At 38.3% G+C, this 72,089-nt stretch overlaps 4 protein-coding genes across 10 annotated transcripts in view; 2 read left to right on the top strand and 2 right to left on the bottom strand.

The window, feature by feature from the left end:
• LOC124644550 (zinc finger protein 91-like) overlaps positions 1-9,170 on the bottom strand; it is an 11,950-nt gene extending 2,780 nt beyond the window's left edge. Inside the window, exons 1-5 of the mRNA XM_047183991.1 lie at positions 8,971-9,170; positions 6,992-7,117; positions 6,216-6,383; positions 3,108-4,983; positions 1-2,037 (exon numbers count right to left, since the gene is read on the bottom strand). The exon at positions 1-2,037 is cut by the window's left edge and continues 2,780 nt beyond it. Coding sequence (XP_047039947.1) covers positions 1-2,037; positions 3,108-4,983; positions 6,216-6,383; positions 6,992-7,109 — 4,199 coding nt within the window. The 5' untranslated portion in view covers positions 7,110-7,117; positions 8,971-9,170. The remainder of the gene's footprint in view (positions 2,038-3,107; positions 4,984-6,215; positions 6,384-6,991; positions 7,118-8,970) is intronic.
• Positions 9,171-9,650: 480 nt separating this feature from the next.
• On the top strand, positions 9,651-12,818 carry LOC124644666 (PCNA-associated factor-like). The gene is made up of 4 exons (XM_047184169.1): positions 9,651-9,810; positions 9,913-9,981; positions 10,738-10,887; positions 11,864-12,818. Exons 1-4 carry the CDS (start codon positions 9,777-9,779, stop codon positions 12,148-12,150), a joined length of 540 nt encoding a protein of 179 aa, XP_047040125.1. The 5' UTR covers positions 9,651-9,776; the 3' UTR covers positions 12,151-12,818.
• Positions 12,819-17,444: 4,626 nt separating this feature from the next.
• On the bottom strand, positions 17,445-66,628 carry LOC124644460 (catenin alpha). 7 transcript variants are annotated; one of them, XM_047183815.1, is made up of 26 exons: positions 66,452-66,628; positions 63,706-63,879; positions 63,149-63,295; positions 62,213-62,379; positions 61,154-61,283; positions 60,380-60,459; positions 59,353-59,473; positions 58,833-58,891; positions 57,991-58,109; positions 57,169-57,253; positions 56,419-56,546; positions 55,911-56,028; positions 55,595-55,687; positions 54,467-54,623; positions 53,914-54,019; positions 52,739-52,833; positions 32,553-32,704; positions 31,147-31,216; positions 26,962-27,029; positions 26,239-26,420; positions 25,547-25,652; positions 24,816-24,950; positions 24,235-24,285; positions 23,383-23,499; positions 18,513-18,679; positions 17,445-18,090 (listed from the first exon to the last, which is right to left on the bottom strand). In XM_047183815.1, exons 2-25 carry the CDS (start codon positions 63,872-63,874, stop codon positions 18,515-18,517), a joined length of 2,820 nt encoding a protein of 939 aa, XP_047039771.1. In that variant the 5' UTR covers positions 63,875-63,879; positions 66,452-66,628; the 3' UTR covers positions 17,445-18,090; positions 18,513-18,514. The 7 variants fall into 7 exon arrangements, with proteins under 7 accessions (XP_047039771.1, XP_047039770.1, XP_047039772.1 ...); XM_047183814.1 differs by lacking the exon at positions 31,147-31,216 and adding an exon at positions 29,245-29,317; XM_047183816.1 differs by lacking the exon at positions 31,147-31,216 and adding an exon at positions 29,245-29,317 and having other exon boundaries at positions 56,419-56,534.
• Positions 44,295-51,624, top strand: LOC124644462 (larval cuticle protein LCP-17-like). The gene is made up of 4 exons (XM_047183821.1): positions 44,295-44,413; positions 48,180-48,380; positions 48,937-49,041; positions 50,563-51,624. The coding sequence occupies exons 1-4, from the start codon at positions 44,342-44,344 to the stop codon at positions 50,653-50,655; spliced, it is 471 nt and encodes a 156-aa protein (XP_047039777.1). The 5' UTR covers positions 44,295-44,341; the 3' UTR covers positions 50,656-51,624.
• Positions 66,629-72,089: the final 5,461 nt, after the last annotated feature.

Raw genomic sequence — 72,089 nt, 5'->3', positions numbered from 1 at the left:
TTATAGTAAACAATTTTGTCAATATCAGTTTGACAAATATCATTGGTATCACCAGTTTGACAAATATCATCACTGATATTTAACGTATCATCATGATTGTCATTTTTAATCGCTTTGACATTTTCCGATTTTAGCCTTTCCGCCTTTTTAAGACTTTCAATTCTATCTAGAATTTCTTGTTGTTTACTGTTAGCAGTATCTGTTAATATGATAAAATCTTCGCGTTTCAATTTCATACAGTCATGATGAACATATTTGTGACGGGGCAAAGTATATCTTGAAAATTCAAGGTGACATATATCACATTCGTAGTTTTCACTCAATTCTTGTAATCTATGGTTTTTGGCGTGATAATCGAAAGATGCTTCTTTCATATAATGTTGGTTACAGATAACACATTTGTACAAATGGTTGCTATAACCTTGGACGAGAATTCGGGACTTCAACTTTTTTGATATACTTGTCGACTCTTCCTCATTGTCGCTGACATTATCAAAACTGACAGATATTGCGTCTTTGGAAGTCGATGGCGCACCTTTGGAAGTCGATGGCGTATCATTAAGTCGGCGTCTTAGACTTTTTCGTTCAGGCGTTTTATTCTCTGTAAGACTTAATTTCTCTTTTTTTATTAAGGCACTGTTATCCAGTTCTAATTTACGTTTTCTAGGAGACGATCTTTTATCCTCATCTTCATTAAGACCGTTAATACCGGTGACTATATTAGAATCACCAGTTAGTGGGTTCAGGACTTTAATTTGGAATTTTCTGTTCGGTATCTTATGAAGTTTTAAGTGTTTTTGTAGTGAACAATGGGTGAATTTTAGACCACAATGTTTGCAAACCGATGGCGGTTTATATAACCTATGTTGAACATCAAAATAGTGGTAGTTAAACGAATTTCGTCTCAAATAACAAATATCGCAGTCTACACATTTAAAAACGGTAATAGAAGACGCTTCTTTGTCAAAAATAGTAACTTTATTCACGTAAGTAATATCTTTATTACTGCACAAATGTTTCACTACACCTTTTCCCGTAAAATTTAGCTTGCACGACCTACATTGTACAGCATACTGTGGGTCACAGTCTTCGTAATGCTCAGCAATACTATTTCGGGTCAAAAAATGAATTTCACAATTACTACACTTCCAAAAAATGGCTTTATCATATTTTTCGATTTTGAATTTCATTTGCTTACTATGGTGATTTACAAGATGGGTGACCAAGACATCGGTGGGGAACAATAATTCACATTTACTGCACGTTTCTTTGGAAACCGAGAGATTAGGAGAACACCCAATGACGTGTCTTTCAATAGTTTTTTGAGAAGTGAAGTGTAAACCACATTTGCATTGAAAAATTTTGGCTACTAATCTTTTTTCTGGGAGTATTTTGGCTACTAATCTTTTTTCTGGGAGAATTTTTTCTTTACCATTAAAGGTTATGACAGCTAATTTATCTTTTGTTATCTGAGGTTTTTTCTTATGAGCGGCCATATGCATTTGTCTGCCTCTAGCAAAGAAATATTGTCCGCATGTCTGACAGAACCAACGGTCTGACTTTGATATAACACAACTATGTCTTTCCACTGACTTCAGTAAGTTAACACAACAAGAACATTTTAAACATTTGTAAATCTTGTAAATTTTCTTATTATTTGCAGAATTATCGGACGAAACCTTGCTCAATTTGGAAAGAGGTAAATTTTTAACTTTATTTATTACTTTTTTAGGCTTAGTTTTCGATTCAATCATGTTTAAGTGAGCGTTAAAATCTTTATCACACTCGTTATTAAAGGCCACTATAGAAGAATTTTTGATACCCTCGTCGTGAACATCGTGGGACAAGAATTGCTTGAAATTTTTGAAAATTTCTCCGCATGTGGTACAAACGTAATTGAGTGATTTGGAACATTCTGTTCGTATGTGTTCGCTGATCTCGGGACCGTTGACAAAGCTGTTGCAATTCATACAGAAATATTTGTAGTCGTCCGTTGAGGCGTTCACTTCAATGTGCATTTTTATACTGCGCGTGTATCTGGAAAAGATTAAAAAAATAAAGTTTAATATTATACAAGTCGTTGATTTGCGTTTGTGCAATATTCAAGGACGTAATTATGCTAATAATTGTCAACCCAAAGCAACAAAACAATCGGTACGATTTTTTTTTTCGGAAATCCGTCGTGTGTTACTGGCCTTAAAATCGTGCTTCGCTCTCACAAAAACGCAAACATAAAGCATACGCAACGATCATTCATAAAATTGGATTACTTCTGAAATACTATGACATTAGAATGACAAAAAAGCAGTGCAAATTAACTATTTCCCGTCTACTGTAATTCCAATCGACTATTTACGTATTTCATGTCAACCTCCTGAAATATTACAGAGATGCAAATCAACACCTTGTATAAAATCGTGTTTCGAAAGGCACGTTAAATTACTGGGTCTCAGATGTCATGTGAACATCTTTGGCAGTCGTTACTGGTAGTCAGTAAGTCTGACAACCAGTCTAACCTATCGGTATCAGGTCAGACAGACAGTCACTCCTTTTGGCACACTGGTATCTCGGAACTTTCACTGGAAAAATTAGTTTATAATATTGTTCAAATTTTTTCCTCAATATTTTCCTTCACCTTTAATCAGCCACTATTCTCTAAAAAAAACTGGAAATCATCATCCTCCGAGCCTTTTCCTAACTATGTTGGGGTCGGCTTCCAGTCTAACCGGATTCAGCTGAGCACCAGTGCTTTACAAGAAGCGACTGCCTATCTGACATCCTCAACCCAGTACCCGGACAACCCAATAACCCTTGGTTAGACTGGTGTCAGACTTACTGGCTTCTGACTACCCGTAACGACTGCCAAGGATGTTCAATGACTGCCGGGACCTACACTTTAACGTGCCATCCGAAACACAGTCATTGGTGTCTAAGATATACTTAGCAAGAACATACAAACTTAGAAAAGTTGCATTGGTACTTGCCTGACCTGGGATCGAACCCACGCCCTGATACTTGAGAGGTTGGTCTTTTACCCACTAGGCGACCACGACTTTTATCAGCCACTATTGTCTAAAAAAACTGGAAAATGAGTAAAAAATACATACCTATAAATACTCTGCGACAGAATTTGCTGCCTATCTTGCTCCGGCAACTCATCGAACATAGTCAACCAATCCGTTTTAAACAGATTTTCATAACTGTAGTTTAATATCTTAAAGGACTCCCTATTGATACTCTCATTATTGCTGTGCAATTTCTCGTGCAATCCAAACTCTTTCTCAGCTATTTTCAGCTCGCAGACTTTACATGTGATCGGAAAATCACTTATTAGGTAATTCAAGTGTCCTTGTGCATGGGTGATTGCAGAATCATAGGTCATCGTAACCAAACTACACGTTGCACACATGAACATAATATTCCAAGTACTTTGTATCGAGTTATATTTTTTTAGTAACTCCGGAATCAATTTATCAGCCTTATGAAATAGCTTGTGTATCTTATATGCCTGTAGGTTGAATTTTTTAGCACAAATCTTGCACGTTGTGAATTTTTCTGTCTTACATTTGTGTGATCGTTTCTGTTGACGGTACAAAAAATGTTTGGTACAATCCTTACATTTGTACAATTCTGGCATAATTGGGTCGATTTCTTTGCCTGTGGTCAAACTGATTATTTTTATGTCTTGTAGCTTGAAGGAATATTTTTCATGTAAATTTAAATGTGAGACGTAACTCTTGGTGCTGAAACTCAAACCACATTTGTCGCAGTATTTTTTTTGTGAGGCAATCTTTTCTTTGCACAGACCGTGCTCATGTCCTTTGTAAGTTAGCTTACACTGGCAACAGCCGCAAAACTCGCAATAATATAGGGTTATCCCACTCTCGGATTTTTCACTATCATTTTTGGCTTCCCGAGTCTTTTTTATCAAACTTTTGATCTCTTCTTGAGTTTTTGACGACACAACATTGCTAGACTTTTTAGCTTTTCCATCATGAAATTCTATGAGAATAAAATCTTTTTTCGTAAACTTTTTCACTGTATGTTTTAAGCAGTGGTTTTGGTATCTTATTGTGGCAATATTTAAGTCGCAATCTGAGCAGTAAGTAATTTTCTTCTCTCTCTTACATTTTGGATAATGAGCCCAGAAGCCCAACTCATCAAAACAGGCCAAGCACTTTGGGCACTTACACAAAATTTGATAATACGTATTTTTGGTGACGGTGTAAATTTTTAACTTATCATTGTGGTTATGTTGTAACTTATGTAACTTAGCATCTTTAGGGCGTATTTTACGCTTGCAAATGCCGCACTTTTCGAATGGCGCTAACTTTTCGCAAGATCTGGAGTGTTGTAGCGCAGAAAAACAGGAAACAAACGCAATTTGACATATTTTACACTGAAAAAGCGTACTTTGCGGCACTAAGGAGGACGCAGCGAAAAATTTGCCATCCCTATTGCCATATTTAGACTTTGTTTCGACTTCTGTTTTGACTTCCGGCTCAATTTTGATTTCCTTTTCAATCTTAATTTTCTTCGGCACAATTTTTGGGAAAGCCTGAGGTATGCCTTTAACCTTTTTTGGCCAGGGTACAGAACTAGTCGAGGGTACTTTTCGTATCACATCCGGCTCAGCCTTATCTTCTTTAACTTTTGGGAAGTTATTCAAGGGTAATAATTCATATAAATGTTTTATCAGAGATGTATCGTCCGGGAAAGTATTGGAACAGTGGTTACAATATTTAGAAGGCACCGTACTTTTCCTGGCTGTGTTTTTCATCGGGCTGTCAAGAGCTATCAGATAGGAATGGCTTATCATCTTGTGTGCGTCCAAGGCGTTGACCGTAGGGAATAGGATAGCACAAGTTTCGCAGTAACACGGGCTGGTTTTCAGTCTTTCCTCCCAATTTTCTAGATAAACTATTGGGTTCGATTCTAAGGCTTCTTGGTATAGGACCTCTGGGTCTATCGGCGGTTTGGACCCTGAAAAGATATAAAAGGTAATAATATGATAATGTTAGCTTACAGACACAGTTGGTTAGCCCAACTGATAAACTACATATAAATACTGTTCACATCCTACTATACAAGGTGTTGATTTGCATTTGTGCCATACGTCAGGAGGAGGACATAAAATACGTAAATAATCGATTGAAATTACAGTAGACGGAAAATAGCTAATATGCATTGCTTTTTTTGTCACTGTAATGTCGTAGTATTTCAGAAGTAATCCAATTTTATGAATGAAATTTTGAATGATCATTGCGTATTCTTTGTGTTTGAGTGTGTGTGAGTGCACAGCACGGTTTTAAGGCCAGTAACACACGCGCAAAGTTTAAATACGGCTAGATGACATTTCAGAATTCGTAAAAAAATAAATTAAAAAAAAATTACGTACCATTTTTTATGTTGATTTGGGTCGAGAATCATTAGCATAATTAAGTCCTTGAATATGGCACGGATGCAAATCAACAGCTTGTATATAATATAATCCTACTAATATTATCATCATCATCATGCATGGATGTATGTTTGTTATTCTTTCAAGCAAAAAACGGCTAGACCAATTCGGTTGAAATTTGGTATATAGATAGGTGATTAACACATAGGCAAATTTTTATAAACCCAGCACGTGAGCGAAGCCGAACCCAGGACCATCATTTCTTCAGTCTGGTATCTGTTCCCCAGTTCACATAATACTCATTCCCGCATCAGGGTAAAAAATAGCCATAATTTTTTTATTAATCGCAATAGCAGCTACTAATATAAGAACAATCGTATTCCAATGACATTTCATTTATTTGCGATTGGTCTGCCATTTGGTCTATCTATACGGTAGTTTGTTTGCTCTACATTGTAGAGTATTTTAAAGAAAAAATAGCGGAATACCACATACGCTTCAATCGTAATTGAGTCGGGATTGGATCTCAGTCGAATGTGAATCGTAAATCGAGCCCCAGAAGTTTTGGCTTGAATGTGTGATAGACAGATACTGTTACTTTCGCATTGAATAATATTATACCAAAGCATGGCTATTGAATTTTGTTCACATATTTTTATTAATAAAATGAAAAAAAAAATTGGTTGAGTTTTAACTTTAAAAAGTTACATTGTTACTGACCTGGAATCGAACCCACTTGTATTTCACAGACTTTATCCAGTAGGACACAACTTAAAAAAACAAAAAAAAATAATGAAAAAAAAAAAAACCTCACCTAATATAATCTGGTTATTATAAAAATATTCATTATCTTCCTCATATTCTTCGTTTTCTCCAGTTTCTCCAACATCTTCTGGCATCGTCTCAAAACTGTATTCGTTTTGGTATAGCATTTCTTGAGGTTGTTCCGTTTTCAGTTGTAATTCCTCATGGTTGTATGTTTCTGAAAAATTATAAATATATTAATTAGATTATTATATAAACCAGACTTTAGTTCATAGATCTCCCAATATCGATATACGTTAATGTCGGCCCTGCTTGTGATCTCTCTCCGGTGGTGTCGGATTGCCGTCCCATCGCGCTATGAGAGTGAAGGAATAGCGAGTGCATCTGTGTCCAAACAAATGTGCGTGCATAGCATATTATTATGTCCTGCGCAGCTGACTGATCTCCTCAGAGGGCCTTTAGCGATTTCAGCAACGTCGCATAGAAATAAATGGGCTTGTTTGATAATTGGGCTATCTAGCTCTTTTTATTTTGAATTCAGACGAATATTTCCAGAGATCGAGCCAGCCAGGATCGCCGGCAGTAGATGCGGTTGGAGGGCAAACCAAGTTGCGAACCTTGGGGGAGGCCTTTATCTAACAGTAGACATTTTTCGGCTATAACAACGACTTCCCGATATTAATTAGGGAAAATTACTGGGTTGAGGAGGCAACAAGCAGTAAGTCGCTTTTTGTACAACACTGGTACTCAGCTGCATCCTGTTAGACTGGAAGCCGACCCCAACATAGTTGGGCAAAGGCTCGGGAGTTGATGATGGTCACTTACCGACAATATCTTCTTCCTCAGGTATCTCGATCTTCACCCGGGAGAGGTCAGGGAACATGCTTTTGATGCGAGGGTTATCCAGCACATCGTGCTCCTCAATGTCTATATCGTCGTCCATGGTAGCTGCTGGAAGACCAGAAGAAATAATAATATTAGGCCTCTTGGAAACAAATAAATTATCTTGACTTAGCGCACGAGGTTGTCGCCATGTGGAATGTCGACACGGCTGTTATTGTGCCGATTGTCGTTACGGCCAATGGTCTAATAGCCAAGAGCCTCGACCAACACCTCATGAAGCTCTCGTTGGGATTAAGGGACTGATTCAGAAGGCAGTACGCCTTGATACGGCGCGTATTATGAGGAGGTTTCCGTCTCTGGTGGTCTAACCACCGGTACCTTGGACTCTATGCCCGAAGATGATTTTTGGGCAAACCAAAAATCTGCCGGAAGTTACAATTCCACGCGAACGAAGTCGCGGGCAAAAGCTAGTCTGGTTATAAACAGGCAGATCGCTTAAAACTTGCATATAAAAAAGTAAGGCAATATATTGTAACCAATTTAAGCACTTGCATGTTGCCTTAACGCTTGAGTCAATATTAATGATACTATGTGAGTCAGCTATACAGAGGTCATTCAACTATTACAATAGACAAATTGAAACCTGATATTGCAGAGACATACTAATTTATACTAATATTATAAAGCTAAAGAGTTTGTTTGCTTGCTTGAACACGCTAACCTCAGAAAGTACTAGTCAGATAGGCAGTCGCTCCTTGTAAAGCACTGGTACTCAGGTGCATCCGGTTAGACTGGAAGCCGACCCCAACATAGTTGGGAAAAAGGCTTGGAGGATGATGATGTCTATTCATGCAAACTGTGACGAGAATCAGACATTTTACTTTAATAAGAATAAATAAAACTCAATACTGATCATAATTTTCTTATGAGGTTGTTTATCAATATCATATACTTTAGGACAGCCCCAAAATCATTTGAAATGACACATAGGAAATACCTATGTTTGTTATTTAGGGCACAAATCGCACAGCATCACATTTATACATATTAATCTATAATAATATTACAAAGAAGAAAAAATTGTAATTTTGTTTGTATAATGGACAAATTAAAAAAACTACTTGACCGATTCTCCGCCCCTAAGACGACCCACTGACCATTTTAATAATTCTTTCACCACTACAAACCTACTTATCTGCAAGTAACATAGGCTATATTTTTTCCCGGTGCGGGCAGTAGTTCACATGGGTAGCGGGTGAAACCGCAGGGTAAAGGTTATTCTACAATACAGATAATTTTTTTACAATTTGAATGTTTCAGTTTTACATTTATTTATTTATTTAGGATTGCCAAAAGGATGAACACAATTACAAGAGTTAAGAGTTAAATTATTTCATATAAATAAGGTTGAGTGTGCGCTCCCAGTTATAGGCGACCACATCCTTTACAGACGTTACATACTACTAAATAAAACTAAACATTAATTACAAGATAGAAAAAAAGGAAAAAAACAGAGACAATGACAAGACAAGGAAAGAGGAACTAAAAACTAATATATTAAATCTCATTGTAGAGTAATGAGGGTATCTAAAAGTTTTCGATTCTTACCAGTACTTTACAATGACATTTTAGTGTACTGAGTTTGGCATAATTACAAAAAGAATAACACAAATAAGGCTAGATATGAGTATTTTGTCAACTTGTTAACTGTAGATGATTCAGTAAATAGAAGCTGTTGATAGAAGAATAATATTTTCTACCTGTTTACAGTCAATGACCACTAATGTCGGAACTATTTTGATTTTTTGAAACTCAAATCTGCTAATTTTTTTAAATGATTGAATGTTATCATCAGTACGAATACAAAAGTTGTTAATTAAAATGTTCTCTACCTAAATGTATGCCAAAAAACCGTTAGATTATCTTGTATTGAGAGAAAAATTACGTGTCCGCTAGGTTACCTTCCGAAATAATTTTGGTTGAAGTTTTTTCACATAGCTTAGGTGTATCACACAATCACTATAGTTTTCTTTATTCACGGTAGTTTTAAAAATTAATATTTAACCTAGAAACTGCATCAATTAAACAGAAATTAGTTAAAAGCACGGAATTAGGGCAAAAATGTTTGATTTCCCGTCTTCCATTCGATTTTGATTTTGATTACCACAGATGATAAATGACAACTAACTTTGCCATTCCAAACTTTGAAGTAGTGCTGCCAATGTTTTATTAATTTTACCTAATCTAACTTTCACTTAAAGATGTCCATAACCGTGTGTTTAATATTTAAGTGTTTACATTATAACTTTGTTGTGATGACTATTATGCCTGGATGTTTATTTTTTCCGTAATAGCTGGTAGGTAGGTAGAGCTGAGAAATATTAAACATAGGTGCGATTCGTAGCCCCATGATGTGTATTAAAATAATATGTTGGAGTTTTACTATTTAAACGGGAAACCGTATAAATTAGAAACACTGTAGTAAAAGATCACACACAACACAAAGAAAGACCGAATGAAAAAGCAATCATTTAATAAAACGACGTGTCGTTTGATTACTTGGACTGCTACCAAAGTTAAAAGCCTTTAAGTCAAACTCATAAAATAAATTAAAAAAAAACGATCTGACAGCAACTGTCTAAATAAAATAATATTTTCGCGCGTTTTCTGCAAAGTTTCTTACGATTTTTTTTTGAATTCCGGTAAATAAACTTTTTAGTGACTTTTATTTGGATGTTACTTTAATTTACAAGGAGATTAAAAGAATATGGCTCGAACAAAGGCTTCTGTGGGCTCTAAAGGTGGGTTTTGGCATTCTGTGTTGTTAAGTTTACCCTCACTGGTCTGATGATAGCATTTTGTTTGCTAAAAAAGTGTTATTGTTCTGGTGTTCCGTGTTTCAGTGTCTGCGGGAAAGAGCAGTAAGGCTAGATGTAGTGTTGCACCACCAGCCAGCAGCTCTGGAGCCTCTGGTAAATATATGTTACTTATATACTAATACTAATATTATTGATGCCAAAGTAACTCTGTTTGTCTGTTTTTTTTTGCAAAAGTACTAAACCTATTTAAATGAAAGGTACACACACAGTTAATCTAGAGCCCGTACATAAGTTACTGTACACAACTAGGGCTGCCATCTCGAATTTCTCCAAACCCGGACAAACATTTGAAAAACCCGGACATTTGGCGTAATTCGCATTTTTTCCCCGAACGAGTACGATTTTTTTAAACAAAATAATACTTAATTTGTAATCCATTTACTATTAACATATACTTAAATTCAATGAGGTGCTTCCTTACATGAAAAGTGTCCGGGTTTTCCCCGGACACTTCTTGAAACCCCGCCCGGACGGCCCCGGACGGCCTCCAAACGAGGACAAATCCGGGGAAACCCGGACGGATGGCAGCCCTATACACAACCAACAGTGGTTGGTTTTAAAGAATTTTTCAGTGTTAAATTGCTCAATGTATTATTCTTTATTGCACACATAAATACATTTGACACACTGCAAACAGAGAGATAATGTACAATGGCGAGCTTAACCCAGTGTTGGGTTCTCTTCCAGACGACCTTAGAGTGAAAATCAAATACTAAGACTCATTTTACCCAGGTGCCGAAAGTAATTCCCATAGGGTGCTTTTTTCACTGTTCAAATTAATTTCAGTTAAATAACTCAACAATAACTATTTATGCAATGAGTACTTACCATACCTACATATTCCCTTAGGCAGTTCAGACCGCACTTCCAAGACCAGTTCTGGAGGCAATCCCGTCTGTCCTCGAGAGACACCCAAGTGGCAGAGACCCATCACCAACTTCTTCATCAACAAGGATGAACCCAAGAGGCGGGAGGATGAACCGATGGATGATGAGGAAGGTAAGTCAACAGTTATTATATACTAGCTTCCGCCCGCAGTTTCACCCGCGTCCCGTTGCCGGATGGTGACAAAAAGTATCCTTAAACCTTCTCCCGGGTCTAAGTTACCTCCCCTCTAATTTTCAGCCAAATCAGTCAAGCTGTTTTCATGTTATGTTGTGACAACGGAAACCAGGTTTCATTTTTATATATATAGATTGTCCCTAAACATTGGAATAAGGGTACGAATACTCTAAAACGTTAGCAATTAAGTCTCTCAGGGGAATTCAAAAGAGCCAGTGGGGTAGGACTATTTACAATTGGTATTTAACTACCCTTTTGGGGAATTTGAAACAGTTAATTAAAAGTAAGACCAAGGTCATCAACATAGCCTACCGAATCAGCAAGCTGAAGTGGCAGTGGGCTGGCCATATTAGCCGAAGAACCGATAACCGTTGGGGTAAACGAGTTCTAGAGTGGAGACCACGCCTCGGCAAACGTAGTGTAGGACGTCCTCAGGCACAGTGGAGTGATGACTTGCGCAAGACGGCTGGCAGGAGCTGGATGCGAGAAGCCGAAAATAGATCTCAGTGGCGTGCACTTGGAGAGGCCTATGTCCAGCAGTGGACTGCGATAGGCTGATGATGAATTAAAAGTAAAATATGTAGATGAGATGATCACCTCACTAACATTATTAAGAAGAAAGAGGCTGCATATTTACATTTTTACCCAAAAATCTGCTATTTATCCTTCATCATATTTCCACAAACAATTTTATCATTAACTAGCTTCTGCCAGCGGTTTCACCCGCATCCCGTGGGAACCTCTGCACGAACCCGGATAAAAAGTAGCCTACAGCCTTCCTCGATAAATGGGCTATCTAACACTGAAAGAAATTTTCAAATCGGACCAGTAGTTCCTGAGATTAGCGCGTTCAATAAACAAACTCTTCAGTTTTATAATATTAGTATAGATTCAATCTTTATTTTCTCCACAGCGGGCACATCGAAACCAAAACAGAAAAAATCTAACATAATACATTCAGATACTGAAGACGAAGTATTAGTTGAAAAACCAAAAAACACAGTTTTAGACGAAACTATTGATTTAGAACCACTTAATGGAGAAGAATGCCATAAAATTGAAGAATATTATCCAAAAGGAGAAAAGGGGAAAGGCGTGGGTAAGAAAACTAAGGGAAAAGAGAATAGAGAAAGCAAGAGATTGAGAGAAGAAGAAGAAATAGAGAATGCCAGTAAAAGAGTTAAAGTTATGAGTTGTTGAGCAGTAGTTTTTATTATAGTGAGATAATATTTGAATAGTGTTGGACAAAAGTATTACTTTCCTGTTAAAAATGTATTGTTTTCTAAGCCAAGATTGATTGAAAATGATTAAAAAAAAAATTAACTGTCTTTTAAATGTACTGCTAAAAATCATACCCACAATAGTTGGATATGTAGTCACAAGTTATAATTAGAATCTGCCGGGGCTGCGGGATTGTTCGCGCGAGTTACCGCGGCGCTGGTACATAAAGGGCTTAAGAAGGAACATGGTGGGGTTTAGTCAGTAAGAGTCTGACACTGATAATTTCCCATTTAAAAAGGCATAACAAATAGACTAATAGTAACCAAGAAAATATACATATGTAGGTAATTATGATGAATTAATTCAAGTGTAAATTACTTACATTATAAATGTGAAAGTAACTGTCTGCCAAAACTACTGAAACAATTAAAATGTTTGGTACAGATAGGACATCAAGCAGCCTTAATCTTTTTCTCTTATCTTTCCTGCAAGATTTTTGTCATTACAAAGCAGATGGAACTGTGGGGAACAGTGTAATTTAAAAATCTGCTGTTTAAATAGTTATTTAAGAAAACCATTGTTTAGTTAAGTTTTTGCTAAGTTTAATCATTTTTGTGGACCAAAATAAACATTAATTTAAGGCAAAATTCTGTTTTGTTTGAGTCTACCTATTTTTTGTAGAAACCTCGACAACTCTTACACCCATCCAAATTGCAACCTCGATGACCGTTGCTTAACCCCACCCATCCGAACTGTAGCCTCGAGGACTGCTGCTTAACCTCATCCACGTTTTTAGTTTTTACTACGTAGGAGTGAAAAACGGTTAACTACGGTTACTTGTTGCTTTACAGTTTTTATAATTTTGTTTACTTTTTGTGTTCCAAATCTAAACTTTGTATATAGCAGTTTTTGTTTTCTACTTACCTACATAAATATTATTTTTGACTCCCAGGATGCCTTTTTTTCCTGAACTTCTGAAAAAACTTGGATTGAGTATCTTTGTAAAGTAGATTGAGTATCTGTGCAGTGTTTTTGGCTACCTTTTCAAGCAACTACTTACCGAGGAAATTCTTCTCAACATTACGTAGCAACTGTTTGGCCTCGATGAGATTTTTGTGTCGAAGTAAAGGCCTCTTATACACAGACGATTTCTCGTCGTGAAAAGCAAGCTCTGGGCACAGGCACGTCTATAATAAGTGCTTTTGTGTAAAAGTAACATAGTTATCCAAACTAATATTATAAATGCGAAAGTAACTCCGTCTGTCTGTCTTTTCCTCACGCCTAAACAACTTCTTCTTTCGTGTCGATGACATGTCTTATAGTGAGATTACTCTTTGTCAGCCCAATATGCCGCCACAGCGAGAGCACGGCCGGATGCGCTCATGAGGTCCTGCCGCGAGCAAGTTTCAGGGCACAGTGGACATGCGATGCCTAAACCACAGAACCGACTTGTGTGGAAATTTGGTACAGACAGTAGTTTGGAACTGGAGAAAGGACATAGGATCATTTTTCCCGCGAAATCGGGAACTGTGGGTAAAACCAAAAATCTGAAGGAAGGCTAGTACTATTCCACGCGAAGTCGCGGGCAAATGCTAGTTTTAAAATAAAACCACAAAGTAATATTTATATAATTTATTGTACTAGGTATAATCTCTACAAAATCTACTAACATGGTAGAAAATTCAAATGAGTCGCGTACAAAAATTACAAATACAACTTAAACTATAAAAAATCACAATTTTTTTGTAAGAAGAAAAATAAATTTTAGCAATTTTGTTAAAAAGAATATAATAATTTCAGACAATATGCATTAAACACAAGTTTTTTAACATTTTTATTGTCATTTAGAATACTTTTTTAAAAATTATAATAAAAGTGAAAAAAATAAATAGTTTTCAATATATAAAATACTTTTAAACCGTCGGTAGGTATATTGTATTTAAATCATATTTTGTTAATACCAACGCTCCAGATACCTTAGATGTATCGAATAAATATAAATTGTAAAATACTGATAATGATGAATTCGGATACTTCATTCACAATTAAAAAAAATGAGGCTTCCAGTCTAACCAGATGCAGCTGAGTACCAGTGCTTACCTTTAAGACTGGTTGTCAGACTTACTGGCTTCTGACTACCCGTCGTAACGACTGCCAAAGATGTTTAAATGACAGCCGAGACCCACCAATTTAACGTGCCTTCCGAAACACGGAGGAACTCGTCATGACAAGATAGTCACCGCGCCAAGCGTTGCTTAACTTTATGATCGATTGACCCGTGCGGCTGTTACTTAGTACTATGTATTTCATATTTTAAATAGTTTTTTTGTACCATCCATTCTCCGAGCCTTTTTCCTAACTATGTTGGGGTCGGCTTCCAGTCTAACCGGATTCAGCTAAGTACCAGTGCTTTACAAGGAGCGACTTTCTATCTGACCTCCTCAACCCAGTCACCCAGGCAACTCAATACCCCTTGGTAAGACTGGTTTTATGTTATTCTCATTAAATTCAAAATTATCAGCATTAAACCATAATAGGATAAACTAACTTATCAAAAATTGGTAGAAAATTGACAAATACACTTCTAAAAGTACAAATTATACCTAACTAAGAACATATATTTTATGTTTTAGGATTTTTTTCAATCAAAAGTCTTACATAGTTGTAATATTTTCTTATATCTATTTTCGTTTCATACTATGATTAAAATAAACTAAAAAAAAATATTGACGCTGAATCTTACAAATCGGTTGCTTTTTGTGGTGATTTCAGGGGCTCAAACCAGAAACAAGTCTATCCTCTACCAAAAGGCGACTCAAGAGATTTTGAAGTAATTTGTACGAATAGGTATATTCGTACAAATTACTTCAAAATCTATATATACAGCGATTCAATAATAAAATTCAGGTAATGTGGAACTATGTTCGAAAGAGATACCGCGGCCCTGGTATTTAGCCAGTAAGAGTCTGACACTCCCTCACCGCTGCTAACCCACAGCCGGAGGCGTCATTTGATGATTTTTGACGTCGTTAAAAAAAAGGTAATGTGGAACTTAGAGATCCTAGTTTTCATACGATTTATAAATGCGTTTTTATTTAAATTTTAACTGTTGTTAGAAAAAGCGTCAATATTTATTTAAAGCGGTTAAATAATACTATTTTTGTTTCTTTTTAATATATTCTGATTATTAACACAAGCGAACATCGACGATGTTTTCAACCGACTTCCAAAAAAGGAGGCTCTTAATTCGACTGTCTGGTTTTTTAAGAGTCATAACCTCGGAAAAGTACAAGTTCATATATTTAAGTAATTTTATGCCAAATTATTTTGAGCTTTTGAAAATTGGTTAATAATCAGAGTATAATAGAATTCCCTTTATATTTAAAGAATATAAATCGTCCTTATAAAGTACAGCTGCCAGCAGATCAACCTATCCAATCTGTGAAATGTTACCAATCGAACATTAACCTTCTACTATTGTGATAAGGTTGAAAATCTATTGAAGACATCATCTCCCGAGCCTTTTCCCAACTATGTTGGGGTCGGCTTCCAGTCTAACCGGATGCAGCTGAGTACCAGAGCTTTACAAGGAGCGACTGCCTATCTGACCTACTCAACCCAGTTACCCGGGCAACCCAATACCCCTTGGTAAGACTGGTGTCAGACTTACTGGCTTCTGACTACCCGTAACGACTGGACAAGGATGTTCAATGACAGCCGGGACCTACAGTTTAACGTGCCAACCGAACACACAGATAAGGTTGAGAATCTATTGAAGTCATTTGACAGATTGAGATAGGTTGATGTACCGTAGAATATACATATAGTTTAGATACCTATTTCTATGTTATAAGTTATAAACTAAACAAAATTTGGCTGTCATCAATCATTCGACTTTCTCATCAGTCCTTTAGACATTTACAATTTTGAAATAAATTGCTTATAAATACAAAAATCTAGTCGGTAAAGAACCAACCTCTCAAGTATGAGTGTGTTCGATTCCAGGTTAGGCAAGTACCAATGCAACTTTTCTAAGTTTGTATGTACTTTCTAAGTACATCTTGGACACCAATGGCTGATTGGTGCTGGGTGGGCTGGTCATATATTTTGATTTTTTTAAAGCAATTTATTTCAAAATTCAATACAAATCCAATCATTCGCATATTTTTTTGTAAATTTTACTCTAGAGGGCAATTTCTAGGCAGATTTTTATCTAAAGACATATTATAAAGGTAAGAATTTAGCTATTTATTTATATTTTTATTAGAAATTTTACAATTTATTATACTATCTGCCTGAAGCTTTGATTAAATGGCTGACATTGGGCATAATAAAAAAAATGTATAAATTATTAAAAAAATATAAAAATAGTAAAAAAAAATTACGAACGAAAATAGTAAAAAAAAAAAATAAGTACGAAAATAAATATCAAATAAGAATACTTAAAAGCTGGGGTAATATTTTTAACTAAAAAATATGTCCAGCTTTGAGAATTTTGCCCAAGTTTAATCTACAATTGTGTCCAGACATTATAATTTTTAACTCCAAAAACGACTATAATTTTACTTAAAAATGTTAAGCCCAACACTAGGCAGCTTTGCCCAAAATTAGCCATTTCACCATAAATATTAAAATGCAGGTAAAAATGCGATTATTGTTAAGAAATACTACGTAATAATAATATTGTCACTTAATACTAGTTTTAATATGTGTGGAATAAATTGATGATGCTTAAATAATACATTTTTTATAGCGAAGGGCAGCTGCAATAAAAATTTTGGTATATATGTTTTATTTCAGGCAAGCGTATGAGGCATACTAGTGTGTGTATATGCGACAAGACGTTTTCCCGCGGTTTCACTCGCGTCCCGTGGTAACTACTGCCCGTACCGGGATAAAATATAGCCTATGTTACTCGTGGATAATGTAGCTTTCGAATGGTGAAAGAATTTTTAAAAACGGTCCAGTAGTTTTTGAGCCTATTCATTACAACCAAAGAAACAAACAAAGATTTCCTCTTTATAATATTAGTATAGACAAGGAAGGTATGTAGGTTGACTGCCTCGTTGGTCTAGTGGTCGCAAGAGCGGCTGCTGTGCTCGAGGTCTCGGGTTGGATTCCCGAGTCGGGCCGAAATAGCTATGTGGGTTTTCTTAAACTTTCACAAAGCAGCCCGTAGTCTGGAAGTTGGTGATTGATTCACCCGTGCATCGGAGAGCACGTTAATGTCGGTCCTGCGCCTGATCTCTCTCCGGTCGTGTCGGATTGCCGTCCTATCGGGTTATGAGAGTGAAGGAATAGGGAGTGCACCTGTGTCTGCGCAAATGCTCGTGCACTATAATATGTCCTGCGCCGCTGGCTGATCTCCTTAAATGAGAACAGCCGCCGTAGCCGAAATCGGCCACGGACGCCATTGTTATATGTAGGCCAAACAACGGACGGCAGGACCAAAACTATCAGTTACAACAACTAACGAGCCGTTCGGGTTTCCTGACAAATCAAAACCAATCTGTTAAAGACTGGTCTTGGTTGTTTGGTGATTTTATTTTGAAAATAATGGCCGAGCGAGTAACGTTCCTCGTCCCCCTCGCCCCGCATGTTGTCGGTACTTTCTTAGTAGATTTTGCGTTATGACATCTCCGCTAGTCATTTTGTTCGCTGTGGTACATGTTGTGTAAGTGTGCATGTTCATACACACACTAGCATGACTCATCCGCTTTCCTAAGATAAAAATTCTATCAAATTGGTTATTTTTGTGTATTTTTCAATACAATATTTCATAAAAGTAGTGAATGGTTCTTCTAAATAAATACAGAGGTAACCTCTTCGCTATAAACTTAATAATTATGATTTCATACAATGCGTGTACGTTTTTATACGTTATGTTATCAATAAATTAATGTGGATTTTGAACAGCCTCTGTAAAGAAGAAAAAAATATATATTAGACAAGTTTAAACTTTGGAAAACAAGTAGTAATTTAAAACTACCTAGATAGGTCTGAACGTTTTTGGTGCAGTTGACAGTTCTTCAAGTCACTTAAAAAAATGATACTTTACCTTGAAAAACAGCTAAAATTGTAAAACGCTGCCTTACAAATACAAGACTGTGCTGTGCTTGTCCATTAAGAGTCCTAAAACTCACTCAGCCGTGACGATCAGAATCCTGTCACTTCTTACAGGTTCCTTCGAAAACCTTATAGAGTTGTTACATAGTTGCTACTCAGTTGCTACCGAGTTTTTACCTAGTTACTACCAAGTTGCTACCCACGTGGTTTTGAAGATAATCAGCCGCTAAAGGTGACATCCATTCTTATATTAAGATAACCACTAAGTCACTCACCACTACACACTGTCGGCAGGGCTCTGGAACTCGGCGAGCGCATGCACGGGCGAAGGTTGCTTCTTCTGGGAGCCGCGGCGGACTTTGGCCCGAACTTCTTCCGGCTTCTCCGGTCGGATGAGAGGTTTCTTCTCTGGGGCTTTCATGCGCCATACCACGATCGGCGACTGGAAATTTTTGGAAATAGAAATGAGAATTTTTAATGGATGGTTTAGATGTGAAGGTGAAATGTGCTAAATAGAAACAGTAAAAAAAATATATGTGTTGGATGAAATCTATACTAATATTGTAGAGGTGAAGAATTTGTAAGAACGAGCTAATTTCTACATAATTTATTGAGGAAAGCTACCTTTATATGCTTCTTTCCGGAATGTGAAGAAGTAGTAAAAAACGTAGATAATAAGTGAAATAAAGTAGCAAAAATAACTTTTTAAAATTATGAGCTACAAATAGAACATAAAACGTATATAATATGTAATATTTTAAAGTGGAGAATGATCATAATAAAATTTTTAACCATGAATATTAACTAAAAATTTAAAAATTCGCTAAAACCGTAAAAATACTAGAAATAAAATTAAGAAGAAGGCTAAAACAGTAAGGCCGCAAACGCACAGGCGGGTAGCTTGCTTCGCACCTACTGTGTAGCGCGTCACCTAGCGAGTAGCCCAGTAAAACGAACGTTCTAAAATGAACGCGACCGGCTGCACTGCGCGCTTATGGATACACGCCAAGCGACTAGCTAGGCGCTAAACGTTCGTTTTACTGGGCTACTCGCTAGGTGACGCGCTAGACACTAGGCGCGAAGCAAGCCACCTGCCTGGGCGTTCGCGGCCTAATGTAGTTCTCGCCAAACTTTTTGTCGTGTCCGAAACGGAACGATTTTGAGTTTTGCGAGAAGTATATAAATATAAAAAATAAATACATGCACATACACAATATATTTTCATTGTATATGAATGTTCTGATAGGATAAATTGCATATAAGCTACATGATAAAGCTAAAAATGATAAGTACAGTTGAGAGCAACAAAATTGGGTCAGATATTTAAAAAGAGCTGAAATTATGAATACTAAGTTACCGGTTGTCAATTGTAGATATTTGACCGTTATTGCCATATTTCTAAGGGATAACCCAATAACTAAGTCGTGTAGGTTAGATATGCCATCTTTTTACATTATCTTGATTACAGTAGTGATTCACACTAGTGTATTTTATCGGACACGTAAAACCGCGTGACAGGTTTTTTATCCGAGTCGCGCGTAAAAAAAACCGAGCGAAAATTCCGCTGGTGTAAAACAGCTGTTACGAAGCATATATTAATACAGCGGTCATTTTTGACTAAAACATTTTTACACTGACTCAAGATTATTGCTCTCAACTATAATTTCAAAAAAATGAGACATTGAAACAAATACACAGAATTCTACAACTCACGTAATTCTGTCCTCAGCCAAGCGTTGGCACAAATTAGCCATTTTAATTAATAATATTATCTTATACTACTTATACACGATTTGAATAGGCACTCAACTCGAGGTCTAAACGATCTTGATACTTTTTACACAAATACATATTAAAACTATATCACCAATGACTGTGTTTCGGATGGCACATTAAACTGTAGGTCCCGGCTGTCATTGAACCTCCTTGGCAGTCGTTACGGATAGTCAGAAGCCAGTAAGTCTGACACCAGTCTAACCAAGGGGTATTGGGTTGCCCGGGTAACTGGGTTGAGGACGCCGGATAGGCGTCGCTCCTTGTGGCACACTGGTACTCGGCTGCATGCAGTTAGACTGGAAGCCGACCCCAACATAGTTGGGAAAATGCATCCCAACATAGAAGGCAAATGATGATTTATTTTTAGCGACATTTATTTTTTAATCTGAGCTTTTAAATAAAATTTCGTATCAAGATTGTGTATCTTCAGTTAAGTGCCTACTGAAATTGAGGGAAGGTATATTATATTAGCTTAGAGTTATGCGGGTTGGGATTTTAACCTTATAACGGGTGTGTCGTTCACAATCACATTAAATCCTATCGCATATACTTTATGATATTCTATGGCGAATTGTAAAAAAAATAACCTAATCCATTCAGTGGTTTAACCACAGGATTCATTTTTCGTTTTTATAATTTACAACATCATGTGTAAAGCAGAGATAAAGTTAGGAGTATCGAATGTTTTGATCAGTTGACAGCTGTCAGTTTTCAAGGGAGAATTTCAGTTGTTTGTAGTGACTGACTTTTATATGGTGTTCTAATTTTCGCACATTTTTAATGTATTTACTTTGTTTGAAAAATTCATTTTTTTATTTTTACGTATTTTTCTATTTTCTTTGCGTTAATCGTCATATTTTAACCAGTACATTAACGCATTTAATTTAATGTGATTGTGAACGACACACCCGATATATATTCTCATAAAAGTTATTTTTCATTAACAGAATCACGCCAATTGGGCCGATCATCGGCCACGGCGGCTGTTTTCATACAAGGAGATCAGCCAGCTGCGCAGGACATATTGCAGTGCACGCACATTTGCTTGGACACAGGTGCACTCACTATTCCTTCGCTCTCATAGCGCGATGGGACAACAATCCGACACCACCGGAGAGAGATCAGGGCAATATGCTTTGTAAAAAATGAAAAATAACTCTTAATGTATTTATGATAGAAGCTATATTTGCGTTTCGGGTAGGATTATATAAGCCTAAATTACTTAAATATATACTTAACGTACTTTTAAAGCCAGTCGGATATATGTTCCTATATTTTTAGGTGTATATACTTATTTTCTTAGGATTATATTTTGATGTCAGAATCATCAGATATCTATAAGTACTAATATTATAGAGAGGAATAAATTGTATTTTTTTTTATTTGTTTGTAGTAGATAAACTCAATAACTACTGGATGGAAAGAAAGCATTATCTGCGAGTAACATAGGTTATATTCTATCCCGGTCCGGGCGCTAGTTCCCACGGGACTCGAGTGAAACCACGGGAAAACGACTTGTTAATTCTGACATCAAAAAAACTTAATTTCAAGCCATATTTTTTACTATAATAGCGAAGCCATATATTTCAAAATATAATACATTTTCGGATACATATGTTTTGGTAACATGCTGTATACATTTTCGATATACGGGGGGATGCATTTTTGATTTATGTACTTGCATCGGATATCCGAATATTTTGGATATCGCAGAACTGTAATGGCTATTCAGTTGAAACTTCCGACTTAATCTGTGAAATAGGAAAAAATACGCTCGAACAGAACCGCGGTATTTTGTTAAACTAGTTAGTTATTTATTTATAAAATGTGTAACTTTAAATACGCAAAATCCTGAATATATTCATCAGAAAAATTAGCAGAATCAAAATCTTTCTAAAACAGGTATATATTTTTCTAAAAATCTTCATGATAGTTATCGGCACGAATCTTGAGCTCTGACCTACATCTGCGCAGAAGTGATTTATTAGCAAAGAACCAATCCCGAGTGACGGCTATGACGCGATGCGCTGCGGGCCAATCACCGCTTTAGCCCGCCCCCGCGCCTCACTTCATACCACAATAGGGACCCAATAAATTACTTCTGCGCAGGTGAAGGTCAGGGCTCAAGATTCGTGCCGATAACTATAACAATATTATGAATAGGTCAAGCCATAACGCGCGAACGAACTCACCATAATTTCCTTTTAAAATAGTTGTTTTTTTTTTCATTTTTTCAATTTGGTTTTTTACTATAATTTAAATGACTTTTGTATTTTTTTACGACTTTTTATATTTGTTTTAAAACGCTTTTTTATTGTCTCTTTTTTTGGGGTAGTCTGGAGTTTTGCGCATTTTAAGTTACACGTTGTAGTTAATTTTTAACTGTAGGTTAAAAATATTAATTAGATTAACCAGGCTAAAGAAACTTAGATATTTTTAGGATACATTTTTAAATGTTAATAAGAATTACATGTACTAGCGGTTCCCTGTGATACCACCCGCTTTCCGAGTTCACTACTTTCCGTACTCGGATAAAAAGTAGCTTGTCCTTTCACAGGCTCTAACTAGAATATCAGCTGTTCTAAATGATATAAAAAGTAGCTTGTCCTTTCACAGGCTCTAACTAGAATATCAGCTGTTCTAAATGATATAAAAAGTAGCTTGTCCTTTCACAGGCTCTAACTAGAATATCAGCTGTTCTAAATGATATAAAAAGTAGCTTGTCCTTTCACAGGCTCTAACTAGAATATCAGCTGTTCTAAATTATATAAAAAGTAGCTTGTCCTTTCACAGGCTCTAACTAGAATATCAGCTGTTTTAAATGATATAAAAAGTAGCTTGTCCTTTCACAGGCTCTAACTAGAATATCAGCTGTTTTAAATGATATAAAAAGTAGCTTGTCCTTTCACAGGCTCTAACTAGAATATCAGCTGTTCTAAATGATATAAAATTGAATACACACAGGCTACTTTTCAACTGGGTGCGAGAAGTAATTCCCTTGAAATAATGATGGAACCGCTGAGATTAGCTATAGTTATCGACACGAATCTTGAGCTTTGACCTTCACCTGCGCAGAAGTAATTTATTGGGTCCCTTTTGTGGTATGAAGTGAGGCGCGGGGGCGGGGTAAAGCGGTGATTGGCCCGCAGCGCATCGCGTCATAGCCGTCACTCGGGATTGGTTCTTTGCTAATAAATCACTTCTGCGCAGATGTAGGTCAGAGCTCAAGATTCGTGCCGATAACTATAACTGCCGAGAACACTTAGTAGCCTATATTTTATGCTGTAACTCGAAGAAATTCCTTCAACTCACGAGCAAAACCACACAATAACTAGCTATATTTCCACATATATTTATGTTCATACTTACAGCAATGGTTCCCTGTCTGGTGTACTTAGTAGAAGCCACGTATGACGCCTTCACAGTTAGAACAACAGCATTCATCAGGTTCTTAGCCGCCTGGATGAGAGAGGTGGCACTGTCCAGCTGTGAATGAGTTTGTTAGTTAGTTTATCGGTCTTATTTTTGGCACACTCTTTTAAAATATATAAAAAAACGTCACAGTAGACACATACTTTGATTTAAGCCATGTAAAAAGAGACAGAATGGATTATTGTGATGAATACCATAACCAAAACTAAGACCTTCTTTTAGACATTACATAAATGAGATGGGAGTTTCTAAAAACACACATCGCTTTACAGAAATCACTACACATACGCATTTTTCCACGTGGCACACTGCTGCATCCAGTTAGACAGGAAGCCGACCGCAACATAGTTCGGAAAAGCTCATGATAAATTGATCGCTCCTAAAACGGATATCTCTAAGAGAAGCAAACCAGTGACATAAACGGACAACACAATTAAATCGGACAGAATCCGCAACCGACCCGTGCTACAACTCACCCCTGTTACAATGACCCTGGTGTTCAAACAGCAACATACATGTAGTAACGGACAACACAATAAAACCGGACAGCAACCGGACAACACCCGGTCATCAACCGGACACCAACAACTCACCCCTGTTAAAATCACCCTTGTGTCCAAACCAGACCGACATATAGAAACGGACGAGACAGTAAAACCGGACAGCAACCGTAAGCGACCCATTTTGCAATTCACCTCAATGTTTTAAACAGCGACATATACATACAATGGTAATGGACAACACAATAAAACCGGACAGTGACCGTAACCGACCCGTGTTACAACTCACCCCTGTTACAATGACCCCGGTGTTAGTTTGGGCCTGCATTTCAGTGTTGTTCTGTAGAAAGTCGTAGAAATAAAGTTGGTAAGATATTTCTTTACAGCAATATAAACTCAACAACTAAAGGTAAAACCGCGTCTGACATTGCGATAAAATCCAGACGGAATCCGGACACTGTTAAGTAATCTCCAGATCGACTTAGGCATTTAGTCGAAAAATGGAGAGCGTCCGTATATTAAGACACTATACTGACAGCATCTATCATCAAATGGACAATTCCAAACACCAACTAGAGGTGTCAAAGCCATCCGAAAGGCCAAAAAACATCCGGACATCACTCAGCATGATCCAGACACTTCCCGGACAGTATCTGTCACAATAAAGACACTTTCCGGGCATCTATCCCGTAACCAGGCACTTGCACTCACCCCGCCGACGATGAGCTCGACGAATACAAGGCTATGCGCTGCTGATACGCTAGCAGACCTTGCTTAGTTGACAACTCTGGACACCAGACACTTTCCGAAAAGCATCTCGCAAAATCCAGACACTTTCCGGGCAGTTACCAGACACTTGTATGCACTCACCCCGCTGACGATGAGCTCGCCGGATATGTTTTGCACGTCGGCCTTCACCTTGCTGGTGATCTGTATCTGGTGGCAGTATAACGCTATGCGCTGCAAATACGCTAGAAGGTCTTGCTTCGTTGATGATTCGGGGCACTGGAACAAAGAAAATATTATGATGAGAGGGGCTCACAGTTAGATAGACCATACGATTTACGAATCATCTTTACTTCTATGAGAAATATAAATAAATAAAGGCTCCGAAAACACAGAATCGATTTGAAAAATTCTCTCCTTTTGGGAAGCTACACTATTTCCACGTGACAAGCTATATTTTGTACATATAGGGAAAATGTCTAGAATTTCACCAAATAGGCCATGTGTAGGTATTAAAAGGCACGTTAAATTGGTCCCGGCTGTCATTTGAATATATTTGGCATTCATTACGATATTGCTCTTGATTTCTAAGGGTTCTCATTATCATATCCTGACCTGATGGCTATGGGACCACCTGGGAAGTATACCCTATCAAACCAAAAATAATTTTACAAATCGGTTCAGGTGTCTTAGAGTAACTGATGAAAATACATTTTTTTGAAAGATTCCGAAGGACTGAGCACGTCCTCCTTTTTGAGAAGTCGGTTAAAGAAGCTTAGGTAGAGATACCTTTCTTTTTAAATTCGACGAATTTATATGAATTCCTCCTTTTGGGAAGTCGGTTAAAGCTGATGATGATGAACTATATATGTTACCTGTTCAGCAATCTCCCTGGTGAGTTTGTCAAGCTTGGTGCCGGCTTCGGAGATTTTCTTGGCTGCGTTGATCACATCCATCGTCGTTTTGAGCGGGCCACGACCCCTTTGGAAAGTAAAATTCAAGGTAAGTATTGATTCAGAAAGCCCAAGAGTATAGTTATCGGCACGAATCTTGAGCGCTGACCTTTATCTGCGCAGAAGTGATGCGCTGCGGGCCCGCCCCCGCGCCTCACTTCATACCACAAAAGGGACCCAATAAATTACTTCTGCGCAGGTGAAGGTCAGCGCTCAAGATTCGTGCCCATGATTATACCTTGGCCGTTCTTCTCTACAGAAAGTTTTTGAAAAGGGCAAAAGAATCAACCTCATTTATATCCCTGACATTCATAAGTGCTTGTGAAGGACTAAATCTAAAGACGGAATTTGATTAGACTGGAAGCCGACCCTTACATAGTTGAGAAAGGCTAGGCACATGACTTCACTAGTAAAATCAGTCACCTAGGAGGCTAAGCAGATAGATGAATTACCTAGTAATGATGACTTGCCTATGAAAGATGACTTACCTTCTAAAGATGACTTACCTATCAAAGATGACTTACCTATGAAAGATGACTTACCTTCTAAAGATGACTTACCTTCTAAAGATGACTTGCCTATCAAAGATGACTTGGCCAGTAAAGATGACTCACCTAGTAAAGTCAGTCATCTCCAGCATGATCATGCACATGTGCTTGGCCAGCATGATGATGTCGTTGCCGGCGTCGTCCCACTTGGCCACCTCGTTGTCGAAGGTCATCTTCTCGCGACGGAAGAGCTCCACTTGTTGAAGGATCTTGCGTTTGTCTTCTTCCGTCATTTTGCGCATGGCTTCCTAGGATGGGGACAGGTAAATGAGTGCTTAGAACTTTGCTGGATAGATAAAAGTTACTTTAAGAGTCGCCTGTTTTTTCGTAGAACTGTTTATTTTTTAAATTAAAAATTTATAGTAAACATTTGTTTTAAGACAAGTGACGTTCAAGTTATCGGTGAACTTGGGCTTTAATTTCATTGTGTTTTTTGATTTATACTAATTAAGATGAAGAGTAAACTTGTGGTACCCTAAGGGCCAAACTACTGAGACGATTTGAAAACTTACACTAAACACTTTTGAGAGGCTTTAATATTCCCGGGTAACAGGCTAAATTTTACCTGTGTACGGGAAGTCGTTGTCGTTGCATAGCCTAAAACTTTCACTGCTGGACAAAGGCCTCTCCAAACTGAGCTCATTTGCCCATACTCACCGCGCTAGGTATGGGTGTAGGCGAGCGCAATATGGGATAGTTTTAGCTTCTGAGTTGCTGCCCATCTCCGAGCAATCTCTTGGTGCTGTGTAATGGTTATTTATACCACTATAATAAATACAAAATACTTACTCTAGCATTAGTAATACCGCTGATGTCAGGGTACTCGTCGACACCATGTTCACCAGTGTGCGCGCTCGCTGTAACATACAATATATGTTATAACAACTTATTTATTTATCAAGTGAGGTAACCAGGACTTTGAGAGGTTTTTTTTTTAAGAAAATTAAGGGTAGAAATGAATGTACTGACTCTATACAGGTTGTTACAAAAAGTTGTGTAGCCAAAAGGGGGTTCAATAATTTAAAGAATCCATTTAAAAAATTGTATGTCCCTAGGATCAGATTTATGAAAAACAATGATGAATTTACAAAAAACACGCCCAGAATGATTTGACATTATGTTCGTATAACAACAACGTGGTAACAATAACGTGGTTGTCATAATAAGGACTAATAATATCAAAATTTACAGAAACCACTTCGTTAATATCTACGAGTACTTTTATAATAACCTGTATACTCCAAAATTGGCAACAATCTGTACTAACAGGAACTTAGTAATACATTATATTCAAATGTCTCTAACACAAAGTCCTGCGTACCTGCTCTATATTACCATATACAACGTTATTTTTTGTTTATGCGAAACCTGATACACCTATCCAGTATTTTTATGTAAAGAATCTATGTACGAAATTTCAAAACCGTATCATGAAAAATCACAAAGTTATAAGCTTGTTAAGTTACGGGACTGTCCGTAAAAATACATATTCACCACAAAACGCACACATGCCGCGCAACGCGATAGCACTGTGCGCTCGCGCCCGCTATGAACTCGCCGTGACCTTTGCTGTGCGAGAATAAATACCTATTTGTGGTGTCCAACATTCAAACTTTTTTAGATAATTTTGGGAAAAAATATAACATGGTGTAAAAACTATTGGAATCGATTCAGTTACTGATTCTGAACAAACTATATTCAGGTTTCGCACAAACAAAAAATAACGTTGTATACAAGCTGTTCATTTGCATTTGTGCAATATTCAAGGACGTTATTATGCTAATGATTCTCAATCCAAATCAACAAAAAAAATTGGTACGATTTTTTTTTCGGAAGTCGTTCAATGTCACCTAGCCGTATTTAAACCCAGCGCGTGTGTTGCTGGCCTTAAAACCCTGCTGCGCCCTCATACAAAGGCAAACACAAAGCACACGCGACGATCATTCATAAAATTTGGTTACTTCTGAAATACTACGACATTACAATGACAAAAAAAGCAGCGCATATAAGTTATTTCCCGTCTATTGTAATTCCAATCGATTATTTACGTATTTTATTTCAACCTCCTGAAATATTGCACAGATGCAAATCAACACCTTGTATTAATTTCCAACAAATATTAATATTAAAACATAAAAAGCGATACATGCATATTCTAGCTTTAAACACAAAAGATGATTAATGAGAACCCATGCCTTACCAATGTGTTAATTTATACTTATCAAGAAAGTTCTTTAGTCTCGTGAGCCTATTTTTAATTGATTTTCCCTAAAACGCCTCTATAGTAATTATTTAGTCTTGCTTATACCCTACGCCTGTTTTCATTATTTCTATCGATCTGTTGTTTTTCTTGCTAGCGATAGAATTTTGATATTACCCCCGTACAAGTGATGCCAAATTCTTATCTCTAGTGGTCAAAACAACAGATAGACAGATAGTTTATTGAGAACCGCCGTTAGCCATGACTTTTTTGTATGTACATTATTCCCGAGTATATTTCATCCAGGTATCGCGGCAAAACAACTGGTTTTCAGGTATATATATTCGCCCGCAATGTTTGTTAGTGCGAGTACGCCACGAGATTTTTTGTCACATTGCCTCGCACTCGGGGTATCTCCCTTCTTACATCCCTCGTGTTCCAGGGCCGCGATAACTCTAAAGCCTCGTATCTACTAGGCAACATTTGGCGCGCGACACGTGAATCTCGACATGTACGGCAACGCTGCACAACAGCGCGCTACATTGCCATGCAACTGCCGCGCAACATGACGTGCGGCTTGATGTTTGTTTAAAGTGCATCGTTAGTTGAGCATCAATTGTTGTCGAGTGGAGACGTGACGCACAACAATGTCCGTAGATTGGTGTAACGAACCACTGCCGCTGAAATCAACACAAGTTCCTCTGGCGACATGTTGTCGACGACTGAGAATGTGTGGACAGACACAAATGTTCCGCGTCAACATTCAACAAGTTGCGAAACATGTTGAGCAACATGCGCGTCAAATGTTGCCTAGTGGATACGAGGCTTTAAGAACAATCTCGTAGCACCATCACCGTGTTACGTCCACTTACATCGACTCCTAGTCTCCATGGTCATGTCCTCAACTGGTTCGAACTCGGTGTCCGTGTCTAGATCCTCGCTGGTCTGATGATGAACATGCGAACAAACACGACATCAAGCATGCATGCGTAGATAGGATTCTGTTTCTTTATCTGCCCTTTTAGCATATACAAACTAATATTATAAATGTGAAAGTAACTCTGTCTGTCTGTCTTTTCTTCACGCCTAAACTACTGAACCGATTTGTGTGAAATTTGGTAGACATAGTTTGGAATTTTATTCAGAAATTTAGTATCAGTTTAGAAACTAAATCCTTTCTATATTTAACACATAAATGAATGACGAGACAAAAATGGTATTAAAAACATGAAATCACGAGCATCTCATATAATTTAGAGTGCAATATGATGAAAAACCTAACAGCCTTACTACAAAAACTTAAACATCTGTTGAACACTTGTCTAAAAAAAAGTGTGGCTTCAAAACGGACCTTATTTCAACGTCATAATCTGACATTGTTTTAGATAAGTGTTCAACAGACGTTTAAAAGTTTTTGTGGTACGACGGTAAGAGTTTAGCAAAAATAAATATTGGAAAGATGCACTCTAAATTATACAATAACCAGAAACACAAAAAAAACCTGTAAACACATGTGAAACGAAAGCAACCATAGTAGGTATGATGTAGGATGCCCAACATCCGACTTTTTATAGGACAGACATTGATAGAATCATCGGCACGACTCTGAAGCGCTGACCTTCACCTGCGCAGAAGTGATTTATTAGCAAAGAACCAATCCCGAGTGACGGCTATGACGCGATGCGCTGCGGGCCAATCACCTCTTTACCCCGCCCTCGCGCCTTACTTCATACCACAAAAGGGACCCAATAAATTACTTCTGCGCAGGTGAAGGTCAGCGCTCGAGGTTCGTGCCGATGATTATACACCCGTGCATCGGAGAGCATGTAAATGTCGGTCCTGCGCCTGATCTCTCTCCGGTCGTGTCAGATTGCCGTATTATGCTTGCTTTCATTTCTAAAAACCATATTAAAAATGACACTGAAAATGGACATGACATTAGCAACGGAACAACACAAAAATTCATGGGATTTGCATAAATATGAGTGAGAACAAAAATTCTTAATCGTGGTCAAAGTTCATCACAAGACTTTTCTAACAAGTCCAAACACAGCTATGATACGATGTTCCATCATGAAGTTCCAGTTCATATCTTCCGGCTCCATCATCAGATCAGTTCGACAGTACCATATTATTATATTGTCATCAGAACTACATACAGCTGACAATTTTCATGACGCTAAAATATACGAGATCGCACTAATAACTATTGTCTCACTCACACTTACGCATAACCCATGTAATTAAAAACAACCTAAATGGACAATGGGATTAGCAACCACAGATACAAGACGAGCACATTCGAGCAACCAAAAGCAACCAATGATGTTTTTGTTTTTGGCGAAACAAGAACACGAAATGCTTCGATTTATTTTGAAAAAGTTGGATAGGAATTTCGAATATTTGAACAAAAAGGCTAATAAGTTTTATTGTACACGAAAATCTCAGGAAGACACACAAGTCCGAATACTTTTAGTGTCTGATAGCCAATTTATCGAAGAAAGGCTTAGGCTACATTTTATTCGAGTTCGCGAAAATATACCCTTAAGAAACGGGCTATATCATAAACGCAAAAGTTTGCATGTATGACCCTGATTCGCTCAAAAACTACCGAATTCAATGAAACATGGCTAAAATGTATCAGAATAACACATAGGCTATTTTTTATCCACGTGCAGGAATTAGTTCCCTCCAAACACAACCAAACAGCTAAACCGAATATCATAAAAAAGCATTTCGAGTTCCCATTTCGCCATATACACGGTTGCTCTCACATTTGCTCCTGGTCTCCAACGTGTAGTGTTCATCCAGCTCCACATCCTCAGGGTCGAGTTCCTCCTCATCCTAGATCATGGAGAGGTATGTTAAACGCAGTACAAAACTTGGCGCTCTAAGTATATGAGCTGGCGCCCTAAATACATGAGCCGGCGACCCTAAATACATGAGCCGGCGACCGTAATACGTGTTCTGGCACCCTGAATACCTGTTCTGGCAACCCTGATACATGTTCTGGTGCCCGACTGCTTGGCGACCGCTTTTGTTAAGTGCTATGAAATAAGATCGGCAGCAGAATGTTCTTCGGTGTCAAAAAACTAATTACTTTTGTTATTTATCGGGCGCCAGAGACGCCATTCATCAGTTGTGTCCGTTATGTAGCCAGTCTTCATCAAATATCTATACGCTTTACTTGGGATTCGAACCCGGAGCTATAATCGAATTTATAAATATTCGCTCACTCGTATAAGGTCCAGCTAGAAGACCAAAGCGAAGAACTTTTCAAAGTTTAATTAACGCCATACTGATATTCTATTGATAGTTTAAAAACTTCTCTACTCCCTTTTACTATAACTACCTAGACTTAAGTCACTTGTCACATGCAAGTAAAAAGGACCTGAGGAACGAACTCAAGAACCTTTTGTTATACAGGAATGAATTTTATCCAGTGCGCAAACTTTGTCAACTTATAGTAGTTAAATAAGTTTTATCGAAACGTATATTTTTATTTTGACGTGTTTTAGTACAAAAAAGAATAGTTATTGATATCTAAAGATGTTTATTTTGTAACCGATTGTACGGCCACAGTCGTCATAGTAGGCACGGCGGCAACGCGAAACCGGTTTACTGACGCGAGCGCTGCTCCAAGCGCGTAAGAATAGTTGGTATCCATATTTTGCTGATTTTAGGGCGGACAATTTTTTTTTACTAATGATGCAGATAATATGTTCTATTAATGATTGTGTGTGTGCACTGCTTAAAATTCATTCCTGTATACCTGAAAAAAATAAACTCATCCTTTTTTCTCCAAAACTCACCCTATTCATGAGAACAGCGCGTCTGATCTCCCTGAAGGCATCATAGACGAGTCGGCTCGCGTCTTTATCGACAATTTATACCAGACAAAACATAAAAAATGCGCTTTACTCGGGATTCGAACCCAGAGCAGAAATCGAACTTCATCATCATCTTCCGCGCCGTTTTCCAACTATGTTGGGGTTGGATTCCAGTCTAACCAGATGCGACTAAGTACCAGTGTGCCACAAGAAGCGACTGCCTGTCTGAGCTCCTCAACCTAGTTACCTGGGCAACCCAATACCATTTGGTCAGACTGAACTTCTGTCTTACCACTGAAAAAAAAGCCCAATCATTTTTCTTTCCTTCAAAAACATCTTCCAAAACTCACCCTATTCATGAGAACAGCGCGTCTGATCTCCCTAACAGCATCATAGACAAGTCTGCTCGCGTCAATGAAGTCGTTCTCGTCTAGCGCTGCGCCTGCGCCGCCACCGAGCGCCGACACCGCCGCGTCGACGCGCACGCCGAATTTAGACATTACTGTGGAAGAAAAAAAAATTAGGGTTTTAGTACTAAGTGGAAAAGCAAAACTAAGAAAGTATTTTTTTTTACGGAATAAATTAGGAAACACATTCTCGTCAAACGAATTTTCTAATAAAAAATAATATAATATAATAAAGCGGAAACAAGTATTTGTTTATATCTTAAAGGCTCCGAACGAAATGAACAGATTTAAAAAATTCTTTCACTTTCTCAACATAAGCCATATTTTATCAAATACGTGCGGTAGTTGCCACGGGAGGTGGGTTTAACCGCGAGAAAATGGCTAGTAAATAGTAAACCCATTTTCTATTTAAATGAAGCCTTCGCGAAAATAAAGCGCTTTATCCGAAACAACTAAGCGTGGAACCACGGGGAGCATCTCTTAAGCTTTGGTTTCCTAGGAAAGCGGTGCAGTCATATAGCGGCCGTAATACAGCGGTGAATGACGTCACTAGAACGTTGTCTATGTAAACGAAATGTTTCCTAGAGAGCGGTAACTGACACCGTAAAGCTTTGGTTTCCTAGGAAAGCGGTGCAGTCATATAGCGGCCGTAATACAGCGGTGAATGACGTCACTAGAACGTTGTCTATGTAAACGAAATGGGGCGGTTTCCTAGAGAGCGGTAACTGACACCGTAAAGCTTTGGTTTCCTAGGAAAGCGGTGCAGTCATATAGCGGCCGTAATACAGCGGTGAATGACGTCACTAGAACGTTGTCTATGTAAACGAAATGGGGCGGTTTCCTAGAGAGCGGTAACTGACACCGTAAAGCTTTGGTTTCCTAGGAAAGCGGTGCAGTCATATAGCGGCCGTAATACAGCGGTGAATGACGTCACCAGAACGTTGTCTATGTAAACGAAATGGGGCGGTTTCCTAGAGAGCGGTAACTGACACCGTAACTTCAAAAAGCGGTGCCGCCATTTGCATGACGGCCGTCTTGTCGGTGTCGGTGAACGTTTTATTTGGTGTCGTGAAATTTGAGAAATATTAAATAAAACAGGTTAGTAAGTATAATACAACTAAAAAAAAGTTTATGACGTTGTTAAAACGGCCGTGGAACTTTCCACATGCCATCACCGTAAAGACGACCGTCTATTTGCGTCCGTAATATTACGGCCGCTATATGACGGCACCGCTTTCCTAGGAAACCCAAGCTTTATCTTCATGGTTATTTCATGTATTTACCCATTCAGCGACCTAAAAAGGACATCCCATATCTTTAATATTCCCGACATCCCAAATCCCAAGTTCCCAATTAACAAAACCACAAAAGCCTACTTTAATTTTAAGGCGTGGCGTACTCATACAGATGGTACATGCGATTGCGTAATGAACCGTGACCCTTACTCGGGTGATATTTTAACAGAGCTGGTAAACATTATAGTTATCGGCACGAATCTTGAGCTCTGACCTTCACCTGCGCAGAAGTAATTTATTGGGTCCCTTTCGTGGTACGAAGTGAGGTGAGGCGCGGGGGCGGGGTAAAGCGGTGATTGGCCCGCAGTGCATCGCGTCATAGCCGTCACTCGGGATTGGTTCTTTGCTAATAAATCACTTCTGCGCAGATGTAGGTCAGAGCTCAAGATTCGTGCCGATAACTATACTTGATGTTTGGAGATTCTTGCCGGCTATTCACCGTGAGACCAACTTTTTGGAACCGTGCAACTAGTGAGACGTTTCATTTGACTAGCAGTTAACATTGTAAGGAGGTACATTTTTGACGTTGTAGGTACTCTTTAGATCTACAGGACCGATTTTGAGCCACGTTATTTAAGCATATAGAGCACAGGTACTCAGCTGAATCCGGTTAAACTGGAAGCCGACCCCACCATAGTTGGGAAAAAGCTCGGAGGATGATGATATTAATTTGTAAGCATATACAGCCTTACTTATAAAAATCTCTAATCATCTTCTAAGCATAATTTTAACTAACATTTAATCACTACTTAAGGCTTTAAGTAGTGATTAAATGTTAATTAAGACATGCTCAAGCAACGTTTAAAAGTAAGGCTGATATTTTCCGGGTGCGAGAATTAGTTCTCTCGAGACGCAGGTGAACACACAGCCACAGGAAACAGCTTGTAATTTTATAAAGTGGAAGAGCATCTAAATACCTATGTTTTAATCTCAGAAACGACTGGATTTGAAAAATCTTGGCGTGTTGCCCATTATCAAAGAAGGCTAATTTTCGTCTGGGTCCGGGAACTACTTCTATCAAAGCTAGCTATATTATATTAGCAGATTCCCGACAATTTTAGCAGTGACCCGGGTTATCGTCCCCGGACAAAATATAGCCATGTTAGGGATGATTTATGTTAGGCAGGGCCGCGTCCGGGGCGTGCCATGTACGTGGCTCGTACGGGGCACAAACGACGCTGGTCTTTAGAATTTCGTAAAAGCCCGGACACGGCCCGGCCTAATATAAATCATCCCTTACTCGGGAATAATGTAGGTTTCCAACAGTGAAAGAATTTTTCAAATGGGTTCAGCAGTTTTTAAGCCCTTAGCCCCCTCTTCCTTATATTAGTATAGCTAAGCCTACTATGCGCGTACGCATATAGCTGTGACACGCGATTGCATAATAAACCGTGACCCTTAGGGTGCGTCCACATCTGGCGAATGCGCCGCGAATGCGCAGCACGCGAGCCGATCGCGAGCTGTCCGCGAGCTGCGCGCGTGCAGTCACTGCAATAGTTCGGTGCGCCTCTTTAGCGCAACTCACGCAAGGCTCGTATAGAGCGCGCGATCTGCGCGCAATCAGTTCTCGCCCTTACAGTTTCGTATATTGGCTCAGTACTATCCAAGATGGCAGACGTCGCGCGCCGCCTGCGCGCCGCTCGCGTGCGGCGCTTAGGTCGCGCGCGAGCTGCGCGCGGGCGGCGCAGAAGCGGCACACGAACAAAAATGCACGCGCGCAGCTCGCGGACAGCTCGCGATCGGCTCGCGTGCTGCGCATTCGCGGCGCATTCGCCAGATGTGGACGCACCCTTACAGGTGACATTGTAGCAGTGCTTTCATTCATTAACTATCTATTCTAATATTTCGATCTGTACTAAACAATATAAGATATATATTTTTCGTTACTTGTAACGTAAAGGCCTCGAAACTACTAAATTGATTTGACAAATTCATTGTTGGAAACCTGGACTATGCCAGAGTAACATAGGCAAAATTTTGTCCAGATACGGAGAGAAGTTCAAAAGGGCCACGGGTGAAACCGTGGGCGGAAGCTAATTATACTGTACTAGCTGCTTTAAAACGGTTTTATAGTTATCGGCACGGATAATGAGCTCTCGGCGGAAGAGTGGGGATCGCTTTGCGCACTGTACACTTATGACAATAAACCAATAAATCACTTCTGCGCAGGTGAAGGTCAGGGCTCAATATCCTTGCCGATGATTATACCAGTGTCTCGAAGGAACTTCATCCCCTTATTTAGCCTATCTTAGCCTATTTGATCAAATGGGTTCAGTAGTTTCTGAATCTCTAAGGTCCAAAAAAGTGTCCTCTTCATTAAACCGGTATAGTTAAGCCTACTATGCGCGTACGCATATAGCTGTGACACGCGATTGCGTAATGAACCGTGACCCTTACATGTGACATTATAGCAGGGCTGTCTAAAATCATTAGTTATGTAAATTTTTGTAGTATTAGTAGGCTCTATTTAGTTGATTTTGACCTTTAAATGTTATTTGACAATGAAAGAATCCGGGTTGACTAGGATTACGTATAACGTAGTAAATAAACTTTGGATAAAAAACCGAGCCATGTGCGAGTCGGACTTGCTCACAAAGTGTTCCGTGCCATCTATACTAATATTATAAAGAGGAAAACTTTGCTTGTTTGTTTGTAATGGATTAACTCAAAAACTACTGGATTTTAAATATTCTTTCACCATTAGAAAGCTATATTATCTGCGAGTAACATAGGCTATATTTTATCCCAGTGCGGGCAGTAGCTCTCACGGGACTCGGGTGAAACCGACGGGAAAACGGCTAGTTATTTTAAAAATGAGCAAAAAATCACGTTTGTTGTATGGGAGCCCCCCAAAATATTATTTTATATTAGTTTTCAGTATTTGTTGTTATAGCGGCAACAGAAATACATCATCGGTGAAAATTTCAACTCTCTAACTATCACGGTTCATGAGACACAGACTGGCGACAGACGGATGGACGGACGGACGGACAGACGAGCGAAAACAATAGGGTCCCATTTTACTCTTTGGGTTCGGAACCCTAAAAATCGTGTAGGCAGTTCGCTATGTATAGGGTAGAGGCAGTATAGGTATTGTGTTGAGGTCAGATAGACAGTCGCTCCTCGTAAAACACTGGTACTCAGCTGCACCCGGTTAGACTGGAAGCCGACCCCAACATAGTTGAGAAAAGGCTAGGCAGATGATGATGTCAAGAAAGGTTATGTTTTTAACAACACGTGTATACATGACAAGTGACAAACGCACAGCCCTACAGACAGACACACAAACAGTGCCGAATTAACATATCAAACAAGATCTTAGAAGGCCGAACACTAAGTTATTAATATCATCAATGACTGATGAGTTAGAGGCCTAATTGAAGATATTGGATTTTAATAACAAATATCTTTAGACTAGATCATCCAAATTGTTTTAGCAGATTTTAAACCGCTAATATAATATAATTTCTCTACTCAGGGAAAATAATAATGGCGTCCACGGTCGATTTCAGCCACGGCGGCTGTTCTCATTTAAGGAGACCAGCCAGCTGCGCAGGACATATTATAGTGCACGAGCATTTGCTTGGACACAGGTGCACTCACTATCCCTTCACTCTCATAGCTCGATAAGACGACAACCCGACATTAGAAAGAACAGGTGCAGGACCGACATTTACAAGGGTGTATCAATCATCATCTTCAAGACTCAATCGATATCAACCCGCCCCGGGAATCAAACGGGGCATCATTGCGTATCTGCCGTGCTATGCGACTACTAATGACTATAGCCGTTATTGGCTTGCTACAGACTTTTTTAATCGTCCCACTGCTGGGCTGCGGCCTCCTCTCACAAGAAGGATTGAGCATTAATCACCATGCTTGCTCAATGTGGGTTGGTGATTTCAGACTATATAGTCCAGGTTTCCTCAAGACGTTTTCCTTCACCTTTTTATCAGCCATTGGTGTCCAAGATATACTTAGAAAGTACATACAAACTTAGAAAGTATATACAAACTTAGAAAAGTTGCATTGGTACTTGCCTGACCTGGAATCGAACCTACACCCACATACTGGAGAGGTTGTTTCTTTACCCACTAGGCCACCACGACGTTATTGGCTTGTATAAATGAGAATTTGCAGACATTTTAAAACATAAAAAGATCCTGTACGATAAACACAAGAATTCTCGGCAGACGCGTATTGCGTAGTCAAGGCATATATTTGTAAAAGAACAACAAATTCTATAAAGGTGAAGGGTATTCGTGTATAGAATTATAAACATATAGACGGTTGTCATCTATATATAAAAATGAAACCCGCTTTCCGTTGTCACGACATAACATGAAAACGGCTTGACCGATTTGGCAAAAAATTAGAGGGGAAGTAACTTAGACCCGGGAGAAGGTTTTAGGATAGTTTTTGTCACCATCCGGCTACGGTACGCGGGTGAAACCGCGGGCGAAACCTAGTATTGTATATTTATGGAAATCATCATCTGTCTAGTTTCCCAACTATGTTTGGGACGGCTTCCAGTCTAACAGGATGTAGCTGAGTACCATTGTGCCTCACAGAGTATTGTGATTATGGAAATAATTGATTGAATTAGTCGGTGTTACGTGAGGTAAATAAAAATAATATATATATTGCGAAAGGTAGGTAAATAAGACGGATTTGTTACAAACTAGCCGCTTTCCTACACTACTGCTCGTACTGACATAAAAGTTTAAAAAACTAAAAAACTCTAGTCATGTATTGTCATCAGAACTCAGAGCGTGTGCAAAATTTCATCGTAATCGAAGACCGGGAAGAGGGTCAAATTATAGATATCAAGATTTTCTTACATACAAAGATACAGATGAAGCTAAAATAAGCGTGTTAAAAAGTTTTCATATTTATATTTCCAGCTGCATTTTTGAAACGCCATTACTATTCTAACCGCGTCTAAAACATTTCTAACTCTACATGTCGTAGGTCAAGGTACACAAACTCGGTCCATCTATTTCAGGAAATACCACATTTTTGTATGTAGGTAAGATTTACTAGTTTTTTCTACTACGTAAGGCTGCCTTTTAAGTTCTGTCGTTTGCTAACTTCGCGCGATTATTAAAAAAATATATATATGCCACTTTTATCTTCCTGAATTTAGAATTTTAAAACAAAAGAATGTTTTTAAATTGGTCGAATAGTTTTATTGTATCGTCCATTCAAACGTGGCAGGTCGGTTGTAAAAATGGAAATGTCTAAGGAAAATTTGCGTGCGATAATTTTCTAGAATTTTAAAAAGGGGTTGTCGCGACTTTAGTGCTTTGAAGAGATTAGTTCTGTATTTAATAATGTAGCACCATGCCTTAGGACCGTAGAAAGCAAATATTTAGGATTTCAATGTGGCCACTCTAGCCTCAGTGACAAGCCACGTGAAGGTCGCCCAAAAAACGCCATGACAGAAGATAATATCGACGTCGTGCGGCAGCTAATTCTCGCAGACCGATATGTAACATACTGTGAAATAGAGGCATCCATGGGCATTTCAGGGACCACTATCCAAAAAATTCTGCACGAAGAACTTGGCGTAAAAAAGTTGATCTCTCGTTGAATACCCCATTTGCTTAGCGACGACCAACAAACAGCCCGAGTAAGTTGGTGTCGCAAAACTCCGCAGCGATTTAACGGAGGAGAGTCAAAGCATGTCTATGATATAGTCAGGGGTGACGAGTCTTGGATATATGCTTGCGATCCATATTCCAAGCAGCAGTCAACTGTCTGGGTCTTCCAAGACGAGCCAAAACCGACCGGAGTCATTCCTTCAAGAATCACTTAAAAAAAAAATGGTTGCCTCGTTTGTGGCAAAGGGTGGCCACCTCGCCACTATTGTACTAGAATATTGCAAAACGGTTACCGCTGACTAGTATACCACTATTTGTTGGCCACAAATCATCACCGAATTTAGAAAAAAAAATTCAAGACGTCGAATGATCCTGCACCATGACAGTGTAAGTTCGCACACCGCCCGCCAAACAAATACGTTTTCGAATTCCAAAAATGTTGAAATTTTGGATTATCCACCTGACAGGCCTTACTTAAGCACTAACTATTTTATTACATTCCCCAAAATTAAGCAAATTCTTCGTGGTCTACCTTTCAGCACACCTGAAGAAGCTGTTGACGCTTGCAAATAGGCCGTTTTGACTACCCCTACTTTGGAATGGAATAAATATTTCAAAAACTTGTTTGAACGTATGCAAAAGTACATGAAATATCCCTAAGTATTCTTAAAAAAACAATAAACAGTAATAAACTATTGGATTGTCTATACTTATTTCAAACGACACAACTTAAAAGGCAGCTCTCGTATTACAGTTAAATGCTTGTTAAGAGTAAACAATAGATCAATGTGTGAACTGTTTTATGTTCGGTCCTTGTTTAAACTTTTTTTAAGAATTCTAATTCCTTGAAAGCATCAAAGGAAAATTTTAGGACGCCGAAAATTATTTTTGTATCCGTGCTCAATGTGGTAAATCTAAAAAAATCGGTTCATCCATTCAAAAGCTGTGGAGCTCCCTAACGGTTAAAGTTATAATACCTCTATTTTTTATTCTATATTTTTTATCGGGGGTTATGCATACATTTTCATAGATTTCTCCTTTCTCATTTTTTCAACATTTTTTTGATAATTAAATTAAACCAATGACATTGACATTTGAAAAGCACGCGTTATTATTTGTTTACAACGTAAGCAGTTGGAATTGATAAATAATTCATAATTATACAAAAGCTGATGATCATCATTAATCATGTTCCGAACAACGGAGTTACGAAATATTTTGTGACGACTTATGACCTAGTGACGTCATAGGTGTGTCAACAAACGTTAATAGAAAGGTGTATCTATAATTCTTTACTAAATCTCCATCATCATCATCTCCCGAGCCTTTTCCCAACTATGTTAGGGTCGGCTTCCAGTCTAACCGAATGTAGCTGAGTATCAGTGTGCCACAAGGAGCGACTGCCTATCTGATCTCTTCGACCCAGTTACCCGGACAACCCAATACTTCTAGGTAAGACTGGTTGTCAGGCTTACTGGCTTCTGCCAACTGCCACATGTGACTGCCAATGACGTTCAATGACAGCCGGGACCTACAGTTTAACGTTCCCCTTAGAAACACCTTAGTCATTGAATATCATAAAAATAAAATAAATAAAATTTGTGACAAGATATACTTAGAAAGTACATAAAACTTAGAAAAGTTGCATTGGTATTTGCCTGACCTGGAATCGAAGCCACATTCATACTAGAGAGGTTGGTTCTTTACCCAGTAGGTAACCACGAATTACTCGTTTCATAAATATCCAGGTAAGTATATACGTTAAAAAATCACACGCCTTCAAAAAAAGCGCATTACCCAACTGTGAAAAGAATGACAGACGTAACGAAACATTAATTATTATCACTTGTAAAGAATCTTGACACCATGACAGTTACATGTGGACTTTAGATAAAATAGATGAAGCAATAAGCTTTAAGTGTATTTACTGTAATTTTCTAAATAACTAGCCAGCTGGTTTTGGACGTTAATAAATGGCACCCACGCCGAATTTTGCGGCTGTTCTCGTGTAAGGAGATCAGCCAGCTGCCCAGGACATATTATAGTGCACGCACATTTGCTTGGACACAGGTGCACTCACTATTCCTTCACTCTCATAGCGCGATGGGACGACAATCCGACACCACTGGAGAGAGATCACAAGCAGGACCGACTTTTCTTAGGAATTGCACCTTTACATATATTTTTCCTGATTCACGAGAGCAAAATTTTGACCAAACGTTATAAGACCTTTGGTTGTAATACCAAATTCATTCACCAGTATGCCAGTAGTCCTATTAGATATTAATGAGTAGAACCAAAATGACTATATTTTGGCTGATAATTCGGTAATTCGCTACAAATGTCACCTGTCTGATAGAGGCTAGTATCAAGTATGTTTAAATCATATCATTTGATAACTAGATAAAAAGTCTACTTCTACATTAGACAGTAATAAGCCAGCTATGCAAATAAGTAGTTTATTAGTTTAGTTTTTATGGGAAATCATAAAATAACCCCTCCCGCTGTGGGTTAGCAGCGTCAGTGTCCGACTCTTACTGACTAAACCCACCATGTTCCTTTTTAAGCCGTTTATGAACCAGAGCCGCGGTAACTCGCGCGAACAATCCCGCAGCCCCGACAACTTAACCCTGATTTTATTCATTCGTATATCAGTTACTTAACTAGGAGTGTAAGGTCGCAAGAAGTCTGCGGGTTGTTCGGAAGAGTTACCGCGGCCCTGGTACATAAAAGGCCTACGACGGAACACGACGGTTTTTAGTCAGTTAGAGTCTGACACTCCCTTACCGCTGCTAACCCACAGCGGGAGGGGTCATTTGATGATTTTTGACGTCGCTAAAAAAAAGAAAAGTCCCGACGAAGCTTGCTTAACCTTGATTTTATTCATTCGTATATGAGTTACTTAACTAGGAGTGTAAGGTCTCAAGTAGTGGGTGGTCGCACCGGGCAGTATATTGGGGTCGCTAGCGTGTTCATCATATATCATCGTGAAATATACAAGTAGGTCGGCAGACGAGCTTAAAAGTTCAATGTATTGTAAGTACACGTTATTTATATTGTGTAGGGTTGTCAATGTAGTAGTACTGTTTTAAAAGCGAAAGTTGTGGAAAAACTCATGAAGGGACGGGGATGAGAATTTGGAAAAACTGAAGTCCGAATGGAGATGAAAATTAGGTTCATTATGTTATCTATACAAAAAAGTCGTGGTGGCCTAGTGGGCAAAGAACCAACCTCGAGTATGAGGGCGCGGGTTCGATTCCAGGGCAGGCAAGTACCAATGCAAATTTTCTAAGTTTGTATGTACTTTCTAAGTATGTCTTAGACACCAATGACTGTGTTTCGGATGGCACGTTAAACTGTAGTCCCGGCTGTCATAGAACATCATTGGTAGTAGTTACGGGTAGTAACGGAAGCCAGTAAGTCTTGACACCAGTCTAACCAAGGGGTATTGGGTTGTCCGGGTAACTGGGTTGAGGGAGTCAGATAGGGCAGTCGCTCCTTGTAAAGCACTGGTACTCAGGTACATTCGGTAAGACTGGAAGCCGCCCTCAACATAGTTGGGAAAAAGGCTCGGAGGATGATGTTATCTGTACAAACTGAACCGATTTCAAAATTCCCACAAGTATAGCTCACCAGTTTTTGTGAGATAAAACGTCTTATTATGTTGCTGGGGAGTTTGTTGCTCCACTACTTCTTCCCAGCAAAAACGCATAGGAAGTGGTGAAGGGAGGGCGTTTTGAGCGTTCAAAAAGTGCGGTTTTGCATCCAAGTTTAAATAGATAATTTTAGGGACATCCTTACAAAGAATGCTTTTAAGAGTTCAATAATAAATCGTGTTCTGACGTTAAATATGATGTCATGTGCACATTTCGACAGTACTTACTTGTATGTATGAAGAGCCGGTTAAGCAACGCTCAAGGCTCGGATAATGATTGGTGGGTCTGCTGAGCTCCTTTTGTTTTTATTTAGGTCAGGTTAAAGTGAAATTATGGTTTATTTTTGTTTTAGTAAAAAGTTTAGTTTGCTTTATCTATAGTTTAAAGAGATGTTGTGCTTAGAGATATAAAGTAACTTTTTTTGAACCCGAGACTCCATGTAACGGCAGTCGCGCTTTGCAACTTCTGAGAGCTAGACTAGTGACTATACCATTAAGGTCCAAGTTCACCAACAGCATATGAGTTTCCACGCTTAGGCAGTTGTTTTAAAAAAAAACGGACGTTTGTTGTTGGAGAACTTCAGGCAAGGGCTTATGCACACCATGTTTTTTAACGCGACTTGGCGATGCGCATTTTAGAAACGCTTTTATCCTACAAAAGCAGTTTGTGTCGATTAAGTCGATTAAAATTTCCAAAGAAATTAGCGCGCCAACATGCGGTTGTGAGGGGGACGAGGAGCGTCGTTACTAGCTCCGCCCTCACACGTTTTCTATGGATCCCGCCTATTATATTGAAAATAAAATCAATCTAGACCAATCTTAGAGCTTTTTTTAAATATGGCAAAAATCATCAAATGACCCCTCCCGCTGTGGGTTAGCAGCGGTGAGGGAGTGTCAGACTCTTACTGACTAAAAATCCATCGTGTTCCTTTTTAGGCCTTTTATGTACCAGCGCCGCGGTAACTCTTTCGAACAACCCACAGCCAATCTTAGAGAGCTTGATTTGACAAGGAATAGTCGATAGTCCTCGATAGTTCTAGACACTGACGACCACGCCTACAGTATGTTTCTCGACCTACAAGAAGGCGCCTGACCTACCTGCCTTACAGCATCTCTGTTCATCTCTCCATCCTCCGTGACAGTATAGTGGTTGTGTCCTTGCGCGCGCGCACTACACAGATGTATATACAGCTCGTGTTATATGTCCCGTCAGTGCGACTGCCGACACCGAGCCCTCAACTACTCGATATGGTGAGCTTTTTAATAATTATAGTTTTTTTTCGGAACGAAGAGAATTTTAGTATACCTATTTTTAATCAGCTGTATCTACTTTCTGCATTCGAATAAAAAGTAGCCCATAAGTTTTTCTCAGGATTTTGACTATCTGTGTAAAAAATGTAATGCTGTTTTGGCGTAACAGACCAAAAGACAGACTGAATTTTCGTATTTATATTATTACGTGAGGATGAAGAATTTTTTTATAGGATATTTTATATGCTATTTCTATAAATGTGCCTATGATGCGATTTATTTAATTGAAATATTTACATTAATTTTAAAAATAGTACAATGAACCTATTTTCTATTTTTAGAAGAAAAAAAACGAAATGATTTTTTCCATATTTTTTTAATAATGAAAGGATTAAGGAGAAACACCAGTTTCTCCCGGGATGCGGGTGAAACTGTAGGTCTATCAGAGTATCAGAATATATTTCTACCAAAACCATTATTTACTTAATATCAGTTTATTTCCACAAAATCATTTACCTAAATTATTTAAATCTAGTTCCGATCGTTATTTCGCGACCTATTTCATAACAGTCAATAAATTAATTCTCCATAACAATTAATATTTATAGTTTTCAAATATGTCTTCAATATGTATTGATAAATTAATTAATATTAAAATAATTTCTTCATAATTAGATGTATCCTATCTATTATTAAGAATGCGAAAGTAAATGTGTATTAAGTTTCAAGGTTTTAAGACTAAACAGAATAAAAATAGTTGAGTTGCATGGTTTCACTCGCGTCCCATGGGAAGATCTTCGAGATAAAATATAGTCTACTAGCTTTTGCCCGCGACTTCGTTCGTGTGAAATAGTGACTTCCGGCAGATTTTTGGTTTAACCAATAGATAGCGCTATATGTCCGGGATAAATTTTATTTTTATATTTTTTTTGTAATAAAAGCTATCCTATGGCCTCTCTCCAGTTCCAAACTATGTCTTTACCAAATTCCGCTCAAATCGGTTCAGTAGTTTAGGCATGAAGAAAAGGCAGACAGAAAGACAGACAGACAGAGTTACTTTCGCATTTATAATGCCACCAAAAACATTAAATGTAAAAAAGAAAGCCAATCCTCTACGCAATTCCTCCACCGTAAAAAGTTTTGAGATCGCATAAAAGCCAAGTCCTGTTCAACTTTATTTGTAATAATAAATCAATATTTTGTGACTATATCAATAGTTTTGTTCACATTACAATAATATTGTCTTGGCCATGAGCACAAGTTAAAAGTTGCTCCTTGAAATAATGTGTAAATACCATTGAATTGATAAATTCTATATGGACATGATTTTACGATTGGACTGATTATGGACTGATTGGAATTTGAGATCACCGTGGACTAAACATGCGCCATAGTACATGTGCAATCCATTGATGTTGGATGATACTGACTGCCGGTCATTTAGTAACAATTGAACTAAAAATATTTAATTCTGTGATATTAATCCCACCCAAAACAAAAATGTGAAAGGCTTCCAAGTTCGATAATATGGAAATCCTTCGCCTATAAAAGAAGTGAGATCTGAATAAGTACCAAGTTCCATACACATACCTCAGTTAAAAATAGTTACTTTTTAATAATGTTACTTGTTAATACCATTGAATTGATAAATTCTAATTTATCAATTCAATGGTATTTACACATTATTTCAAGGAGCAACTTTTACCTTGTGCTCATGGCCAAGACAATATTATTGTAATGTGAACAAAACTATTGATATAGTCACAAAATATTGATTTATTATTACAAATAAAGTTGAACAGGACTTGGCTTTTATGCGATCTCAAAACTTTTTACGGTGGAGGAATTGCGTAGAGGATTGGCTTTCTTTTTTACATTTAATGTTTTTGGTGGCATCTAATTTATTTTTTGTAGGTCTCTTTCTTCTCTAACTATAAAACAAATTAAATTAACTTACATGCAACCTCAGAACACATATACCCTGACGGCATGCAACTAACTAAATATATAACAAACTAAATATGTACACCTAAAGTAGCAGGTAAACAACATTTTTCCAAAACTAAAAAAAATGACGAATTTTCGAGTCGAATATCTTTTAGAATAAAAGAGATTTATTTCAGAGGTAGATGGCGCTATCACATGAAACTATTTAATTTTTTTTAAAGTACTACTTATACTAAGCTATGTAACGAAACCATAGCGCGATTTAGACCAGGACAACGCCATCTATCGAGCGAGCATGCAGTGTTTATCGCACTGCATTAATATGAAAGATTCTATCATTATTCATTTCATTTAAACCTACCTTTTTTATTCATATGTTGTATATTTAAAACATAATAACAATATACCACTACGTAACAATAAAACAAATAGTAACATTTTGTACATAAATAAATAACAAAGTTATCAATGCAGTCAAAATTCATACACAATGTTCTTGAAAAACCGCAAATATAAATTTGTTTCCTATTTTTTTTATTAAGTTTTAAGGTTTTTATAATTTTCCCTTTATATGTAGCTAATAACCTATCTTGGTGCCAAATTTGAAGGTTCTAAGTTTGCTAGAAGTACCTTAGACTTTGATGATCGGTCAGTGAGTCAGTGACAAAATGGTGTAACTTTGATCGCTCATAACTCGTAAACTATTTATTCAAATATCTTGTAATTTTGAGACTGAGCTTGTTCTAATACTTACTCTTGGTCATCGAAAACCTAAACTCCTAGCTTTATTCACATGGAAGATACAGGGGGCTGAAATCGCCGCGAAACGCTTCGAGAAAAGATGGTACGGCCGTGCCCGCTCTGCTCGAGTCTTGGCTGGGGCACTGCCGTGCCCTCAGATATTATATAGTTAGGATGTTACTCGGGTATAGTGTAGCTTCCCAACAGTGAAAGAATTTTTCAAATAGGGCAAGTAGTTACGGAGCCTTTAGATCAAAGAAACAAAAAAAATATTAGTATAGACTATAGGTACCTACACTAAATTAAAAAATAATTGAAAGTTTTCTAATAAATTAGCGATACCTTATAAATTAAATGAATGATTTATTATTAATATTAAAATAAATAATTAAATTAAATGCATCGTTAAATACATAGCTGTGTATGTGTATTGCAAGATTTTTTTTATGAATGAATTTATAACAATCGATAGCTGTGAATATTTATAAAGGTCTTCCGTTGTCCTATTCTAATATTATAAATGCGAAAGTTTGTAAGAAGCTGTGTGTGTTTGTCAATCTTTCACGCCAAAATGATCATGTATTTTTATGAAAGTTAAGGATAAGATAAGAAAAGGATACTATTGTAGGCTCCGAAACTACTGAACTGTTTTGAAATAATCTTTCACTGTTAAAAGCTACACTCTTCCCGAGTAACATAGGCTATATTTTATCCCGGTACGGGTAGTAGTTCACCCGGGATGTGGATAAAACAGCTAGTAAAACCTCATTGTGAAGGGTGGGCATTTTGAGGGATGACTTCGACATTCCAAAAGTGCAGTTTTTCACTGATTTTGTAGTCAATATTACTCATCATTATCTGCTCAGTTTTTTCTCAACTATGTTGGGGTCGGCTTGAAGTCTAACCGGATTCAGCTGAGTACCATTGCTTTACAAGGAGCGAATGCCTACCTGACCTCCTCAAGCCAGTTATCCGGGCAACCCAATACCCCTTTTTTAGGCTGGCGTCAGACTTACTGGGTTCTGGTAGTCAATATTACTCGTAACTCAAATAATCAGTGCTGCCTTCTCTCCCACAGAAACTCCTCCTCATCTCAACCCTCGTGGCGTTCGCCGCTGCCGACGTCTCCCATATCCTGGCACCTGCCTCCAAGGATGCTGCTGCCGTCATAGTGCGCCAGGAGTTGGACGTGGGGGTGGAAGGCCAGTACCAGTGGGCTATTGAGACTGACAACGGCATCACAGCCAGCGAGAGCGGGGCGCTGAAGAATGTTGGAGCCGTAAGTGTCTTATATCATTTGCCTAGCCAATACCCAACTATGTTGAGGTAGGTCAGGCCTTCTTCTAGGTCAGATACGTATGGAGGTCATGACCAAAATAATCAGTTACGAGTGGACTAACAAGGCGTTCGGTTTCCATAGGAGGCGTGTAGACTCACGAATGAGTTTTAGCTTGAAAACTTTCTCACAATAACATGTTATCATTTAAAATAATGATTAATGTACATTGTATATTATTGTATATGTATTAAAATCTTTGTGATGTGGTTCGCGATTGTTTTTGTAAGAGTTGTTTCCATAAAACTCAGGTTTATTTTTTCGGATCTTGGTACCAAAGTCCCCATGGCCTTGATCTCTACCCATGCCATCATCATCCTCCGAGCCTTTTTTCCCAACTATGTTGGGGTCGGCTTCCAGTCTAACCGGATGCAGCTGAGTACAAGTGCTTTACAAGGAGCGACTGCCCTATCTGAGCCCCTCAACCCAGTTGGGATCTCTACCCACGCCAATGATATAAAACTGCAATAAGCCGTATATTCTTCCTCGTTATTTCCAGGAGACACCAGCTGAGGTAGTTCAGGGTGCAGCGGGCTGGACATCCCCCGAGGGAGAGGTCATCAGCCTACAGTATGTAGCTGACGAAAACGGATACCAGCCACAGGTGAGATAATTTTCAATAGACTCATCGTCAGAGTAAAGGACGATGGGCGTTTTGGTACCCTGTCCAACAGTGTTGATTCTAGTACCATTGCGTAGGTCTTGGCAAGGCAAAAAATGTTTACTATGACGACTAGTCCCAAATCCTTGTCGATTTCGCGTGACATCGACTAATAGAATGTGTAATGTTCATAAATCATCAACGTAGATGTAGTTCTTAAATCGAACTGTATTTAATAAAAACTGGTAAAGTAACAAAAAACAGGAATTAGGCCTTCTTAAAATGTTTGCCTGCCGACTGCTTTAAAAAAAGACTGTGCAGACCTTTGCAGTTCACGCAGAACTAGGTTATGTATTTGATGAAAGTCTTTCAGTATTTACAATCAATTAAGGTTGAAAAGTTAGGAGACGATGTTAACATAGTACATATTACGACTTAATCTTGCTCCTCAAGAGGTGCTGAGATAATGATGAATTTCTTCTTAAAAAAAGATGAATAGAAATGTTTTGAACTTTTGTCAAATCAGATGACGATTGTGTTTCCGTAGTATGACTCCATAGAATATTGCAAACTTTAGATTATAATAGAGTGTATCTCAAACAATGTAAGATGTCTATTAACTGAGTTTAAAATTATAACACTGACGACATATGCCTCTTAATGAATTTGCATATATGGATGACATACTTGTTTCTATGTCGATTCAATTTTTATCGTTACTCGGATCGGACAGCTAATTGAGGCAGGCCCCATAGTTTTCATTATTCTTCACGCAAATACCTTTCTAATGATATATCATACGTTACTGTTGGAGCGGGTACCAAATCTCATACAAAGTGCCCATTGTCCTTTTCTCATGGGTCTAGTAGTCTGGGTTTAATCTCCCGAAATAGCCTTGCTTTTAAGTAATTTTCATAAATCAGCCCGGAGTTGAGCAAGCGTGGTGATTAATGCTTAATCCTTCTCCATGTGAGAGGAGGCCTGTGCCCAGCAGTGGGACATAAAAAAAAGGCTGTAAGGCCTCGGCCTCGAATTTTGCGGGCAGCGGGGCGGCAGCGGCGGCGGCGCGGGAGCGGCAGGATCTTACGCGTATAATCAAATGGACCGGCCCTCGAATACAGCGGCGCGGGAGCGGGCAACGAGCGGTGCACTCCAGTCAAGCAGTGACCGCCCGCGCCGCCGCCGCTGTATTCGAGGGCCGGTCCATTTGATTATCCCGCTGCCCGCAAAATTCGAGGACGAGGCCAACAGTAACAGTACCAGCCCGGAGTTTAGAAGTTAGTGATACACCAGAGAGCACGTTAATGTCTGTTCTGTGGTCTCTCTCCAGTGGTGTCGGATTGTCGTTCCATCGCGCTATGAGAGTAAAGGAATAGTGAGTGCACTTGTGTCCAAGCAAATGTGCGTGCACTATAATATGTCCTGCGCAGCTGGCTGATCTCCTTATATGAGAACAGTCGCCGTGGCCGGCTAGGAAGACATTATTATTTTGAAGGTATACTAATTCAAATTTATATTTCTCAGGGCTCCCACCTCCCCACCCCTCCTCCCATCCCGGAGGCCATCATCCGCGCTCTACAGTACATCAAGGACCATCCCCCCAAGGTCGAGAACTAAGTAATTAATATGTAAGATAATATATCTACTAGACATCCCTCTTTTTAAGTTAAAGATGGCAATTTGATGTTACAGGAGGTACTTTTTTGTTACAGATGACATGTTATTTGTAACAGAGGACATGCTATTTTTAACAGATGACTGATTTTTGGAATAGATGACATGTTATTTGTAACAGATGACATGTTCTTTGTAACAAATAACATGTTGTTTGTAACCGATGACATGTTCTTTGTAACAGATGACTTGTTATTTGTAACAGATGACACGTTCTTTGTAACAGATGACACGTTCTTTGTAACAAACGACATGTTTTCGTAACAGATGATATGTTATTTGTAACAGATGACATGTTTTTTGTAACAGATGACATGCCTTCTTTGGTAGATGACATGTTTTTGTTACAGATGACATGTTATTTGTAATAGATGGCAAGTTATTTGTCACAGATGATACGTTTATAGGCATAAATGACGCCTGTAAGTAAATTTTTATACTTAAGGGTGAGCCATCTAACTATTGCGTTACACAGACCATAACCAGTCGTGAAATTGCTCATTTGCCAAATCGGCGATTTTACAACTAAAAATGGTTTGGTTATCGTTATAGTAAAATGGTGCAACTGACGATTAAGTTGACATATTACACTTTTGTAGTCATAGGTGACAATTTTAAGTCGTGGGTGACACAACTATCAATATTGGTTAAAAATGTATGAGAAAGTTGTATTTTCGCTATCTCTTTCACACGCAATTTAATAGAAGAGGCGTCACAAGTCTATCTTTCTCTTTCTTTTTTGATATAAAAAAGAAAGAGGAAGATATATTATGTAACTTAAAAGGGGGATGTGTAAATTAGATATGAAAAGTTATGTTTAACTAGTTTAAGTTTATAAAAATACTCGTTTTTCTTATAATTATTGTACTGTGATAAGAATATTACGTTATTGTAATAAAAATGTTTAATAAATCTTAGTGTTTCATTTCTTTATCTATACTAATATAATAAAGAGGAAAACTTTGTTTGTTTGGTTGTAATGGATAAACTCAAAAACTACTGGACCGATTTTAAATATTCTTTCACCATTAGAAAGCTATATTATCTGCGAGTAACATAGGCTATATTTTATCCCGGTGCGGGCAGTAGCTCCCACGGGACGCGGGTGGAACCGCGGGAAAACGGCTAGTTTTCAATACTTTGGGACTTACTTGACCAAAAATTATGTTGTTGATATGGATCTTCCTTAAATTCCATTCCAATGTATATGGATTTGTTCCACTTTCTCACAAAATCGATTAGATGGGTTTTGATGAAACTTGCCCGTAAAAATAGCACAAGATACTGATCATCCATGTGCAGGAAGTAGTTCCTTCGGGACGCGTGTAGAACCAAAGACACGGAAGTTACTATTAAGTTTTGACGTAGAACCATTCCACTTTCGTACAAATAAAAATGCTCAAAATTTGAACAAAACCTACGAATTGAGTCACTTTTTTTTTTAACGACGTCAAAAATCATCAAATGACCCCTCCCACTGTGGGTTAGCAGCGGAGAGGGAGTGTCAGACTCTTACTGACTAAAAACCGTCGTGTTCCGTCATAGGCCTTTTGTGTACCAGGGCCGCGGTATCTCTTTCGAACAACCCGCAGCCCCGGCAGACGAATTGAGTCACTTCTCTTTAACAATCGGTGAAAAAAATCGACAAAAATTCTGTCACTGATATCAGACATGAGAATATTAAAATGGAGTATGTATAGTTAAGTGTCCGTTCAGACAGACCGGCTCGGAGACAAGAGTAAATTCTTAACACGTTGAAAATCGAGTACTTAGTATTTGCAGTAAGGTTTATTTTTGCGAGTGCACTGCTTTTGTCATTAAGAATGCTCGAAGGCGCTCGGTGTGAAATAATAAGAGCCGACCGGCTCCGATCGCGTTTTTTTTTTGACGTTTGACTCCGTTTGCGTGCTCTTTAATGCTCGCGCAGCCGATCGGCTCCGGTCTGTGTGTAAAGAAAAATGCGCGTCGATGCTCTCCGAGCCGGTCTGTTAGAACGGACCCTAAAACAGCCTATATTATGACTAACCTTGATCCCTCAGCACGGTGACAGCTTCTAATACCCTCTTGGTGTAAATGCACGGCTCATAGTTGTCCATCTCCTGAGTCACTACCGAGCACACCCTGGAAATAACACAAGTCTTAACATTTTGGAGACAGGATAAACGAGTAACTGGAATTTTCGTAAATGTTGGGGTCTGCTTCCAGTCTAATGATGTCCTCCTAGCCGATTATCGGCTACGGCGGCGGTTCTCATGTAAGGAGATAAGCCAACTGTGCAGGACATATTATAGTGCACAAGCATTTGCGCAGACACAGGTGCACTCACTATTCCTTCACTTTCACAGCCCGATGGGACGGCAATCCGACACGACACGACATTTACGTGTTCTCCGATGCACGGGTGTATCAATCACCAACTTCCAGGCTCCGGGCTGCTTTGTGAAAGTCTAACAGGATGCAGCTGAGTATCAGTGTGTAACCCTTGATAACACTGGAAAAACTGCGAAAGGATGTTCAAATGACAGCCTCGTGGGGCGATCTATCATAAACTTAAACAAATATGACGAGTATCTTCGTGTTTCGGAAGGTACCTTGAACTCGGTTGATTTTTGTTGATAAGGTAACTGTGTTGAGGAGGTCAGATAGGCAGTCGCTCCTTGTAAAACACTGGTACTTAGCTACATAAAGTTAGACTGGAAGCCGACCCTAACATAATTGGCAAAATACTAGTGATGACAAATGGGTAAAAATATTAGGTTATTTTGGCATCAAATCCAGTCACTTTCCCTGTTATTATAAAACGCGGTATCAAATAAGTATCGGCTTTTGTACTACCTTTAAACCAGCTTTAAGTACGACCTTGAAAAAACGTTATTACAAAACGCAGTTTATCGCAAGTTGTGTTCTATGGTTTAAAAGATAAACCACTGTGCCCCCTAGTTTAAATATTTAAATACATATTTGTTGCTTATAATCTGTGGATATTATTTGAACCACAGACGAATCGAAGTACCAAACAGTCTTCTCTTAGTCTACGTTTTGTAATAAGGATGTAAAGACTATCGTAAGTACCGTAACAAACCAAGACGTCTTCAGTCTGGTTTAAACCACTACTTGCGGCAGTTTTTATAATAAGGTGGTTTGGGTCTTGGAGGGATCTAAACTAATATTATGAATAGGAACCATTTCAATGTTTGTTACCTGTTAGCTCTCCCGCGTATGGCGCCGGCGGTCCGCTCCAGGGAGTCGGGGTCGCCTTCCTGTAGCGCCACCACGCACTTGTTCACGTCTTCAAGGATGTGGTTCTCTGTGCACAAATTGTATTGTTACTATTGGTACTGATAATGGCGTCCACGACCGATGTCGGCCACGGCGGCTGTTCTCATTTAAGGAGATCATCCAGCTGTGCAGGAAATATTATAGTGCATGAGTATTTGCTTGGACACAGGTGCACTCACTATTCCTTCACTCTCATAACCCGATGGGACGGCAATCCGACACCACCGGAGAGAGATCAGGCGCAGGACCGACATTAACGTGCTCTCCGATGCACGGGTGAATTAATCACCAACTTCCAGACTACGGGTGGCTTTGTGAAAGTTTAAGAAAACCCACAGAGCGATTTCGGCCCGACCCGGGAATCGAACCCGAGACCTCAAGCACAGCAGCTGCGCTTGCGACCAGTAGACCAACGAGGCAATCACAGTGGTAGTGTGTATGTCACTATAAGCGACAGAGTGCATGAATGACATACCGCTAACAGCAAGGAAGTCATCAATAGTGGTGATATCGTCGACGGCGTCGGTGAGCAGCTTGACGGCGTTCTCCCAGGCGCGGGCGAAGGCGGCGGCGTTCTCCTGCGCCACGCGGGACCGAGCGCGGGCCGCTAATACTAGGGCCGCGTTTATTACCTACGTAGAGGAAAACGGTACGCGATGAATAATATAAGAAAGTAGACTTTAGAGCTTTCAGCAACGGGATGGTAGCAAAAAACTATACTATGTCCGCTCCTGAACTGAAAAGTTGTGTCACACGAGAGCAAAGAAGATAAGTTGTATAATTAGAATAATAATTGGGTAGAATGATATAATCTGCCTTTATCTGTATTTTTTTAGTTTTTTGTATCTAATAGTTTAATTTTGCAAGCCTTGCAAGCCTAGTAATCAATAAATAAATTCGCGTTGCATCCGTTACAGATGTAATTAATTTATAGACAGTCGACAGCCTGAAAAAGGACATAGGCTACTATTTACTATATACCTATTTTTTATTCCTAATTACTTTTATTTTCAAGCTTCTATTGACTATACTTATTTATATCCTGTAAACAATATGTTATAAAGAAAATATGAGAACTCTGAGTGTTTACTTGTAAGAAAATGTTATACTAACCTTCCACTATTGTTAGAAACTTTATTAGTAAAAACAATTGCTGGTTTGCCAACAAGGATAAATACAGGAATGAATTTTATCCAGTGCGCAAACTTTGTCAACTTATAGTTAAATAAGTTTTATAGATACGTATATTTTTATTTTGTAGTGTTTTAGTACAAAAAAGAAAAGTTATTGATATCGAAAGATGTTTATTTTGTAACCGATAGTACGGTCACAGTCGTCATAGTAGGCACGGCGGCAACGCGAAACCGGTTTACTGACGGAGCTTCGCTCGGCGCGCGTAAGAATAGTTGGTATCCATATTTTACTGATTTTAGGGCGGATAAAAGAATGAAACAATTTTTTTTACTGATGATGCAGATATGTTCTGTTAACGATTCTGGACCACCAGTTTTTTTTTTGCGCACTGCTTAAAATTCATTCCTGTATACATAGTTTGAAATAAAAATCTCAGACATCGACAAAACATGACTAAACTAGTACTTACTTGTGGGCACAGCGCTTCAATATGTTCGGCGGCATGGCGGACCATCTTCACGCCGTCCTCGTTGTTTGACATCGAGCAAACCAGATTTGCAACCTGCACACAAATATTACAGTCCAGTCAAATTAGACCAAGAAATTAGTGTGAAGTTACATTAATTCACAACGCTTAAATTAAAGCGGAATGCCACATACGCCTCAATCGTAATTGAGTCGTGATTGGATCGCAGTCGAATGTGAATTGTATGTCTCTTAAGTAAAATTAGGAGAATCGGGCCCCTGGTTGTCAGACTTACTGGCTTCTGACTACAATGTCTTACCTCGACGAGTTTGTTGGCGTGTTCGGTGAAGACGACAGCATACTCCTCGACTTCCTTCTCGTTGCCGTTGCGGGCCGCCTCCATCAGAACCAGGAGGGGGACGTTGGTTTCCAGGAAACTGTGGGAGGAATAATATAACATTTAAGTATCAAAATCTATGCTATCCCTAAGTGTAACCAAACGACCTCGCGGCGCATGTTCTCAATGGCTTGCTCCAACCAAGCTGAATATCCCGAATTACCGGGTATTATGTCGAATGGGGCCTCCCCCCAAAATTACCTCCAAAGGTCCATTGTCATTTATTGGTCAATTGGGGTCATATGAGGCCATTTTTAGAAGTTAACCCCCAAATGACCACTTCGTAATTTTTAACCACAAACAACTTAAAACCCTCACTTATCAGAAACATTGTATTGGACACTTTTGGGTCACATGGTGTCATTTTTGAAAGTTGACCCCCAAATGACACCCTAATTTTTCTGCAATTTTAACTATTTTAAAGTCTTACCTGTCAGAAACGTGGTCCACAACGGCTTTTCTCAGCTGTCTCCTCAAGTCTCTGGTCTTGCGGCACATATTCTCAATGGCTCGCTCCAACCCAGCTGACTGTTCGGGTTTCCCGGTCTGTGAATTAGACTGAAGTTTGTAGCTGTGGTAACGCTGTTTTCGGTGAAATTTTTGCGGTTGGATAGTTGTGTGGGGGATTTCTTGTCTACATACGTTAATAATGAGAGATTGAAATAGGTTACAATAATGATGTAAAAATGGATAGATAGGTTATAGCAATCTGCAATATGTCATCATCATAGGTATGGGGAAAGAAGTAAAGAAGTACACTATACATAAAATAATTATCTACACTAATATTATAATGCTAAAGAACTTTTGGACTTGAAGCAATTCCTCCGACACACGGGCAAAACTGCGAGAAACGTCCAGTTTTACAGTAAGTCAGTCATTTCATATAGACATTTATAGTTATCGGCACGAATCTTGAGCTCTGGCCTACATCTGCGCAGAAGTGATTTATTAGCAAAGAACCAATCCCGAGTGACGGCTATGACGCGATGCGCTGCGGGCCAGTCACCGCTTTAGCCCGCCCCCGCGCCTCACTTCATACCACAAAAGAGACCCAGTAAATTACTTCTGCGCAGGTGAAGGTCAGAGCTCAAGATTCGTTTCGATAACTATACAAACAATTGATAATTTAACAGATTCTAATCGTTGATTTTGTAATATAATAAAACAGGGTTCTCACATTAGCCATATACTCGTGCAAGAGATCTTGTAACGCCTGTCGCACCGCGTTACACTCAGCCACTATACGTTCACGACGCTCGTCTCTGAAACAAATGTACATATACAAATTATTAAATGAATAACAGCACTTTATGTAAATCTTGGTTAAAACTGAGGCAATCGTTAGAACAACTTATTTGAAAAAGAAAAGGTCAAGGCCACGGAAATCGATCGATCGTAAGGGTAAGCAGCGCTTAGAGAGGTCGGTTCGTGGATGGGTGACTATTTTGTCGCGAAAATTCTTCTGTTTCGGAAAGCACGATAAATTGGTAACCTCGGGTTTAATTTGAACATCTTTGTCGTTACGAATAGTCAGAAGCCAGTTGTCACACAGTCGTCATGATGAGATGATCACCCAACCACGGACCGACCGAACAAAAATCGATCTTTTCGTCCTCGACTTAACTAAGAGTTCTTCCCTATACTATCCCCGAGTGACATATTATAATTTACTCCGATACTAACATAAAACTTTTTACACCTAAAACTTCTGAACCCATTTGACAAATTATTTCACCGTTCGAAAGCTCGAGAGAGATGTCACGAGTCGTAACATAGGCTATACTTTATCCTCGTGCGGGAAGTAGCTACTAATCTAGAGTGGTACAATAGATAGACGTCCGTTGAGAACGAATTTTACAAAAATCCACCTCTAAAGGGGTTAAACGGGGTTACTCTGTACGAAAGTCCTGTTTTTAGAAGTAAGAAACTCGAAATAAGGCATTTTTTTATCCTCGTGCGGGAAGTAGCTACTTATCTAAAGTGGTACAACATTAGTTACCTGGTACAAGAGCTATCAGCCATGAGGGCAGCGCCAGAGATGATGGACTCCAGACGTTCTTCGAGCGAGGGTCGAGTGCGGAGCTCTGAGTATGCTAGAGGCTCCATCACCATACGCTCCTAGAAAGAGAATGTATTAAGAATAAGTTAAGAAAGGCAAAATAAAGAGTCAGTAATTTTTGTTTATCAAATAGGCCATAAGCTTTTTCGAAACGTCAAACTAGTTGCATGGTTCCAAAGAGTAGGTCTCTTTGAGAAGAACCGGCAAGAAACTCCATGGGCACTCTTTTTTAAAGAAAATAAAATTAATTACAATAATGTAATACTCGATAGGCGAAAGCCCATCGTTGGGTGCATTCAAGAGCCGAGTAAAGGAATACTGTTTATCTACATAAATGACATTTATATTCGTATGTAATATATATATATTTATTAATATATAATATATATATTTTTTTATATGTATTATGTTTGTGTGTTGTGTAGTTTTACTATATATATATATATATATTTAGTGTATTGTTATTTGATATTTTTGTTTAGGTATTCATATTTTTGTTGTGCACTTTTTTTTTATCTACCTACTCTATCGAATCTCTCTAGGGCTTTAAGGTTGGCTGTAAGAGAATCCAATTCTGGGTTAAGCTCGCCGTTGTACATAAACTGTCTTGATTCTTTGTATATATTTATGTTTAAGTATGCAATAAAGAATAATAAATGTTCACTTTTTCCTGAGAATGTTATACAATGCAAATTATGCTAATAACATGTAGACAAAATAAGAACAAAATGACTAGCTGTTGTAAGTCATGGGTCGATGACCAAGTGGCAAATTGAACTTACATCGAAATCATCGAGCGCTTGAGCCAGTTCACCTGGTCCTTCTACTGGACGATTTCCACCTAAAACAAATTAAAACATATAAATAATCCTCGAGATATTTTGCCTTCACTTTTAAGATTATATGGGCTGATGACCATGTGTCATAGAATGATCTTGGTCCATTAACCTTAAACATAGATAGATATGGGTCGACGACCTAACGACATAGGAAGATATGGGTCAACAACCAATTTACATAATAATATATGGGTCAATGACTTAAAAACATAGATATGGGTCAATGGACTATCCAACGTGATGATATTGGGAAGATGGCCTAGAGTCATTGGGTATTATGACTCGATGGCCTAGTGACATAGGATGATATGACCTGATGACCAAGAACATAGATGATCTATATGGGTCGATGACCTATACACATAGAATGATATTGGTCAATGTCCTATACACTTAGTATGATATGGGCCAATGACCAAGCGATATGGGCTAATGACCTACACCTGTGTATGGGTGGCTGTACCTTGCGGGGCGGGCTGTCCCTGCGCTACAGCGGAGATGGAGTCGACGGCGCTGCACACAGCTCGGAGTACATAGTCGCGGTTCGCTTTGGCGGCTGCCAGCTCTGGATGACGGACGTATACCTGTGAGGAAATAATATCGAGATTAAGGGTCCGTTCAGACAGATTGGCTCGGAGAGAAGAGCAAATTGTATGTTGAAAATTGAGTACTTAGTATTTGTAGTAAGGTTTATTTTTGCATGTGCACTTTTGTGCACTCATGTGCTTTTGTCATTAAGAATGCTCGAAGGCGCATTCATAGTTGGGAAAAAAGTATGTATAAATAAAGTCTTACAACCAGTTTAACCAAGATATCGTTTTAACTAGCTTCTGCTAGCAGTTTCAATCGCATCTCGTGGTAACTACTGCATCCTCTGAGCCTTTTTCCCAACTATGTTGTGGTCGGCTTCCAGTCTAACTGGATGCAGCTGACCAGTGCTTTACAAGGAGCGATTGCCTATCTGACCTCCTCAACCCAGTTACCCGGGCAACCCGATACCCCTTGGTTAGACTAGCGTCAGACTTACTTTCTTACAAGGATCTTACTTCTAAATTCCTAATTGACAACCAGCGTTAGGAATTTGCTGTCAGGCATAATGCTGAACTGTACCTATTTGGCACAAACATAATTATTTTTGTGCTTTCTAAATCCCTGGGGCACGATTCTGCTAATTTTACTTAAGCGGCCTTCGATTCAAATCCGACTGAGATCCAATTACGACTCAATTACGATTGAAGCGTATGTGGCATTGCACTATTTTGTCTTTTAAATAAACGTTGTTATCCTTTTCTGTCATTCAATAATGAATCATTTTGTCTGCAAATAATTAACGATTGCAATATGATTGTAGAGCAAACTACCGTATGTTAGGTCTTATATTAGTAGCAGAATGTCCGATATGGTTAAAACTGCTATTACGATTCAGTTTTGACATTATTAACTTAGGAGAATCGGGCCACTGTTGTGTTCGCCTTGTACGGGGGACTTACCTTGGAGGCAGTAAGCAACATGGTGGAATGTTTCTTCAGAACTGCTCTGGCAGCTGCAAGCTCATCCTTCATTCTTGGCTCTGTGATAGAAAAAAAAGTATAGGTACAGTCAACTTCAGGTCAGTGGTAACAGGTTTATAGGAAAATCGTACTAATTACTATTGAGTTTGATAGACAATGAATGACGTTTAAAGTGTGTATCCGAACGACGAAATTAAGAGATGAATGAATGTGAGCCTTAAGACGTATTTTTAAATAATAAACGGTTTATTCCCGGCCGTTTCGCTGAACTTTACAACCGTCACATCCTACTTATATTATAAATGTGAAAGTTTGTGAGAATGTATGGATGTATGTTTGTTATTTAATCACGCAAAAACGGTTGGACCGATTTGATTGAAATTTGGTATGTAGATAGGTGATACCCTGGATTAACACATAGGCTACTTTTTATCAACACACCACGCGGGCGAAGCCGCTGGCGGAAGCTAGTACATAATAATTTGCGAATTTATAATAATAATTCTAGAACCCTAGACCTAAGAAAAGATGGATGGATTGCTTGAAAAATGACATGAATAGGAAGGGAGTGAGTGTCAGTATGACGAGAGACAGGGCAAAATGGAAGAGGATGACATATTGCGCCGACCCCAAATAAAATTGGGGACAGGGTAGGAGGAAGAAAATTCTAGAACCCTAACAAAGTCCTGTCAAGATTGTTTTCTTATAGTAAAGTGCCTACTCAAATGGAGTATGAATATTATTTTTATGTACCTTTAAGCTCCCTCTGTCGTTTAGCAGCCTGAGCGGTTAGCTCGGCGGCCGAGCGTCCGAACTGACGCGCAGACTCTAACAGCTCTGATTGAGATGAAGCTGACTTTAGCTTGTCTAAATCGTTTTCAACCTGTGGGGAACATAATATATGTATATTAGTTATTTGTTAGCTTAAACATTTTTCAATAAATCACATAATATAAATTTCTATGTACCAATGCAACTTTTCTAAGTTTGTATGTACTTTCTCAGCACATAATTATACCTTTTTTTTTTAACGACGTAAAAAATCATCGAATGACCCCTCCCGCTGTGGGTTAGCAGCGGTGAGGGAGTGTCAGACTCTTACTGACTAAAAACCGTCGTGTTCCGTCGTAGGCCTTTTATGTACCAGAGCCGCGGTATCTCTTTCGAACAACCCGCAGAGCACCAAAGACTGATAAAAAGGTGAAGGAAAACATTTCGCGGAAACCTGGAAGCCTGAAATCATCAACCCGCATTTCGCGCACGTAGGACAATAAAAAGGCTGTATTAACCAAATAACTAATTTCTATGTATCAGCCTGTATGTCTCATAATATTGACCATATTATTTAACTGCAATACTATTTCCATAAAGATTAACCATGGAATTTCTTGCCCGTTCTTCTCCATTCCAAAAGTGGCTTCATAGGAAGCTAGAATGGGCAACTAGAATCAAATCTATGTTTATGTAAAAGAAAGTCGTGTTAGTTACTCCACTTATAACTAAAGAACGGCTGAACCGATGTAACTGAAAATTGGCAGGGAGGTAGTTTAGAGCCAGGAGAAGGACATAGGATAGTTTTTGTCACCATCCGGCTACGGGATTCAGTTATCTCGGGACGCGGGTGAAACCGCAGGCGGAAAGCTAGTTATTTATATTTTTAACATTCATAAGTGCTTGAAAAGGTCTAAATGAAATAAATGATTGGACTTTTGATTTTAACACTTTTGAATCAGACACTGGTACTCAGCTACATCTGATTATACTGGATGCCGACCCCAACAAAGTTGGGAAAAGGCTCGGGAGATGACTCACAGTGTTAAGCTTGTTGAGCAGCAGATGGACATCGACGCAGTCTGCCAGTATGAGCAGACGAGTGACGGCGCAGAGCAGAGCTCGGGCTGCTCTCACCATGCCTCCTCGCACGGAGGAAGCACAAGGCTCTTCGGAGAACTCTCGGGCAGCTAGCGACATTGCCGCTCCTGGGAAAAGAGAAAGATTAAGTGTTTGTTAAGTTAATTAGGCTTTAACATGCGCCGCAAGTGAACACAAGACTGTTTTGGACTGTTGCTTGCGGTTCCAGCGTGCTGGGGTAACTATTTCCCGCAACCGGATAAAATCGGCGGTCATTTCCGGGTTGTCGTAAGTCATAGTCAATGTCATAGTGGTTAGTTTAGCATTTTTTTTTTTTTCAAGTCATAATGACTTTAAAAACTTTTTTGAAAAAAGATTTAGAAGAACAACACCCACAAAACATATTTTCACTACTTCCTAGTGTGATGAACTTTCCAAGCAAGGTTATGGAAGACCCTTGCTCTATGAACATCTTCTAGAAGGTTCTAGACAGTTGTGGAATATGCTCACCAGCCTTGCGGACCTCCTCGACGGCTATCAGCATCTGCTGCGTGATCTCAGGGTTCTCGTAGGCGATGGTCTGTCCTCGCTCTATGAACATCTTCTAGAAGGTTCTAGACAGTTGTGGAATATGCTCACCAGCCTTGCGGACCTCCTCGACGGCTGTCAGCATCTGCTGCGTGATCTCAGGGTTCTCGTAGGCGATGGTCTGTCCTCGCTCTATGAACATCTTCTAGAAGGTTCTAGACAGTTGTGGAATATGCTCACCAGCCTTGCGGACCTCCTCGACGGCTGTCAGCATCTGCTGCGTGATCTCAGGGTTCTCGTAGGCGATGGTCTGTCCTCGCTCTATGAACATCTTCTAGAAGGTTCTAGACAGTTGTGGAATATGCTCACCAGCCTTGCGGACCTCCTCGACGGCTGTCAGCATCTGCTGCGTGATCTCAGGGTTCTCGTAGGCGATGGTCTGTCCTCGTTCTATGAAGATTTCCGTCGCTCGCTCTACGGTGGCTACTAGGGCGCTTGCTCGCTTGGATTTGCCGGCTGTAAAGAAGATATAGTATTTAGGATTATATACAAAAATGGGTTAAGATTTTAGAAGATTCTAGTTTTACACATATATGTTAATTTTGACTGGTTGGTTGGGAATTCCCGCATCTGTCCATATAATGACTGAGTAAAAGACCAATTAAATTATCATCCATCTAGGTTTTCCCATTGGGGTTGGCTTCCAGTGTAACTGGATACAGCTGAGTACCAATGTGCACTTGGATGGATCTAACATTGTAACCCAGTGTTTGGACAGAACTCACGAATTGATCGAATGTGAAATTAACCCCCTACAAGTCATGTCAAAATCATATCTCTGGTAAACAAATCAAAAGATAGATAAAATATTGGAAAAGGCCACCAGCAACCATTAACATAAAATGACCCACAAATTAAATACTCACGTCGTTTCTTCTTAGCATCCCTATCCTTGCTGTTCACCAGCGTAGTGACTTGAAGCACTAGAGGCTCCAACGTCCGTTCCACAGACATGGTACGTATCTCGAGGTTGCGAGGGTCCCACTTCAGCGTGAGGGTACCGGTGGTACCATACTGGTCTGTCATGGTCGCCATTGTTGCTGAAAGAAGGTGGTTAAGTTAGTATAATTCATAGAATTAGGATACTAGTACTGTTTGATTGATTGCCTCGTTGGTCTAGTGGTCGCAAGTCTGTGCTCGAGGTCGATTCTCGGGTTCGATTCCCGGGTCGGGCCGAAATCGCTTTGTGGGTTTTCTTAAATTTGCACAAAAGCAGCCCGTAGTCTGGATGTTGGTGATTGATTGACCCGTGCATCGGAGAGCACGTAGATGTCGATCTCTTTCCGGTCGTGTGGGATTGCCGTCCCATCGCGCTATGTGAGTGAAGGAATAGTGAGTGCACCTGTGTCTGCGCAAATGCTCGTGCACTATAATATGTCCTGCGCAATCGGCCATGGATGCCATCATTTTTACTGCTTGATAGATTGACAATCCTGCCAGATGATTAACTATATATATCGCACCCCTGGTGCTTAACCTTGTCACTTTTACAAAAAGTGCAGAAATTGGTTAAATATGTAAAAAAAAAATCTTAAAGCACCCCTTTACTAGGTGTGATAACATTACTTTTGTAGTACGCTAAAGTGTTATAGTCCAACTCATCTATATATTCTTTACTAGCTGCGGCTTTGCCTACTTGGTATGCTGATAATGTATGTTTCTTATTCTTTCACACAGAAACAGCTGAACCGATTTGGTTGAAATTTGGTAGGCAGATAGGATATCGTGGATTAACACATAGGCATATACTTTTTATCAACACACAAGTCTAAGGGACCATAATCCCAGTATAAACTAAATAGAGTCACGTATATAAGCCCTTTGTTCATTAAATATGTATACAAAAGAATAATATCATAATAATTAGATAAACACTATTGTTCATTCATTGATTCTCAAAGCAATATATTATGAGTCATATTTATGTGAATGGGTCTTGTAGAACATACAAACTTAATCATACAGGAATGAATTTTAAGCAGTGCACAAAAAAAAACAGTGGTCCAGAATCATTAACAGAACATAATATATCTGCATCATCAGTAAAAAAAAAATCTTTTTTAATCTGCCCTAAAATCAGCAATATATGGATACTAACAATTCTTACGCGCTTGGAGTAACGCTCGCGTCAGTAAACTGGTTTCGCGTTGCCGCCGTGCCTACTATGACGACTGTGACCGTACAATCGGTTACAAAATAAACATCTTCCACTATCAATAACTATTATTTTTTGTACTAAAACATAACAAAATAAAAATTCATGTATCTATAAAACTTATTTAACTATAAGTTGACTAAGTTTGCGCACTGAATAAAATTAATTCCTGTATAATTAATAACAAGATGGGGTGAACTTACATGACTCATTATCTGCCTAGCATTTCCCAACTATATTGTAGTCATAAGAAAAAACCCGATCAAGTGCGAGTTGGACTCCCGCACGAAGGATTCCTTACCATTATTTATAAAATGGACAAAAAAAAAATCATGTTTATTGTATGGGAGCCACCCAAAATATTTATTAACTTCTAGTTTTCAGTATTTGTTGTTATAGCGGCAACAAAAACACATCATCTGTGAAAATTTTAGCTCTCTAACTATCACGGTTCATGAGATACAGCCTGGTGACAGACTGACGTACGGACAGAGGAGTGAAAACAATAGGTTTTACCCTTTGGGTACGGAACCCCTAATGACCCAGTGAACATCTTTGGCAGTCATAACAGAAGAAGCCAGTAAGTCTGACTACCAGTCTTGCCTAGGACTGTTGGGTTGCCCGGGTAACTGTGTCAAGGAGGTCAGATAGTCAGTCACTCTTTGTAAAACACTGGTACTCAGATACATGTGATTAGATTGGTAGCCGGCCACAACTAAATTTGGAAATGGCTAGGCAGATTATATTGTGGTCGGCTCTCAGTCTTACTGGATAGAGCTGAGTGATAGACCTCATCAACCTGATACCAATTGGTGAGACTTGTTGTCAGACTTTGTGACTTCTGATTACCCATAATGACTGCCAAAAATGTTGAAATGACCGCCAGTACTCACCGATTTAACGTGCCTTTCGAATCACGAAGGAGCTCATTAAAACAAAAGACGAGGACCTCTTAAAATAATAAAAACAATAGAAGATCACCTTTTTAAAGTCTTATTACGATCGCGATTTGACGGATAAATGAAACTTATAGCGGATTAGGTTTACTTTTTCAGGAAAAGGTGTCAAAAATACTACGAACAAGTATGAAACATGATTGCAAACATCGGGTACTTGAAGATAACGGTTTAAAAGTACATAATCTAGAACTCAATACTCGATTGAAAGACTAACAATGAATGAGTCATTGTTTGAATATTTCACACGGAATTTAACAACAAAACGTCGAAACCGTGGCAAAAATATGTAAAGGCAAGTATATTTAATACAATTCCTTCTTAGATATAATCAATAACTATGTTTTCTTGCTATAAATAAATAATAATGGGGACAACAACTATTTCGCTATAACACCCGCGAATTTGAAAGTATTAAAATTAATATGGAACTGATTATACAAAGTGGCGTATTCAATTTGGTAGGGCTATACATTGACAACATAGTATAGAAACTTTTACCTGATTGTTAGCAACGATTTCCTTGTTTTAATCACACAACACAGTAACAAAACGATAAAGCAAGTTATAATACACAATATTTCACTTAGTTTGAATCAAATAACACACAAAATCACACGATTTTCAATAAAATTACTGAAGAGTATCGCCTAGGCGTGTCAAAAAATTACCAACTGGGTTACCAGCGCAAGTAAACGAAATATACTATTGTCATTTTGCAAAATGTTAGTTTTCTACTACTATTATATTTGTATCTTTGTTAATTACTTCCTAAATCGATCTTTTTGTAAAAATAATACCACAACATTTTTTTTTAACCGGAATCACGTTTTTGATAATCATCCCATGTATTTTTTATATAATAACAGTAAAAAGGAAAGCAAATGGGACTAAAATAAATGTAATACAATTTTTGGGTAGCTAGAAAATCGAACACTATCAAAATTAAATAATATACTCATGAAAATACAATCAATTTATTCAGCTTAAAACAACATATCTTTCAGATCACCATCTTTTCTGTAGAAAAGGAATGGCGTAGTTTCTTCTGTATAAGGAGTACTTTTTGGTTTTAAAGTTTTATAAATCGTTCGACCAAACACTGGTGTGTTACTCAAAATCTTTACATTCTTTGTTGAAATTGTAGTAGTTTCAATGTCACTTGATACATTTTTGGTGTTCGGTAACAGTTTTGCTTCGTACATAGTAGTAGGAACAATTTTATTAACACCAACTGAAATACTTACATCTTTATTTACATCAATATTAAAGCGTGTAGCATTGAGAACTATAGATTTTACAGGTGTTGCCAGCGATGTAGTAGGTTTGACAGTAGTAGAATTTGTTACATTTTTTGGATTCGTGACTCCCGTTGTGGTAGATTTTGTGGCTTTTAATTTGTCGAATTTGAAACTGTCCGTCCATGGTAAAAATTCGTTGTTGGGGCCAAAATGTTCTGCTGCCATACCATATCTTAGAGCGTCAGTGTTAATTTGATCTGGTTTCATGTTTACTTTAGCATTTAAATCCATTGTCGTGCTAATATCTGTTATGTTTTCATGTGGAAAATCTTCGATCGATCGATCGTTTTGATAATCAATGGAGAAATCTTGAATCATAAGAGTGTCTTCATCTTTGACAGTTTTTGAGTCAGTTTCATGCAGTTTTTTATCGGCTGTGCCTGTTAATTTTACGTTATCTTTTTTAACTACTGGCTCGTACGGTTCGAACACAACTTGTTTAATCAAAAGATCATCTGTAGCTTTCTCGTCTATCTGAGTAACGGTCACTGCACTTGATGTAACGTTAACCGTAGGTACTATAGTAACAGTAGTTAGCTTATTTTTAACGTCTATCAACTCTTTCTCAAGCTCACTAATCCTTTTAAGAAGATTTGGATCTTTTTCAAAGTCGTTATTTTTTCTAAGCGATTTTTCCTTCTTTTTCATATACTTCTTCACTGTTAACCCACCACTTGATAGCGGTTTAGTAGGTATGTTGGTACTTTTATATTTTTGACCTGGGATGTGTCCCTCACGCTTAGCTTTCTGTCTCAATGCCTCTTTCCAAGATTCGTTAGGTTTTCTCTTAAATAAACTAGCTTTTTTTGTGAATATAGTAGCTTTTTGCAAAGGTTCGTATTCCCTTGGGTTTTTAAGTCTCGGTGGGAGCGAAGGTTTGGTAGATTCTTTTGTTTTTTTGAACCTATTCCTCACTGGTATAGGTGGTCGAGTTATTCTTGTGGTCTTGGTAGAGCGAGTCAAGTTTCTCTTTGTAGGTTTAGTCATGTCGGGGCTGAAAATGTCAATGTAATTATTAATTTATACTTAAATACACATCCCCCTCTCTTTCCTGCTATGTATCCCATATAGTGGTGGGATCAGCCTTCCTAATTTTTCTTCTCCACTTCGTTCTATCATTGATCTGGGACACCAGACACTCCTTCATATCTTTCGCCACTACACCCCATCTAGTTTTGGGGCGGCTCAAATATATTTTGTCAGAAGGATATAATTTTTTGTTGGGTTTTCCCTAAAAGCTTTCAAACTTCAGAACCGATTTGAAAAAATCTTTCACTGTTGGAAACCTACACTGGCTATATTTTGTCGGTGATGTTCGATATAATAATTATAGTAGCTGTCCGGAGGACAGTGATGCGGAGGAATACTTCGACGCCCGATCGATGCTCTTTTATATTATGTTTTATGTTTATATATATTTTGTATATAGTATTTTATTTTTAGTTTTGTATAAAGATCAGTAGTTTAAGCTTGTATATATGTATAGTGTGTACATTGTATAAAATAAAACAGAATAAAAGTAGCTGAAGAGTTTGTTTTTTGCTTGAAAACGTTCATCTCAGTAAAACTACTAGACCAATTTGAAAATTCCCCCTATTGCTCCCACGGGAAGCGGGAGACATCGCTGGCGTAATCATCTGCCTAGCCTTTTCCCTAGTAATATAAAATTTCTTACTTGTACTCCACTGTCAAGAGTCCCATACTATTTTTCAATAACCTGAGTTCTAAATCATTTATTTTGAATCCATCTTTTTTATTCTGAAACTCCTTGCTATACAATTGTTCGGGCTCAACATGTTTCTCTTGATATTTCGGCTTGGAATCATCATTAATTTTCTTTTTCCCAAAAAATCTTGGTTTTATATGTTTTATAACCTTCTTTGTTGTTTTAACTACATTCTTTTTACTATTCTTGTTTGTATCCATATGTTTGAAATGTTTTTCTGTAGTTTTCGGTGGACGAAAACCTTTTTTTTCAAATGCAGACTCGCTTTTGTTATGTCTTTTTTTGTTACCATTTTTACCAGAGTTAGATTCATTTTTGTCAATTGGTTTTTTCTTCACGTAATTGTCAAAACTTTTCTTGTTTTTAGATTCGTGACTTACTTTAGACGTTGTCTTATGTTCAAGCTTATTTTTCTCAGTTAGTTTATCGAGCACATGTTTGGGTATTTTTCCCGTAGATTCTTCTATCCATAGCGTCTGCATTTTCAAATTTTCTGTCTGTCCTTTACTTACATCAGCTCTGTGAACCATCTTACTGCTTTTTTCCTTTTTAACTGTACTTTGGAAAGTTATTGCTTCTGGGTAAAGAGTCATATAAGATCTTGTGTTGTACTCCTTTTGTAATTCCTGAGAAATTTCTATAGAATTGCTTTCGAAAGACCTTCCAGAGTGCGCTGAACTGAAATCATTCGATGTTTCATCAGATTTTTCATAATTCGCTCCTTCTTCGTGTACATCTTTTGATGGTTTATTTAATTCTTCGTTTAAAGGGATATGTATATTGCTTGCTTTTTTATCTTTGTTGCCTCTATTATCTTTCGATCCTCTCATTATAATTCTATTTTTAAAATCGGAGTCTTTGATATCAATTCTGTCTGGTATTTTAGTTGTTGCTTCTTTTTTTTCTGTGGTATTTAATGTTTTTTCTTTTTCAGCTATTACAGTCTCAGGTTTGATAGTGAATAATTTTGTATAGTGATCGTCATTTATTTGAGTTGTCATCTCAGTAGCCATTTTGACTGGTTTCCAGAACATTTCTATTTTGTTTGTCAGTTCTGTTCTCGCATTTTGATGTAAACGACTGTAATGGTCGAAGATGGTAGCCCGTAGTCCGTATCTTATAACTTTGACCATATCATTATGATCGTTTTTAGTTGCCTTACTATGAAGTTCTATATCTGATAGGACTTTTTCGAATGTCGCGGCTGTTTCCTTACCATAGAATGAATTAATATAATCAATTAGTTCTCTAACTTCGTTGCTATAAACCTCATTTTTCAACGTATCTGCTAACTGGTTAATATAAGCTTTGATTACTTGTACGGGCTTACGTTTAATCAAATCTAATTTTGATGCTAAGAACTTTCTAGTTTTAGGGTTTTCAGTCAACTCGTAAAATTTGCAGCCTCTATAATGATATTTTCTGACTTCTTCATTGAGAATAGTAAAAAATTCCTTGAAAGCTGTTTCTTCATATGTATTAAGTATTCGAACGGCTTCTTGAATAAAATCTGTGAAGGTTACCTCTTTGCTTTGGAAACTACGGCGATTTGGATTCTTGATATTCTTATCTATAACTGTTTTTACTTTCGATATGAAGTTTTGTACATTGTCCAGGAATTGTAAGTCTGCAACTTTGTCTCGCTCTCTGAACTCTAAGACAGTTTCGAGAGCTAGGTTGACACTTCTTGGGCTTACAGGCTTTTCAAAGGAATGTGTGTATGCTGGAAATAAAGGTGTTATATTAAACTTGGGGTATTTGTGGTTATTTATGAGTAGTTTGAATGGCACCGGTAACCGAAAAGGTATCGTTATAATAGTGTCAACAAGAAAAATTAAACGATTTTGAATTTGAGTTTGCAATTTACGATGCGTTATAAGAACTTGAAAAGCAACTATCCAAAACTACCTGTCAGTATTAATAAATCGTTTAAGGAGGCTTTTTATTCTCTATGTGGTATTAAAATAAAAATAAATGTAATGATTATAGTCAAAATAACTACCAAATATGGTGAACAGCAGAAAGCAAGCGCACACTTTCATTTTAATATAAAAATACTAACATTTTTATGAAATCGTAAAACTTGTATTACATTGCATATGCAAATATTTTTATATTTTCTAATCCGATAAAGATGTTACAACTATTTTATTGTTCATAAAACTCAAATAGTAACTACTTTTAAACTAAAGTTCAAGATTAACGTTTTTTTATGGTTTAAAATGTAACGGTTTTTTAAATAACGGTTACTTTTTATACTTATTTAAAAACAACGTCTTTTGCCACGAGTCTGATATACAAGTTTTTCTTAAATTGACATTAAAATTATTTTCTGAACTATTTTTTAAATTAAATAGTGGTTTTAAGGGGATGTACAGTATTTATCTAAGTATCAGATTATTAAGAAGTATTCGATTTTAAGAATTGTTTGAAAAAAAAACTGTTACAAGACAATGATACCATAGATATTTTTATGAAAAAAAATGAAGATTTTATCGAAACACAAAATGCTAATGTTAATTGTGATCAGTATATTTTCTTGTTATAATCATGTTGAGTGTGTTAGTCGTCAAGGTAAGTTATTTTTGCTTATTTGATAAAATAAACTTAAGGTTTAAGGTTTATTATAGCTGAATTAAAATTAATACGAAAAAGAATATATGAAAAAAACTGAAAATAATTTCGTATCTCCAAAAACTCTGAAAAGTTAAAAACATATCTAAAAACCACCGCTAGCAATCCAGCTTTAAAAAAGCATAACCACAGCAACAATATAAACATAGTTTTTTTAAAAGACCACTTTGTAAATGGAAGCCGCCGGAGCTGCGGGATTGTTCGCGCGAGTTACCGCGGCCCTGGTACATACATAAAAGGCCTACGACGGAACACGACGGTTTTTAGTCAGTAAGAGTCTGACACTCCTTCACCGCTGCTAACCCACAGCCGGAGGGGTCATTTGATGATTTTTGTAATACATATTTTTATTGCATCGAGTTAGGTACTTAAAAGCAGTCTTCAAACCGTAACCACATTCATTTTATTTAAAGACTAAACTCAAGTGCCTCGTTGGTCTAGTTGTCGCAAGTGCGGCTGCTGAGTACGAGGTCTCGGG

This window comes from Helicoverpa zea, chromosome 30 (genome assembly GCF_022581195.2).
Source record: "Helicoverpa zea isolate HzStark_Cry1AcR chromosome 30, ilHelZeax1.1, whole genome shotgun sequence".
Taxonomy (NCBI): domain Eukaryota; kingdom Metazoa; phylum Arthropoda; class Insecta; order Lepidoptera; family Noctuidae; genus Helicoverpa; species Helicoverpa zea.
The sequence above is the reverse complement of the archived record's forward strand: the minus strand, read 5'-3'. Positions and strand labels throughout refer to the sequence as shown.

Coding starts and splice junctions, on each gene's coding strand:
- LOC124644666 (XM_047184169.1), top strand. CDS start 9,777: ATGGCTCGAACAAAGGCTTCTGTGGGCTCTAAAG. Junction 9,982..10,737: donor CAGCAGCTCTGGAGCCTCTG/GTAAATATATGT, acceptor ATATTCCCTTAG/GCAGTTCAGACCGCACTTCC. Junction 10,888..11,863: donor ACCGATGGATGATGAGGAAG/GTAAGTCAACAG, acceptor TTTTCTCCACAG/CGGGCACATCGAAACCAAAA.
- LOC124644462 (XM_047183821.1), top strand. CDS start 44,342: ATGTATATACAGCTCGTGTTATATGTCCCGTCAGTGCGACTGCCGACA. Junction 44,414..48,179: donor GCCCTCAACTACTCGATATG/GTGAGCTTTTTA, acceptor TCTCTCCCACAG/AAACTCCTCCTCATCTCAAC. Junction 48,381..48,936: donor CGCTGAAGAATGTTGGAGCC/GTAAGTGTCTTA, acceptor CGTTATTTCCAG/GAGACACCAGCTGAGGTAGT.
- LOC124644460 (XM_047183814.1), bottom strand. CDS start 63,874: ATGGCGACCATGACAGACCAGTATGGTACCACCGGTACCCTCACGCTG. Junction 58,110..58,832: donor AAGCGCTCGATGATTTCGAT/GTAAGTTCAATT, acceptor TTCTCTTTCTAG/GAGCGTATGGTGATGGAGCC. Junction 54,020..54,466: donor TGACTTCCTTGCTGTTAGCG/GTATGTCATTCA, acceptor ATTTGTGCACAG/AGAACCACATCCTTGAAGAC.